The following is a 72089-nucleotide window of genomic DNA, read 5'->3' as shown; positions in this document are numbered from 1 at the left end:
CCTGTCCCCACATCCTGCAGGTAACAGGGCTGCCCTAAACCGGACCCCGTGACTCCCCCAAACTCGGCTGCACAAACAATTCCTAACACCTCCTTCGTGTTTCCCACCCGCCCTCCACCCCATACTGAGGGCCTCTCAGAAGTCACTGTCACACAGGCCTCGGTCTCCTAGCAAATGTCACCTGAACACAGGATGTCACCCTCCTGGTCCACTACCCCATCTGGCCTCACGCTTCTCTCTCTGCGACTGGGGGGCCATCTGTTGCACACTTCTGGCTCTTCAGTGTCATTAATCTGTTTTGAATAGGTTCAAAAAAACAGTATGACAGGACACTATTGAGGACGCTCAGTGTCACCACCTTCATTCCCCCTGCCCCTCCCCCTGCCCCAACTCTTAGCGGGGACAATGAATTAGCTTTTGCTGTATCTTCCCAGCTTCTACAAGCCCCACAAATGCACGGGTTCTAATTCCTCCTTTCTTATGCAAAAGGCGCATGCTCTGTTTTCCCCTCGCTTTTTTCCACTTAACTATGTCTCTAGGAGGCGTCCCACCACAACACTGAGGTGGCTCCTCTTTTTACTTCAGCAGCTGCGTGGTACGTCGTTACGTCATTACGTGATTAGGACATGGTTTATCTGACCCCTCCCCCGAGAGGAACCCTGGGCTGTTTCCCCACACCTGAGCAAGGTGAGGCGGGAGGGCGGGCAGCAAGGACCGACAGCGGGCAGGAGCTGCGGTCTCCGGCCCTGGGAGGGTTTCCACGTGCTGGGGGCTGGTAGCGGCTCTGCTGCGTGGAGGCTTCTGCCCAGAAGAACCCACAGAAGCCCACGCTAGACACCTGCCTTTGATGCTGCTTTGCTGGTTCAAGACCTCTCCCAGGAGAGACTCCCCGAGAAATGGGCTATAATTGATCACCCTGGTGATCCATTGTTTCCTGCTCTGTATTAGTTATCTATTGCTCTGTGACAGAGTGCCACAGATTGAGGGAAGACTTCCTAGAGGAGGCGGTTCTTGAGTCCCGTCTTGTAGATGGACCAGACGTGAGATGGGGGGATAGAGTACCTGCCAGTACCTCATCTGCAGAGAAGAGCAGGTGCACACCCAGACGTGTGAGCGCGGGGAACCTCCAGGACAGCCGCATGGCCAGAATGCAGGCTGCTCCGAGCAGGCCCTTGAGAGGCACTGAGGAGCAACAGGGTGTCCCACTGAGGCCATTGGCGGTGTTTGGAGGTGAGAATCAGGGGAGCGACCTGTACCATAACGAGGATATTAATCAGCAGACTGGTGGTATAGACAGTTCACTGGCCACGGCTGTCAGCGGTCCAACTGCAGATGGGAAAAGTTAGCAGAGGATCCCAGCATCCCAGGCTCCAGGTGAGGCCTGCCTCCTCCAAGAAGCCTTCTGGGAGTGCTCACGCTGGCCTCTCCCTTCCCGGAACAATGATCGTGTCTCCTAGCAGAAGCTGTACCAGAGGTAACAGAGACGGGAAGGATGCCACATTCATCCTTACCAACAATAGCCCGTGAAGCAGGTGGGAGAGGGCCCTTATTCCCGTTCTACAGGTGAGGAGACCTAGTAAACTTACCCACAGCACGGAGGAGGCAGCGATGGCCCTGAGCCCGACTGTGTGTTATCGCAGCCACAGCAAGCGCCTCTCGGCTCGCCTGCATCCAACGCCTTTCCTTACTACCCAACCTGTCGAATGCGTGTGTGTTTGTATCGTCTGCTCACCTGTGCGCGGTGCGGGCTCAGTGCTGCGCTCAGGAAACGTGGACTCGTGAAGCTATGGCCCTTGAGGGATTCTGTAATGGACCTTCTCCGATTCTAATGAATGAAAGGCTGGGATACTCGTTCTGCCCTCATTTCCTCTCCCGGTACCTAGCATGGTGCAAGGTAAAAAGCTGGCATTCGATGCCCATCTGTGCGATGTACCTGACTGTTGAGGAGCGGGAGAAGTCCGGGCTGTGTGTGGAGACCCCGGGAGGGAGGGGAGCTGGGAGCCGGACTGGGCCTGTGGGGACCGGCTCGTGGGACACAGAGCCAGCGACCAGCAGTGCCCAGCCCTGGCAGACTTGGCAGCCAAGTCGAGTCTAAGTAGCACTTTCCTGTGAAGTGCCCTGCAGGGACGTGTAATGTGTCTCTATTTAAAATTAATTTTTCAGAATTGGAAGCCCAGCTCTGAAAGGCAGTGCTCCCTTGGTGGCTTCCGGCAGGATTGGAAAGCCATAACTTTGGAGGGAAACACAATAAACCAGAAATTTCCTCCCAGGTGAGCAAGAAACTGCCTCTCTCTTCCTGAAGAGAGCATTTTCCAGAACTTTGCTCATCAAGTAGCTGGTTTTCATGCTGTTTCTTCTATTTGTAAGTGAAGTACATTCCAGTCAAGGGCTCCTCTCCGCTCTGATGGATGGGACGGAGGCATTGCAATGCACATATATGGGAGAACACAGAAGTCATTTCTCTTTCTCTTTGCCTCAGGGCTATGTTTCTGTATTTCCGTGTGAACAGAGTGGCATCTGATGCGGTGGGAATCAGCAAAACTTGTGGCCAACAAGGAAACACCACGGCATAGGGGACTGGCAGAACTCGTTTCAGCAGATGCTTACAGAGCGTCTAGGTGCTGGGGTTACAGAGATCCATTCGTTCATCCAGTCAGTATTTAGGGAGTGCCTACTGTGTGCTAAGTATTGCACCGGGTATTAGAGAAACAGCAGGGATAGACACAGACAAGTACAGCCTACCTTCATGGAGGGGAAATAAGCAATATTATGACTAAATAAAGTACAGAGTACATTGAGTAATGATAAGTCCAAAAGAGATAAAGCAGAAAGGGGAGCAGGAAATGTTGGGGGGGATGGGTTTGCCAGGGAAAGATGTCGCTCTGAGGAGGTGACATTTAATACAGATGTGAAGGGGGGAGGGAGTCAGACATGCGTAGATCTGGGGAGAGCTTTCCAAAGAGGGTCCAGCAGGTGCAGAGGCTGGAGGGTGGGAGCATGTCCAAAGTGTTTGAGGAACAGCAAGGAGGAGAGTGTAGGAGGCAGGGATCAGGCCCCTGGGGCCTGAGGGATCACTGCAAAGGCTCGGAGCTTTTAATATCAACATGATGTGTTGCCAGTGGAGGGTTTTGAGCTGAGGAATGAGAATGATACAGGAACAGGAACATTTGGCTGCCGTGGGAAACAGGCAGAGCAGGGAGGCCAGAGGGGAAGCCACCTAGCAATCGGATAAGAATCACTTGGGGAGGCAGAGCAGGGGCGTGCTGGGGAGGGATGGACCCTGGACTTGTTTTGAAGGAAGGACAGCCGGGTGTCATTGCCGGGTTGGGTGTGAGGGGTGACAGAGACAGCAGGGGGACCCTCAGGGCCAGGCTTCGCTGGAGCTTGAGGAGCTTGAGGTGCTGTCGTGCACGGAGGCAGGAAGGGAGGCAGACGGAGCAGGCCTGGGTGGGCCCGGGTGGGGGGCACCGGGGAAGGTCAGGAGCTTCGGCTCGGACTTAACGCTAAACTTGAGGTGTGTGCTGGGCACTGAGTGGAGAGCCCGTAAGGACTCAGATGATGGAATGTGGAATTCAGGAGAGAATATTCCGAGCAGGAAGGAGATTAGCAGGAGTCATTAGCATATAGATGGTATTTAAAGCCATGAGACTGGATGAGGTCACCTAACACGTGCATGAGTGTGGGTCAGAAAAGAGGAGATCCAAGGACCGGAGCTGGGGACACTGCAGGGTTTGGAGGGCGGGGAGCCCGCAGAGGAGGCTCTGAAGGACGGACAAGAGAAACCCGGGGATGTGGGGTCCTGGGAGCCAAGGGGAAAGAGTGCAGGTGGGGAGAGGTGGTCGGCGTGTCCGTGGCTGCGCGAGGGCAGGGCCATATGAGGAGGTCGCCGGTGACCTTGGTGGAGTGATGGGGACAGAGGCCAGAAGTGGGCCAAGCGGCCTGAGAACGCGGGTGAGGACCGACATTAAAAACAGCAATGCAGAAGCTATGCTATAAAGAGAGGGGAAGCAATGATGGAGAGCAGAGGCGAAGTGCGTTCTCCTCTCTCTCTCAGGTTGGACCAACAAAGGTGGATGGTGCGGCCTGTCCTCAAGCTGCTATAAATCCAGGAGGGGAGACAGACACCCGAGGAGAAGTCGGAACATAGAGATGATGACTGGGTGCCATAGCCGCACGCTGCAGAACAATTTAAACACTCTAATCTAATTCGGGGCGAAAAAACACTTGGAAAAGGTAAGTCCTAAACCTGGTCTGGAAAGATCAATGGGAAAGAAAGAAGGGAATGGTATTTCTTTCTTTGTTTTTTTTTTTTTAAGATTTTATTCATTTATTTGAGAGAGAGAGTGAGCGAGAGAGAGAGAGAGTGACAAGTGAGGAGGCAGAGGGAGAGGGAGAAGCAGACTCCCCGCGGAGCAGGGAGCCCAATGCAGGGCTCAGTCCCAGGACCCTGGGATCATGACCTGGGCTGAAGGCAGACACTTCACTGACTCAGCCCCCCCGGCGCCCCAGGAATGGCATTTCTGATAGAAGCAAGGACACGAGTCAAATCGTGGAGACCTGAAAGGCTTCTTGTGCGTGGGAACCCCAGGGAGCTCAGCATTTCTGTTCTAGAACGGCGCTGCCCAAGTATGACCTCCGGACTCAGCAGGACGCGTGACCGTGGGCAGATCACCACAGCGCCCTGGGATCTGCTTCCTCTTCCATAAAGCAGTACCCGTCTGACCGGCTCATCGTGAGGATGAACCGACGCCGAGCGCACAGTGCTTGTAGGTATGGGGCCCGTGGCAGACGCTCAGCGTGCTCTCTTCTAACTGCTGGTGCAGATGATGCGGCGGCGATCGGTGGACGGGGTGGGAGGCGCAGTCAGCCAGACACGGGGGACGTGACTTCGTTCTGGCCCTGGAGCCATCGAAGGGGCTTAGGCTGAGGAACGACAAGATCCGACTGGCGTCTCCACAGCTTTACCGTGGCCCCCACGGCGGGTGGCTGTAAGGAAAGCCGTGGAGTCCTGGAGGCAGGGTTCAGAAGACCCGACGGGGCGTGCCGGCTCAACTCCCATCCGTGTGCCAGGCAGTTCCTTCCTCGAGCCTCACTTTGTCGGTCTGGGAGGAAAGGTTTGCAACATACACCTAAGAGCTGCAGCAAGTGGGGCATTAAATAATGGAACCCACGCGAGATGCACGGTAGACACGCAGCAAACGCGACTTTTGATGTGAACGGGAGTTTTGGTGCAATCGAATCATAGGAGAGGCGCTCGAAGCCCCGTGTGCAGGCCCAGATCTCCCTGGCTTCTGGGCACCAGCACGATCTCATTCCCTCCTGCCCGCTCTCCCGCCTCCGGAGCTGCCTGCTTCCCCTGGCTCGGTAGGAGACCCAGTTACCCCTAAAGTGTCTGCCGTCCCCTAGGCCAGGACCACGTCCCCGGGGCTGGAGAGTGGGCAAAGAAAGCTTCCGAGTCACACGTCACAACATTCCTTTATCTGCTCTGGTCATTAGATGCTCTTGTGCTTCCTCTGACCCTTGAGCCATGTAACACCGTTTCACAAGACCTGTGTCTGATCTCCCGGAACCGTGTCCTGGAGGCACGGGCTGCAGGGTAGATACCTCTGGGCTGGGGGCAGTGGCCTGCGTGCATGAGCTGAAGGAAGAGTTCAGCGGTGCAGTGCCTGCAAGGCTGTGAAGACCTGTGAGCAGCTTTGCTCTTGAAAGATGGGAAATCACATTGTCTTTCAGAGTGGAATGTAAAGCCTTGCTCGGGCAGAGAGCAGGCAGGGCCGGGACCTGTGGCCCCGAGTTGTACCCTTGATCATCTAAACCCCGATCCGCTCATAGAGCCTGATGGTCCCTGGAACGCAGCTGAGGAGGCAAAGGGCCATGGTGGTCACCGACCCTCCAGGGCCTCCTCCCAGCGAGGGGTCTGGGCCTCTAAGAGCTGGCCAGAAACTCTCCCCGAAGACAAGCCAATTTACATAATCTTCCCGCTCCCCGTTCCCTGGGACACATTTTGTGCTGACTCGAGAGCCACAGGAACAGATGTCTCTGGCCGCCAGGAAGGCGGAGGAAGCCCAGGCCGTGTCTGACGCTTCTCTTCTTCTTCCCGGGCCGAGGGTTGTGCAGGCCTGAGCCACCCAGGACCAGTCCAGGAGATGGCCCAGGTTGCTGGGGGCTGGCGCGATGGCAGCTGGAGAGGAAAGGACATTCAAAGGCCTGGACCTGAAGGAGAACGCAGGCCTTATCCGGCCCGGAGCTCGGTCATTAGGTGGTTTGCTGCTCTGGTTTTGCAGCGAGGTAGCACCTGAGGCCGGGAGTAGGTGAGTGACCGGACCCAGCGGACACTCAGCGTGTGTGCGGACACCAGAGGATGGGAGCTGCCCGCTGTCCCTGCCTGCGGACTGAGGGTGGTGCTGGCGCTGGGGGTAAGCGGACGCTGGAGGGCGCTGTCACCAGAGGGGCAAGGCCCGTGTGCACGCGCGCTTGTGCATGCGTTTGTGGGTAGGACCCGGTTCTCACTCTCCTGTCTTCTACTAGTGCTGGTGATGCTGGAAACCCGTGACGACAGCCACCCAAGCCCCCAAGCACCTGCCGTGTGCCAGGCACAGGGCCGAGTGCGGAACGGGGAGGATCCTCCCAAAACAGTAGTTGTTAGGATTACCCCCATTCTATAGCTGAAGAAACTGAACGATGAGGAAGTTCCAGAACCTGCTCATGGCTGCACAGCCGGTGAGTACACAGAGCCAGAGTCTGTGCTTGGGGTAAGCATCAGGGCTGTTCGTAAATCTCTCTCTCTCTCTCTGAAGGTTGTGTCCGCTGAGGTGGAGCATGGCTGCAGGACCTGCTCCGGCCAATGGAAGGAGAGTGCACGTGTCATTCTGGCCGGCAGCGCTAGGAGCCAGGATGTGCTTGGCACCTGGCAGCGTCCGGGCGGTGCTGCACCATCAGCCTGCATCCCGGGGGAAGCACCATCCCTCAGCCGGCCCACAGTCAGCCTTTTGGGGCTGTTTTCCCAGCAACACAGCTCAGCCTGTCTTGACTGAGGGGGAACCAGGCCCCCCAGCACAGTGAAGACTCAGAAACCCAGTGCCTGGCCGTGTTCCCCAGTTTCTTCGCTGACTAGATGTTCCCCTAGTACTGCAGAGAGACGCTGACCACACGGTACGTTCATGCTCATCTCTGTCATCAGACTGAGCTCCCAGGGGCGCACTTCTGGTCTCTGGCTTCCCAGCATTTAGCACAGAGCCCAAGGCACAGGAGGTGCTAAGAGCATGTTCACTGAGCCAAGACCTGGAGGAGAGGACCCTGGGCACCACAGTTACCCCGCAGGACACACCTCCAGGTGACCAAGAAGGCCAGTCCACCTCTGACCTCACATTCTTGGGAGGTGACACAGCAGGGTGAGCTATTCTAGGAACCTGGCACCTGGGGAGTCTACCCGGCTGGCAGGCAGGGTTTGTCCCATCCTCTTCAGACCGCGGCAGTAAATCAGCAGGTGTGAGGAACTTACCCCAGAGAGTGATCCAGCACTGGCATGAAGGAGTAATTTACAAAGCCCATTAAGGCAGCACAGAATTACTTATTTATGGGAACTTTTTGACAGATCTGCGGCTTAATCATTTATCCCTCTGAACATTTAGGCAGGGTCATTGGTAAATAATTCACTTATTACACACTCCGGAGTGGTTTATGGCACTGTGACTTATGATCTCGCATGAGTGCGCAGCCGGGGAACTGGGATGTGAAGGCCGGGGAAGGGAGGGGCTGAGGGCTGACCTCCTCACGCAGGTCCAGGCTGCGCCTTCGGGATGCAGCAGGCAGGTGCCCAGGCCCCAGCAAGAAGGAGCTTCTGCTCTGAGTCAGGTTGACGTTGGGTACAGAAGGATGTCAGTCCCTGGTCTAATCTTTGGGGGGACAGTGTGCAGAGGGGAAGTAAGTGTGCAGAGACAAGCCAAAAAATGGTAGGTCTTAGCTCCAGAGTGGAGACAAACCCCAGCTTTGGGAGCTTTCCACACACCCCCACCTGACATTCAAGACCCTCCCACAACTGTCCCCAATTCCTGCCTGGTCTTAGGTCCCCACGGCCACTGGGCCCCAAGGAGGCATGCCTTGCCCCTCCATGCATTTGCTCATGGCTCCTGCCTGCAAGGCTCACCTCCTGCCTGCATTGCCCGTCTCTACTCTTTTAACTGCTACTTTGTGTTCAGTTTTCAACTCAAAGCCCACCTCCAGCAGGAAGCCCTCCCAGAGTACCTGAGCCCTGTTTGCCCCCAGGAGAACCTACCAAGCACCAGGCACACATTGAGTACATTACACATGCTGCTGATTAGTCTGTCTCCCCAGCTAGATGAGGTGTCTCCTGGGGGCAGGACTCAGCCAAACTGAACGTGTCCCCCACTATAGCTAGCTCCGAGCCCACCCCCCAGGGGGTTAAAAAAGTGTGGGCCATTGATGCCAATGGTGAAAATGAGGATGCTAACGTAGGCGGTTGTGATGTTGACTTCCTCCGTGTCCCCCCACTGCTGTCCTCCCTGCACACCTTGCCTAGCCTCCAGAGACAGTGGAAGCATGTGGCTGCATCTGTGAAGTTCCTTGAGCTCCTGAGTGGCACCCTAAGTGGATACAGGAGCTCACGCTGGGATGGAGAGGTGTGTTCGGGCAGACTCACTGGAGAGGAAGCAAGTGGAGGGTCCAAGAGCTAGAGTCAAGCTATCTGCTCTTATTGAAGATCCTTCTGCAGCCCCATCTACCCCGCCCGGAACCTTCTGGGGAGATGCTGGGATTCCCAATGTAGTTCTCTGTGTCCTGGCCTTGAGGGGGCTAGGTCTGCTTCCTGAGGCTGAGGCTGTCTAAAGAAGCTCTCCTCCTTTGTGTCAATTCCAGTTCTTGCCCAGATAGGCAATGAAGAAGGCTTACATACAGCAGTTCTCACCCTGTACAGATCTCCAGCGGGAAGAGAAAGGAGAAAACGTGCCCCTTCCACCTTGTGCCTGTTGGCTTTTGCCCGCCCGATGTCCTTCCTAGAGCCTTAGTCTCGGGCAGTCTTGCTGTGATGTTCGGAAAGAAGGTGTGGGGTGTTGAGAGGCTCACCTTCAGGCGGGGAAGCCTGGGGCTGCCCCAGGTGAGCTGGTAGGGGAGAAAGGACAGACGCACCATCATTGTGAAACACAGGGCTCCCTTTTCTCCCTGAAACCCCTCTGGGCTTCAGGGAACTTGAATTTTAAACAGGCCTTTGGCCCTAGAGTAGACAGAGTCATGTCCTTTGTTATCATATTCACTTTTATGCAATTCCCACAACGACCATGTCATAAAGTATTCTTGCTAGCTTCTGCTGTGGACTGCGCTGTGTCCCCCCAAAGTCCACATGGTGGAACCCTAACCACCAACGTCACTGTATTTGGAGACAGGGCCTTTAAGGAGGTAATTAAGGTTAAATAGGGTCATAAGGGTGGGGTCCTAATCCGACAGGACTGGTGTCCTTTGCAGAAGAGGAAGAGACAGCAGACCTCCCCCTCCCGCCCCTGCACCACCCCTGCACCGCACACAGAGGACAAGTGGGGACCGGCAAGGAGGGAGCCCTCACCAGCCGTCCACCCTGATCGTGGACTTGAAGAACCGCGAGGAACAAACGTCTGCCGTTGAAGCCGCCCGTCTGTGTTGTGTTGTGTGGCCGCCCGCGTGGATTCTCGCCGCTTCCTCTCACAGGCCGGCATGGTGAGATGGCTCTCGCCCAAAGTCCGCCACACCGGAGGGGACAGAGTGAGGGCCTGAACTAGGACTGGGTCCCACTGCACCCCGTCCTGGAGCCCAGGCCCTGCCCCTAACAGTCTCCCTGGTGACCCTCCCGCCTGAGTCCTGGTCACAGCTTGTCCCCTGCAAACCTGCCCCACACTCCCTGTCGCCGCCCCTCCTTCCGGGAGCCCAGAGCCTTGGTGCTGGCCGCAGCGCGCGGGGCTCTCGGGGACTCCGCGGTGCCACGCTGCCACCTGCCGGCCAGAGCCGCCAGCCCAGCCAGCCGCCAACGGCTGTGTTTCCCTCCTGTTCTGTTTCTTTATATTGAGGAAGAACACTTCACAGGAGATCTGCTGACTTGAAAAGAAGCCTAAGTCCACAATACGGTATTGTTAATTGTAGGTGCTGTGTTGTACAGCAGATGTCTAGAACTTACTCATCTTTCCTAACTGGAATTTACGGCTCTGTGTCCCTCCCACTCCCGCGTCTCGCCCCCCTCCTTCCTAACTCATGCCTCACCTTGTCCCCTTCAGGCACACAGCTAATAGGACCGGTCCCCGGCCACAAAAGATAAAGGGAGGCAGACACACAGACATGTCCTCTTGGCTCTGAGGAGACAACTGATAGCACGTGGGGAAAAGTGACTGCTCCCCAAGCTGTGAGGAACTCCACCAGGAGCACCGGAGACCTCCCCGCACATCCTGGGGAGGCGAGGTAGGCAGGTGTGTCTGGGAAGCCTGCAGGAAGAGCTGCCTGGCAGTGAGGACAGTCTTGTGGGCTGGTTTCTGTTAGGCACTGTCACATGGCCTCCTGTGTGGGACGCAATCCCGCCCCTATTTGACACACAAGGGAACTGAGGTTAGAGAGGTTATCAGCCCACAAGCTAGTGTGGATGAACCAGACACAACCGCCTATCAGTCTGGGTGTGGTTCAAGGGTATCTGAAAGCTCAGAACCTACTAGGCAAAGAGTGTATTAAGGTCAGTGCTTAGAAGGGGTCCCACTTTCTTTACTCCAGGAAACCCCAGCCTGAGCACCTTTCTGTGAGGTCACCTCACATTTAGGATAAGAGGGACGCATTACAGCTGACTGCAGCCCTCCTGAACCACAGGCTCCAGGCAAGAGAAGCAGAAGTCTGAATGCGAACCAGAAGAAGGGTCATGAGAGCAGGAGGGCTGGGGGCGGGGGGGGGCCCTGGGAAGCTGCACAGCAGGGAGAAAGCACAGGTAATGGCCGAGATCCGGGGACTAGTGCCTGCACTGGCCACGTCGTGCACCTGCAGGGGGTTCTTCATCTGTAAAGTGGGGAAAATATAATCACATCCATCTCATGGGGCGGTTTTGAAAATGAAGTGAAAACCATAGCCCTTTGTCAATTCTCAGTAAGTGCTGAACCGGAAACCGGGAAGAGTAGAGAGCGGATTCCTTGCCCCTCACCTCCCTCGACTATTATCTTGTGTTACCACGAATTCAGCGGCTGCTCATCGCCAGGAAGCCCAGCACCTGACGACAAAAGGCTGTGCGGTGCCCCAGCCCATTCCGGAAGCCACGAGTGGTCTTGCCCCTCCAGCTTGGCTCCGGTGACCTTCACAGACATGGGCTTTGCTTCATTCCCCTGAATGCCTCAGCATCCTCATGAGCTAGGTCTTACCCACCAGACTGACGCAGGTCCTGTAGGGAGCCCTGAACTTGGAGCCAGGGGGCTGGCCGTGGTCCAGGCTGGGCCAGTCCCTGTGTTATTGTGGGCAAATCTCTTTCTTACTTGGGTCGTAGCAATTCCATCTATGAGCTGAGGGTACCTCTGAGTAGGGTGACCGGCCACTCTCGTCTACCCAGCCCTGCTTCTGTTACTTCTGTTGGGAAAGCAGAAGATTTTCCAGGAAACCCCTCGAAGACATCTCCTTCGATTTCAGGGTCCAGAACTCAGTCATATGACCATTTCCAGCGACAACACAAACCTTAAGACAAGGAACCGGAGGCTTGGAGCCGACCCACCAGGACCACATCTCCGCAGAGCCGCAGCTGCAACCCAGGGCAGCCAGAGTCCTGTGGCCTCGCCCTTCTGACAGCAGGCTCCCGGGCTCTCTCCCCCGACCTCATGCCATAACCTGGACGTTGCAGGCACACCAAATATGTGCAGGATCGCTCATTCCTCAACTGATTCGTCTCCCATTTCTGACTTCTGACGACCTCCACTGTTTGTACGAAACAGCTGTATCCTTAGCATCCTTCCGAATCGTGCCCAGTGCACTGATACAAATGTGCAGAATGCCTGTTACATTCACATAAAGAATGGACTCATTTCCCCAGGCTCTCTGGTGTCTGCACCCATAGAGGAATGGGTCTATCAACATATGGGTCTTTCATTCTTTGAGATTATTTGACTTTAATTCTCTATTTTTATAAGTGACAGACTGAGGCCTGCAGGGATGGAAGGATGTATCCAAAGCTCACACAGCAAAGTTAGACAGCGCCTTTGCTCTGCTCTGCCCAGCAAGAAGGTGCAGCCAGCTGGGCAGTCTTTCCTGAGTGGGAACAGGTAGTTGGCTATCAGATCTGGACACTTTATGTCAGATTTCAACACCTGCTGGAGGACCCCGGTTCGCTGTCCGGGCACTCTGCCTCACTGTGTGGTGAGGCTTAGTGCAGCCTCGGGGAAACCCAGATTGGCTCCAGGATCAGCGGCAGGTGGAATCTCAGTAGTACCAGCAGGGTAGCTAGCTTGAGAGCCTTGGGCAAGCAGTTTAATCCAAGTGTCCGCTTCCTCTCCTGAAAAGTGGGAATAATAAGAGTCCTTATCTTGTACAACGGTGAGGAGTAAGTGGACGCTCTGGGTACAGTGATGGAGAACATAGTAAACGCACAGCCCTGACTGAACATTCATTCAATGGCGGGCCGTGACATTCCTGCTGCCATCATGACCAGACCACCAGACCGCGGCATGCTGAAGTGGGATGCTCAACACGCCCACTTCCCAACATCTTCCCCATCCTTGCTCGGGGGGAGCTCTGCAGCTGCACAGGGTCCCTGCTGTCTGGGGTTTGTGTTTGCCCTGCTCCTGTCTCTTCTGACACAGGCTCCGCCTGCGAGTGCCCTCCCAGGCCTCCTAGAATCTTCCACTTGGCTCAAACAAGCAGCTTGTTGGGGTCCTGGGGCTGACCTGCCAGAATGCCCTGGCATTTTGCTCTTGAACTGGTGACCCCTCATTACTCCCGGGTGGGGGCTGTCTGCACTCAGCTGGCAGGTCACAGAGCCTGGGGATGTGCTGCCAGGGAAGGACGCTGGCCACCGCCTCCCACGCCGTGCTCCGTGGTATGCTGGAGCTGGATGCAGCTGCTTGGTGAAGAGCCAGGAACTTGGCAAGCCACTGGCTAAACTATTGGTAGTTTGGAATCAACTGTGGCTGGAGTGTTTGCACCATGGAAGTTGGCAAACGCTACTCAGAACATCACCTTCTGCAGACAGTGGTTTACCAGCTCACTGTTGAGCAAATCCTTCTAAAACTCGCTCGCTGGTGGGGAGGCTATAGGATTCTGAGCTAGACATTTTGGTTAACATGTCTGTATTTTTAGAAAATTAATTCTTTAAATTAGAGAGTAACACAAGGCTGTTATGAAACCTTTGAATAACTTAAGATGAGTGAAAACAGGTCTCCCTCCCTTTACGCCTCCAGGTGCAGAGGTACCCACTCTCCCGTTGTGTCTCTCCAGAACTCTCGTGTGCATAGAGAAGAGCAGCTGCTGGTTTAGAAACAGGCTTGAGCTTGAAACAAGACACCACCTCATCTTCCTCCCACCTCTGCTACTGCGACCCACTGACCCACCGTGCTCTGCAGGCTCTCTGACCTGCCCCCGAGGCCTGGGCAGGTGTGGGCCTTGGGCAGACACAACAGCTTTCTGGCCACTTCCAGGCATTGAAGAAATGCTCTTGTCCAGTTCAGCTTAAACTTAAATGTCACATCCAGTTCAAAGCTTCTCTTGTCCCCCAGTAGAGCCCTGACCTGTGGCTCAGAAGCCAGTAGTGAGCAAGGGGTGATTCGTCCCCCCTCAACCTCCATCTCCCTGGACAGAGGAAGAGGGGTGACGTTCTTCTCACTCTGCAATTGTCTCTGGCTGAGGCTGACCTATACGTCCTCGGCTCTGGCAGCAAGTTCTTGGGGGTCTGTCATAGCGGGGCCCTCGCTGTGCAGTTTCCTGCTGGCTGATTTCTGGGGACCCCTACTCCACTCCTGCCCCCCAAGGTACTGGTGCAGTCCCTTGGCCCTGGCCGGCAGCCTTCTTGGGTAGGAGCTCATCAAACTGGTTCCAGTAGGGTGACTTTCCACAGCGTCCACTGGGCTCCTAGGAAACCAGAGGAAACATCCTGGCCCCACTCGCCGGCCCCTCTCCTGGATTCTCCACCCACCCCTCATCCAGCCCCAGCCAGCAGGGAGCGGAGAGCAGTCATTCTCCTGGGGCACTGGCATGTTCAGTCCGTGTGCACCCAGGCAAGCCTGCGAGGGGCCACGTTCAGCCAGTGTTCAGCTAGGGAGTGAGTAGCCAGGCTCCCTGTCCTGGGGAGCCCCCAATCCTTGTGAGTTATCCTCTTGGACCTTTCATTTGTTGGCTTGTTTTGGGGGAAAGAAAAGCATCACAGGAGCCTGCTCATATGAGTAACCTCAAACCCCTGATCCGGTGCTGGTCTTCCTATCTGGGCTGCGGCCAGGCAGGTGTGGGCTGTAGGGCAGGTGTGGCTACAGCTGGGTAGATGTGGGCTGCAGGGCAGGTGTGGGCTGCAGGGCAGGTGTTGACTGTGTCTGGACAGGTGTGGGCTGCAGGGCAGGTGCGACTGGCTACAGGGCAGGTGTGGGCTGCAGGGTATGTGTGGGTGGCAGGGCAGGTGTGACTGGCTACAGGGCAGGTGTGGGCTGCAGGGCAGGTATGGACGGTGGCTGGGCAGGTGTGGCTGCAGGGCAGGTGTGACTGGCTACAGGGCAGGTTTTGCGATCTTCTCCTCAGTTCAGCAAACCAAGTTGGCACCTCCTCTTAGAATGTAGGGTCTTAACCACCTACTGTTTTCAGCGCTGGGGCTCAAGCTGAAACTTAAAGACTACATCTATCATTTAATTAAGCAAATGGGATTATTCTAGACATATTGTTCTGCCATTTGCTTTTCTTACTAGGCAAAACCTTATATCTTGGGCACCTTTCTTTGTCATTACATACAGATCTACTATTTTTTAAAATGCATTTTATTTTTCCTCACACGTTTCTTTTTTTGTTCTCTTGTGTGAGTGACCATTTCATAAACCAGTGTTTTTAGACCTGTCTCGTATAGCGAACAGTGCTGTTGCTTCTTCCTTTTTAAGATTTTGCATTTCTTTTTTTTTTTTTAAAGATTTTATTTATTTATTGGACAGAGAGAGACAGCGAGAGCAGGAACACAAGCAGGGGGAGTGGGAGAGGGAGAAGCAGGCTTCCTGCTGAGCAGGGAGCCCGATGTGGGACTCGATCCCAGGACCCTGGGATCATGACCTGAGCCGAAGGCAGACACTTAACGACTGAGCCACCCAGGCGCCCGAGATTTTGCATCTCTTTATTGCTGTTGAGTGTCTTAGGAAAGGCTGGGGAACTTGAATGTGCCAGTGTTCCTTATCCTGTAGCAGGATAAGCCTCTTTATCCCAAGCAGCACAAATATTTAGGAGGGGTTGGTTATGTTACGGTATTGATGCCTGGTGAAGTATTTTATGAGTCCCCTAGTGGATATTTCACTGTTTCTGGTTCTTCCCTATTATGGACAATGTTACACTGAACATCCATCTTATATTGTTACGTAGTAACTCATTGGTTTTAAGTAAGCAAGGCATCATAACAGCAGACCATTCCCTTAGAACACTTTTTCAGAAACCTCATTCAGCCAGAAGGCAGCCAGAAGGCTAGAACCAGGGCACAAGTGTCCTGGAAAGGACCCTTGAATGATCTTGACTCAGTTAACTTTCCCTTTTAGCAGGATTCTGTTTGAGTGGCACCTGATGGGCTTGGAGTCCAAGCCACGGTCCACTGATCTGAGGCCTAAACGAGGAACGTGGCATTGAGCACCCAGCACCAGGCACGTAGCAGGTGCTCCATGTTTGTTTACGCTGAAGCGTGTGAAACACCCTTGTGTAATGGCAGGAAGCCCAGACACAGCTGTGCACATAACTAGTCGGACGGACATCATCGTGCCTTGCAGACCGGGCTCAGTTTCAGCTTAGTGACACTGGTCACTGAGTTAGGTCTCCACAGCTCAGCACACCTGGTGTGACTGCGGGACCAGGTGAATGAGCCCTCAGGGCACAAGGGAGGTGGGAACCACACAAAATGTGACTGAATGTTACTGTTCGAGCCAATCTCCGGACTAAGTCACATTTCAAGAAACAGAAGGCTGCTAGAACAATGCAGTTAAAGCATCTCCAATGTCAACCAGGAGGCGCATGTCCTTCCAGGGTGGCCTTCAGTGTCTCCTTTGCCAGGTGCTGGCTCCAGAACTCCTTCCTTCCTGCTCTCTTTTCCACAGCTCCCCGCTTCTGCCTGCGTCCATGGGGCAATCCTGTGCTCTTCTCTGCCCTGTCAGGGCCCTCCTGACTGTGGGTTCTCCCTGGCAGATCACACACACACACATACCTTGCAGGCCCCTGACCTTCTTGCTGAACCTTCTATCCTGGGAGGCAGAGTTCGTGCTGCTCACACACACTGGTGCAGCTTTTCTCACCGTGCGCGCCTTTGGGAATTCGAGGGACTAAAATCCCCCCGTTGCTTTACACGACGGAGCATAAATAGTAACAGCAACCTTCGCCTGGCGTCACAGACCACCTGCTGCGTCAGCCCGGGTGGCAAACGCTGTTGCTCTGTACAAGAACCTGGCACACAGAAAGGCAACGTCTTTGGGCGTCCTGATGTGCAGTGCTGCGGCCACGGCTCCTTAGTGTCCCCTCCAGGACCGGCAGCGCCCCTGCTGTGCTCGCCGGCTGTGGCTGCCTGGGGTGGGTGCACGGGCTCCGCGCTACAAGGGGTCCTGGAGGGGCTGCCGCGGGAGGCTGTCCACTAACTGCACTCTCCGGTGCGGGGCGTCCTGAGGGGAGATCTGGCAGCGCACCTCGTGGCTGTCACAGGTCTCCTCCAACCCCAGCCAGTGCGCGGGCCGCCGGGAGCCCTGCGCACGCCCGCGGCATACGATGCACGTTCGGCAGCTGCCCGTGAGCCTCCTTTCGCGGCAGACCCCGCAGCCCCTCTGGCCAGCAGGCCGTCGTTTCTGAGGACAACGAGCCTCAACACCAGGTGATGCAGTCTGTGCGGGGCCTTTCTACGCGGACGGGAGGAGGGAAGGAGCCGGCGGGGACTGCGAGGCCCGGGGCCACCTGAGCTGGACGAGCCACAGGGTACAGGTGCTCACGGCTCTGCGCCCTCTGTTCTCACCGGGCTCGGCCTGAGACTTGGTCTGCGCTGCGCGCAGCCGCAGGGGAGAAGCGTCCGGCGGGCGGCGCTGGCCGACCCCTTCTCAGCGGTCCCTGCAACCCCGAGGGGTCCGCTCCGCAAGCGCCTGTCCGTGTCAGCAGGGGGCACTCTCTCCCCACAGACTGGGCTCTGTCTCCCGGGGGCTCAGGGGCTCCGCTGGAAGAGGGAAGAGCCCACCAGGCCCTCCTCTCAGCCAGAGGGACGGGGTGCCTTGCTCAGGCCGGGACGACGCGCGCCTGTATGGAGCCGCGGCCGTGCGCTCCCCGCAGCTGGCGTGACACTTGTTCCCTCACGCGGGCGGCGTGCCGTCCCCGTGTCAGCACCCTCCAGGCCGGGGTCCCGAGGAGACGGGTGAGGAGGCAGGGTGTGGGGAAGCAGGCAGTGGGATACGCAGAGACCCAGGGCCGCCGCTTCCTGTGTGATCCTGGCAATTTACTTAATCCCTCTGGGCTGCGAGGTCTTCTCCAAGCGGGCGAAGATGATGGGGAAAGCGACTCGGGGGTCTGAGGCTTAAACAACGCATGCAGAAAAGTGTTTTGAACGTCCTGGCACCCATCAGCTCTTATTAAATGCTGGCTGTTACTCCTGTTCTCATGAAGCTCACACTCTAGTGAGTCGGGCAACAGATATTTATCGAGTGGGGACTCTGCCAGGGGCTGGGGAGGGTGTGATGAAGACAGACGTTGCAGCACCTGGAGAGAGCTTGCAATCCAGACAGTAAAGACATACATAATTAAATAGTCGCAAGGATTCTAAATGCTAGAGAGAAATATGGGATGTTACCGAAGCTAGTGCCAGCTCTGTCCCCAGCAAGCAGGTGATCTTGGGCAAGTAGGACTTCATCCCCCTGGCCCTCAGTTCTCTTCATAAGGCAAGGAAGGGGTCAGACTTGACCAAGGGCCCTTGACGGTGGTGTTGCAGGCTGGCAGCCGCCATGAGGGGACCCTCGGATGCACCTGCCAGTTCAAAGGGTCCATCATGGGGAGGGTCACTATCTTCCAAGCCCCCTGTACATCTTTTTGTCCCCTATGTGGTCCCTCATCCTGCTTTCAGGGTGAGCACTGTCTACCCACAAAGGTGGGGATCCTTGACCAAGTTTATCTCCAAACTTCCTTCCAGCTTCAATATTCAGGTTCCATGAAAACTTCCTTTTGGACCTGCTAGCAGGTCTGGGATCCCCTTGTTATTTCTCTGTCAAAATGCAATTACACTTGCATGGGGTGCTGCTCTATTGCTGTGACTTCAGTTGGTCAGATGTGAGTCGCTGGCTCTTGTGACCCCAGGAACCCTCAACAGTGACCTGCTGGAGAAGGACGGCAACATAATGGGGGGCCTCTGGGCCCTGGCTCTCAGAGCCAGCTTAGGGTGGCACTGGCAGTCGGCTTCTGAATGACGCCCAGCTTGCACGGGCGAATCGCAGCTCCGGCTGCAGTTTCCAGAGCTCCTGTTGATCCGAACCCAATCTGACTTGGAAACCATTCTGCTCTCCGAATCGTGCTCAGGAGGCAGCACAAAGCTCTGCCGTGATGTTTGTGTGGACAAGAGTGGGATAGGATGATGGTCTTTCTGGGTGCTGACAGTTACAGAAAAGGTACCTGCGTCTCCCTTTCAGTCATGAAGTTTGGACACGAACTTCTCAGAGGGGATCTCTTCTCCCCAGGACGCCTCACACACCAGATGGGTCAGTTGCTTTGGGGAAGTACAGGATGCTGGGCTCCTGGCTGTCCTCCACGATGAAAGGGCACCGTGGTGTCCACTGTTTGCCGACCCGTCCCAAAGCTGCACTGAGTTTAGATGCCTGACCGCTTAGTAAACCAAACCAGTGCATCTCCCCCTTGCACTGCGCTGGTGGTGACCCTCGGGTGAGGGTATGATGGCCGGCCGGGGCGTGTGGACTCCGCAGTGCTGGCCCAGGCCTGGGAAGGTGCCTCTCCCAAGGCCCCAACCTCCTCATCAGTTTGTCTGCTCCTCAGACTCTCGTCCATACAGCCACCAGCAGGGCATGCGTGCGTCCCTCAGCCCCTCACCTGCCTCCATGGCTTCCTGTCACCACACAGCTCTTACCAGAGCCCACACGGTGTCCCTTGTGGTCAGGTCCCAACTTTCTTCCCAGCCTCTCTATCAGTTCACGTGCTGTCTGTGCGTTGGTTGGCTTGGGCTGCCATGCAGACCACCACCCTGGGGGCTGGAAGTCCATGATCAAGGTGCCGGCAGGATAGTTTCTGGGGAGGTCTCTCTTCCTGGCCTGCAGACAGCCACCTCCGCTCATGACCTCACATAGCCGCCCCTCTGTGTGAGCACATTCCTCATGCCTGTTCCTCTTCTTCTAAGGACTCCAGTCCTAATGGCCAGGACTTAACCTGAATCACCTCCTTAAAGATCCTGTCTCCAAACACAGTCATGCTGGGGGTTACGGCTTCAACGTATGAATTTGGGGACACACAGTTCCATCCAAAACACTCTCTAAAAACATTTTGACTTTTCATATCCCCGTGGTTTCTTCTCCTGCCCGTCCCAAGGGGTACCACCTTCTTCCTGATTTCCCATCTACTGAACTGTTCCTTATTCTGCTCGGTTTAAATGTCCCCTTTGAGGAGCAGTGACCAGTGGGGGAGACGGGCCATAGTGTGAGCCTTGGCCCACTGTCTCAGACCCTGATGTATGGATGTAGTCATGCTGGTGGGGCTAGGGTTGCCCGTCCCAGCATGGGCACACAGGAAGCCGCCGAGGGAATGATTTCCGGTAATTTTATAATTTCAGTACCATCTGCCATCTGTCACAATAAGTCACACGTCCATCAGAACACGGGGTTTAGGAGGATTCCTGCGTGTATGTGTGTCACCCCAGGTGGTGAAGCTCCCCCAGAGTGAAGATCTCGGCTGACTCGTCTCTGACCGTCTATCCCTCAGGCCACTCATAGTGTATCATCGAAGTTCAATAACAACAGCGCCAAAAGGCTGGCTGTGGATGGGTCGCTCCGAACATTCCAGCAGAAGGTGAGCCTGAGAACATCGCTTTCCCTTTGCGTGTCTGTTGCTTGCAGAGTTAGGAGGGACACGAATCGGCGTGTGATGACTGCCTTGACCTTCTGCACGGGGAGAAGGCAGGTGTGTACCTGGAGGCAGCAGGCACTGGGCGTTACGGCCATGCCGCCTGAAAGAAGACACCGTGTGCAGGTCAAGGACAAGGCCGCAGACAGAGGCCAACCTGCCCACACCTGGATCTCGGGCTTCCAGAACCGAGAGAAAACACACTTCTGTTGTTGAAGCCCCCAGGCTGTGGCTGGGTTACGGCAATCCTAGCAAAGGAATCCAAGACCCAGTAGGATTTACCCATCTCTCTTTCCTCTGGGTCCGGAGAAAATCAGAGTACCAGCGATACACAGGTTGATCGTAATGAATGAGGCCATGGTCCCTTCTCAGGGTCAGGAGTCAATGTCGGGACCTGTAGGATCTCCCTGGGGTAGTTTCAATTTGTCTGAATATTAGAATTACCTGGGGAATAATTTGAATTTAAAAATCTTGATTTCCAGGCATCACCCCAGAATCCTAGAGAGTTTGAAAGTAGGACCTAGGCACCTGCACTTTCTCAGGTTCCTTCTGATTCCGGTGTGCAGCCAGGATTGAGAACCAGCAGTCCTAGGAGAGAGGCGTCCACCAAAGGCTAGGGGAAGCCGACTGTGGGTCTGGACCCCCCACAGGCAGCAAGGGCCCAGCCACGGCAGGATGTGCAGGGGTCACTGGGGCCCACGAGATGCAGACTTTCTGGCTTGGCTTAAGCCCTGCCTTTGGAAGGTTCATGGCTGGGGCAGGACCTGTGTGAGATGCAGGACATGTCCTTCTATTGTCTCCCAGGCTGCAGCGAAGCCCCTTGAAGCCATCAGGAGGAATGGGTGACAGGCGTGGATTGTGTAACAAGGATATGATGTAATCTTTACTCCAGCGGATCTAGGAGAGTCAGTAATCCATAGAAAAGAGGGAACACTGATGCTCCGTAGGGTCACTTTCCCTCTTCACAATCTCTCCCAGCCCCCTTTAACAAGATATGAGCTAACCTGCCCACGTCACGGAAGAAGGAGCCGCAGGGCCCCATAGGATCAGGTAACTGTCCTAAAGGTACACACCTGGTGGAGTCGAATTTGACCTCAAGTCTGTCTGAATCACTATGCTGAACTCCTGTCTTGAATGTCCCCCACCAGGTGACTCGGCAAAGGGGCTGCATGTGCTCTGGAATGAGCGGGAGCTCTGAGCCACAAGGGTGGAAATTATGTGTCAGTGGCCTGTGGCTCGTGGGTCAGGATCAAACAACCCGTGACAAAGAGTGTCGCTGCTGTTGATTTGCAACCTCCTGGGGAGCTTCTCGTGTGTAATCTGAAACGGGCCCCAAACTCTGAGGGCTGGGAGAGACACGAGAAAGAGGCAGCCACTCCATGTTGGCAGGTGGCAGGTTTAATAAGCAAAGAAAACTTACTTATGGGGCTTGTCCTGGGCATCTAGAAGATGAGGGGATCCCTGCACCTGCCCAGCAGCATCTTAGAAGTTCATATGGAGGTCCTAACAGGGTTCAGTCACATATACCAGCAGATGGTCTCAGTGCGACGTCCCTATCCCAAGGCTGTATCCTCGGGGCAGCCTCTGGGAGCGGGAAAGGCAAGCAGAACCCACATTCCCCGGACAGAGGAGGGGATGAGGAGCCTTGATCGCCTGGCCCTGCTGACGAGTTAACCAGCGTCACAGCTGTGTGATGCCATTCCCCAACGCTCTACCCCTCGTGACCAGCGTTTTTATTTTTTAATTTTTTTGTGTTATGTTAGTCACCATACAATACATCATTAGTTTTTCATGTAGTGATCCACAATCCATTGTTTTCATATAACACCCAGTGCTCCATGCAGTACGTGCCCTCCTTAATACCCATCACCGGGCTAACCCATCCCCCACCCGCCTCCCCTCTAAAACCCTGTTTGTTTCTCAGAGTCCATCGTCTCTCATGGTTCATCTCTCCCTCCAAATCCCCCCCTTCATTTTTCCCTTCCTTCTCCTGATGTCCTCCCTGCTATTCCTTATGTTCCACAAATAAGTGAAACCATATGATAATTGGCTTTCTCTGCTTGACTTATTTCACTTAGCATCATCTCCTCCAGTCCCATCCATGTTGATGTAAAAGTTGGGTATTCATCCTTTCTGATGGCTGAGTAATATTCCATTGTGTATATGGACCACATCTTCTTGATCCATTCATCTGTTGAAGGGCATCTCGGCCCTTTCCACAGTTTGGCTATTGTGGACCTTGCTGCTATGAACATTGGGGTGCATGTGGCCCTTCTTTTCACTACATTTGTGTCTTTGGGGTAAATACCCAGAAGTGCAACTGCTGGGTCATAGGGTAGCTCTATTTTTAAATTTTTGAGGAACCTCCACACTGTTTTCCAAAGTGGCTGGACCAAATTGCATTCCTACCAACAGTGTTAAGAGGGTTCCACTTTCTCCACAACCTCTCCAACATTTGTTGTTTCTTTCCCTGTCCATTTTTGCCATTCTAACTTGTGTAAGGTGGTATCTTAATGTGGTTTTGATTTGTATTTCCCTGATGGCTAATGATGATGAACATTTTTTCAGGTGTCTGTTAGCCATTTGTATGTCTTCTTCAGAGAAGTGTCTTTTCATATCTTCTGCCCACTTTTTGACTTGATTATTTGTTTTTTGGGTGTTGAGTTTGAGAAGTTCTTTATAGATCTTGAATACCAGCCCTCTATCTGTAGTGTCATTGCAAATATCTTCTCCCATTCTATGGGTTGCCTCTTTGTTTTGTTGACTGTTTCCTTTGCTGTGCAGAAGCTTTTTATCTTGATGAAGTCCCAAAAGTTCATTTTTGCTTTTGTTTCACTAGCTTTTGGAGATGTATCTTTTTTTTTTTCTTAAAGCACTCTTTAATGAAGTTTTGTAGCACAGGAGAACAAATGTGTTTAGAGTTCCCCATTTTTCAGTCATTTCTCTTCTTTTTGTCATATCTTAAAAAATTCTTTATTGTGTCTGGATCTTGGATTTAAATGATCATGGGCACTATTCTACTTGATTTAGATTTTTCTTCATGTGAAAATTTAAGTTTACAGTACTTTCACCTCTAGTCAAGATGGAATACAGGGACCATTATTATCCTTCTACTTAAAACACTCTTTGAGACACTGGGTATCAGGCAACAAAGGACAATGATCCTTAATATATGGGAAACACACACAGGGAGCCCTACAATTGACCCAGCTTACAGCTTACATACCACAGGGAAAGAGTGCCCAGAGATCTGCCAGGGGAGAGGAGATGGGGCTGGAAGTTCTCTACCACACACCCTCTCTTAATGGTACTCTTTTTTCTTTAAATTTTTTATTGTTATGTTAATCACCATACATTACATCATTAGTTTTTGATGTAGTGTTCCATGATTCATTGTTTGTGCATAACACCCAGTGCTCCACGCAGAACGTGCCCTCTTTAATACCCATCACCAGGCTAGCCCATCCCCCCAAACCCCTCCCCTGTAGAACCCCCAGTTTGTTTTTCAGAGTCCATCGTCTCTCATGGTTCGTCTCCCCCTCCGATTTACTCCCCTTCATTCTTCCCCTCCTGCTATCTTCTTCTTTTTTTTTCTTAACATATATTGCATTATTTGTTTCAGAGGTACAGATCTGTGATTCAACAGTCTTGCACAATTCACAGCACTCACCATAGCACATACCCTCCCCAATGTCTATCTCCCAGCCGCCCCATCCCTCCCACCCCACCCCCACTCCAGCAACCCTCAGTTTGTTTCCTGAGATTAAGAATTCCTCATATCAGTGAGGTCATATGATACATGTCTTTCTTTGATTGACTTATTTCACTCAGCATAACATCCTCCAGTTCCATCCACGTCATTGCAAATGGCAAGATCTCATTCCTTTTGATGGCTGCATAATATTCCATTGTGTATATATACCACCTTTTCTTTATCTATTCATCTGTCGATGGACATCTTGGCTCTTTCCACAGTTTGGCTACTGTGGACATATAAACATCGGGGTGCACATACCCCGTCGGATCCCTACATTTGTATCTTTGTGGTAAATAGCCAGTAGTGCAATTGCTGGATCGTATGGTAGCTCTATTTTCAACTCTTTGAGGAACCTCCATACTGTTTTCCAGAGTGGTTGCACCAGCTTGCATTCCCACCAACAGTGTAGGAGGGTTCCCCTTTCTCCGTATCCCTGCCAACATCTGTCATTTCCTGACTTGTTAATTTTAGCCATTCTGACTGGTGTGAGGTGGTATCTCATTGAGGTTTTGATTTGGATTTCCGTGATGCCAAGCGATGTTGAGCACTTTCTCATGTGTCTGTTGGCCATTTGGATGTCTTCTTTGGAAAAATGTCTGTTCATGTCTTCTGCCCATTTCTTGATTGGATTATTTGCTCTTTGGGTGTTGAGTTTGATAAGTTCTTTATAGATTTTGGATACTAGCCCTTTATCTGATATGTCATTTGCAAATATTTTCATGGAGATGTATCTTGAAAGAAGTTGCTGTGGGCGATGTCAAAGAGGTTACTGCCTATGTTCTCCTCTAGGATTTTGATGGATTCCTGTCTCACATTGAGGTCTTTCATCCATTCTGAGTTTATCTTTGTGAATGGTGTTAGAGAATGGTCAAGTTTCATTCTTCTGCATGTGGCTGTCCAATTTTCCCAGCAGCCATCTACATAAGCCAACTGTTAACCAAAATAAAAAGTCATATTGATAACAATACGTTAATTGTAGGAGACCTCAATACTCCACTCTCAGCAGTGGACAGATCATCTAAGCAGAAAATCAAGAAGGAAACAAGAGCTTTTAATGATACACTGGACCAGATGGACCTCATAGATATTTACAGAACATTCCACCCTAAAATAACAGAATACTCATTCTTCTCGAGCGCACATGGAACTTTCTCCAGAACAGACCACATACTGGGTCACAAATCAGGTCTCAACCAATACCAAAAATTGAGATTATTCCCTGTGTATTCTCAGACTATAATGCTTTAAAACTGGAACTCAATCACAAGAAAAAAATTGGCAGATATTCAAACACTTGGAAGCTAAAGACCACTCTGCTCAAGAATGTTTGGGTCAACCAGGAAATCAAAGAAGAACTTAAACAATTCATGGAAATCAATGAGAATGAAAACACATCGGTCCAAAACCCATGGGATACTGCAAAGGCAGCAAGGGGGAAATACATAGCCATCCAAGCCTCACTCAAACAATTAGAAAAATCTCAAATTCACCAAGTAACTCTACACCTTAAAGAACTAGAGAAAGAGCAACAAACAATGCCTAAGCCACACATTAGAGAGGAATAATTAAAATTAGAGCAGAAATCAATGAATTAGAAACCAGAAACACAGTAGATCAGATCAATGAAACTAGAAGTTGGTTCTTTGAAAGAATTAATAAGATCGATAAACCACTGGCCAGACTTATCCAAAAAAGAAAGGACCCAAATTAATAAAATTATGAATGAAGGGAGAGAGATCACGTCTAACACCAAGGAAATAGAAACAATTATTAGAAATTATTATCAACAACTATATGCCAATAAACTGAGCAATCTGGATGAAATGGAGGCCTTCCTGGAAACCTATAAGCTGCCAAGACTGAAACAGGAAGAAATAGACAACCTGAATAGGCCAATAAGCAGTAATGAGATTGAAGCAGTGATCAAAAACCTCCCAAAAAACAAGAGTCCAGGGCCTGATGGATTTCTCGGGGAATTCTACCAAACATTCAAAGAAGAAATAATACCTATTCTACTGAAGCTGTTTCAAAAAGTAGAAACAGAAGGAAAACTCCCAAACTCATTCTATGAGGCCAGCATTACCTTAATCCCCAAACCAGGCAAAGACCCCATCAAAAAGGAGAATTTCGGACTGATATCCCTGATGGATATGGATTCCAAAATCCTCAAAAAAATCCTAGGTAAAAGGATCCAACAATACATTAAAAGGATCATCCACCACGACCAAGTGGGATTTATCCCCTGAATGCAAGGGTGGTTCAACATTCACAAATCAATCAATGTGATAGAACACATTAATAAGAGGAGGGAGAAGAACCATATGGTCCTCTCGATGCAGAAAAAGCATTTGATAAAATATAACGTCCTTTCATGATTAAAACTCTTCAGAGTATAGGGATAGAGGGAACATTCCTCAAGTTCATAAAATCCATCTATGAAAAACCCACAGCGAATATCATCCTCAATGGGGAAAAGCTGAGAGCCTTTCCCTTAAGATCAAGAACACGTCAAGGATGCCCACTCCCGCCCCTATTGTTCAACATAGCACTAGAAGTCCTAGCAACAGCAATCAGACAACAAAAAGAAATAAAAGGTATTCAAATTGGCAAAGAAGAAGTCAAACTCTCTCTTTTCGCAGACGACATGATACTTTATGTGGAAAACCCAAAAGACTCCACCCCCAAATTACTAGAACTCATACAGCAATTCAGTAATGTGGCAGGATACAAAATCAATGCACAGAAATCAGTTACGTTCTTATACACTAACAATGCAACTGTACAAAGAGAAATTAGAGAAACGATTCCATTTACAATAGCACCAAAAACCATAAGGTACCTCGGAATAAACCTAACCAAAGAGATAAAGGATCTATACTCTAGGGACTACAGAACATTCATGAAAGAAATTGAAGAAGACACAAAAAGATGGAAAAATATTCCATGCTCATGGATCGGAAGAATAAACATTGTTAAAATGTCTATGCTACCCAGAGCAATCTATACCTTCAATGCCATCCTGATCAAAATTCCAATGACATTTTTCAAAGTGCTGGAACAAACAATCCTAAAATTTGTATGGAATCAGAAAAGACCCCGAATCACCAGGGAAATGTTGAAAAAGAAAAACAAAGCTGGGGGCATCACGTTGCCCGATTTCAAGCTATATTACAAAGCTGTGATCACCAAGACAGCACGGTACTGGCACAAAAACAGACATCTAGACCAATGGAACAGAATAGAGAGCCCAGATATGGACCCTCAACTCTAGGGTCAAATAATCTTTGACAAAGCAGGAAAAAGCATGCAATGGAAAAAAGACAGTCTCTTCAATAAGTGACCAGCGTTTTTAATCTCACACCACCCCTCCTTCTGCAAGGTGCCCTGAGCCGTCAGCAGGGGGTTTCACTGGCCTGGAGGTGGCACCTTTGGTGGCTCCCTGGTTCCACTGGAGGCAGATGCCTCAGCAACAACACAAACATACACAAGAGAAAATGCTGATGAAGACAATTGCCAAAATCAGTGACAACTTTCTCCACCAAGAGCCCCATGATCTGAACTACTGATTTGTCGTGTCCCCTAGGCTGGGGGTTGGGTCACTCAGGGTGTTCATTTGTATCCTCATGCCATTCAATAAATATGAAACATTAGCTCACTCATCAGGTATAAAGACACAACATTCTGCTTGGATGATGGCAAAGGTGCCTCCCTGCAAAGCAGTAATATTGTCCAAGGGCATCTTATTCTGGAAGACAGCCTTTCTCATTAGAGTCATTTCAGTGTTCAGTAAGGACAGGGTTTGTTGGTTATCATTTAAGGCTTGCTGGGTGAATTTAAGAAGGGCTTCTATGTGTTCTATAATGTTCTCCAGGTCAATGGAGGGAACAAAGATGGTGGACAAATGATCGAATCAGTGGTAAACAGAACACTCCCCCACTACTGGCCTTGAGGAGAGGGAGGTTGGCAGTTTTAGGAACTTGATCTGGTTGTATATACCATGCATGTTGCCTAGAAGAGGTAGCACTGTCAGGCATGAGGAGGACTGGGTGTAGGATATGCCAGACCAAGACCCCCACCTTCTCCTCTCTTCCAATGGTGCATGCTCCATTCTAGGTATGGTACATTTCAACAGGTCTGGCTTGCAACAGGACAATGGGATCCCAAGAAGACTGAGTGGTTCCCCCTCACCCAAGAGTGGGCAGTAACTCACCCATCCCAGCAGGATGTCTGGCTGTAAATTTCAGTAGGCGACTCCTTTTCCAGGTGTGATGAGGCTTGGTATTCTCACCAGCATGGCACACTGATCCATAGGTGGGAGTGGGGGTAACGGCTGTTTCCTGTGCTTTCCACACCTTTATGGTGTTGGGTGCCTCAGCAGGGGTCCCCAGTCTGGCATGGGGGGCAGCCGGTCCTTCTGGTTGATCATTCAAATGTATCAAAGCCTGGACAGTACTGTAGTCCATCCCGCCAAGGTGGTTTTACCTGTTGGTAATTTAATCTGCTGCATTAATATTCCATTCTTCCTTTCCATTAATCCTGCTGCTTGTGGATTATAGGTGAGATGGATCCTCCATTCAGAGTCAAGTTCGTTTGCCCGGGCTTGCACATCATGACCTTTGAAATGCACCCCCATCTCTGTCTATTGGACAAGGGCATCCATACGTGGTGCTCAGCTCTCTAATCCCCTGATGATGGTGGCATGGAGATGGGAAAGCTTGGGTGAGGCCAGAACTGTTGTCCTCACAAACCAAGGCATATTTACAACACTCATTCAGAGGGAGGGGGCTGATATAATCAATTTGCCAATTCCTCACAGTTTGGGAACTCTGGTGGATGGCCCAGACTCCTCTGGCAGTTGCCTTGGGTGCTGTTTAGAACACACAGAACATGCTCTTACCACATTAACCAGGTCATCTTATTTCAAGGGCGGGTGGCAGCCTTAACAATAAGTCACCCCACCCAGGTACCATGATAACCACTCTTTCTAGGCATCCAATCTGTTGTATCTACTAAAGGGTCAGTTGCTAGGGCTCGTTCCCAAGCTAGGGCCCTGATTGCCAGTGGTGCCAGTGCCTTATGAACCAGGACATGGAAGACAGTGAGGACCACCTGAGGCTCTCCCAGGCAAACTCAAATGTCCCCCACACATCCTGATCCTGTAAGGGTCCACTCATGATTAACCACCCCACGCCTTCCCATTGTCCAAGCCATGGCATTCATCCCTCTAGAACAGCCCAACTGTCTGGGCGGAGGGCTAATGGCCAGGGCTCATGAGTGATCACCAGCCAGACCGCTCTGAGCTCAGCCCATTGGCTGCTATGGTTTGTTCCTGTTTTTATTCAGATGGTGTCAGTGTTGGGCTGACTAGTGACCACAGACCTTGTGGATGGATTGTCTCAGCGGGAATTTCCCTACTCCCTTGCTACAGGCTGTAGTGGCCAGCACAGGAATAGGGTGGGGGATCTGCATTCTCCACAGGGCCTAGTAGCACCGAATTTCTGGAGACAGTGAACTGGTGTGCAGGGCGCTCCTCTGCAGCAAACAGGAGTGTCGCTTAGTCACGAAGGGAATTTGAGCCATGGCAGAGGTGGGTTGCTGGAACATATTCTCACCCAACCCCTGACAGGCAGAGAAGTTCTCACTATGATACGCTGTCCTTTAGAGAGAGGCTCCAGCTGGAGGAACGCTGGGCCCACTGGTAGGAGTAGCTGCTCTATAGGGTTATTGGGCTTCTGCCCCTTCCAGAGCTAGGACAAAAGTCCTAGGACACTGTCCCCTTCATTGTCTCTGCCACAATGCCCGACCCATGCCTTCCAGAGTCACAAACACTTCTAACTCTAATGGTAGCTCTGCTTGGAAGATGCAGGGAAGGAAGGGGCAGAGATGCAGGTCTGAACTGTTGTTCAGGTTTTAAGGCTGACCAACACAGGGCTAAGTTGTCAGTCTATCTGTTTAAGTGGCGTCTCCACCTAAATAAGGCTAAACCACATTTGCTTCCAGGTTATTTTTACCAGACACTTACTAGCCTCTTGCCTTTCTGATCTCCCTCTCTGTCTCAGGTCTTTCCATTCTTGGGATTTGTCAGTCTTCCCCGGATCAGCAATGATTGCCCAACATCATACGTGTCCTGCCCCAGGACTGGGCTCAGCATGGATGTCAGGGTCCCACACCAGGTGCTGGGATGGACCTGAGAACCTTGGCTTTCATTGCTGCAGTGGATGTGGCCCAGAAGAGCCATCACCTCCCCACCGCCACTCCCCACAGGTCAACCAGTGGTCACATCCTCTTGATCCTCCAATAACTGCCTCATGGCACTGGGTCCTGGGGCCACTGCCAACTCACAGGAGTAGTTCCCAGAATGTTCTGTGGCCAGAGAGAGGTTGAAGGATGCTCCTCCAAGAGATGCTGCCGTGCTCCCCAGAGTGACATGCTTGTGATAGAGGATTGTGGGAGAGCCTCTTTAGACCTATGGTGAAGCTCTTCCATGTCCCCCATGTCATTCTGGACCCCAGGGCTGAGGGCTATGACAGAATGTGACCCTGGACATGACGGAGACAAAGGAGCCACCAGAGGAGGCCCGTGCTGTCCATCTTTCCACCTACCCAAGAGGGTTAGGCTAGGTCAACAGTCAGCTCTTAATATGCAACATCTCACAGTCCTGACTTTGCACCCAGAAGGATCACTCTTCGGCCTGTTCGAAGGAACTTTGGACATCGTTCTTCTATACAACCATCTGGAGTCCTGGATGTCCATAGATTTCACATGGCAGTCTTGCCAGTGCCTTCAATATCCTCCTTCCTGTCACCATACATAACAGCAGTAGCACCAAGGAGCTAGCCTGTAACAGCCCACCACATCAAGTAGCTAACTGACATCTGGAGGACCGGGTCCTCTGGATCCTCGCTGAAATGTTCTCATTACCCCCTGGGGACATTGACCTCGGTTTGGGAATTGCTGGTTGAGATGAAGGTTTCCACACTTATCTCAAGCCCAAATGTGTCTCCATGACACTGTTTCCTATTCTGTCTCTCTCCTGTAATGCTCCAGGTTTGTGAACTCTGGCTCCCAGTTGTTTTCCACATGGTGTCAGGGACCACTCCTCATTGCCTCTGTGGCCAGCTGATGGGCCTCTGTGGACCAGTATGATGCCCTATGGAACAGCGAAGGTGACCACATTTCCTGTGATTAGATGCCAGAGTGCTGGAGAGTTGGTTTGGCTCTGAGGTAAGACAGTGAGCAACCACTGCAGATGTTTCAGGTGGTCTCGCCCAAGAGGAGTAAAGGGGAGAATCATTTGCCAGGTCAAAAGCTACCAAGGCAGGTAGTAAGAGTAAGCTGACTTGCTCTAGCTACCAAACAGGCCAGACACCTAAGATGAATGAGGATGTGGGAGGACTCGCCACCCTGCCTCTCTCCAATTAATCTATAAATTCTGTAAAATCCCAATAAAAATCCCATTTGGACAGTTTGAGCAATTCAATATACTTACTCTAAAATTTTTACAGAATATCCATTCATCTGTTGAAGGGCATCTTGGCTCTTTCCACAGTTTGGCTATTGCAGACATTGCTGCTATGAACATTGGGGTGCATATGGCCCTTCTTTTCACTGCATCTGTGTCTTTGGGGTAAATACCCAGTAGTGCAATTGCTGGGTCATAGGGTACCTCTATTTTTAATTTCCTGAGGCACCTCCACACTGTTTTCCAAAGTGGCTGGACCAACTTGCATTCCCACCAACAGTGTAAGAGGGTCCTCCCTTCTCCACAACCTCTCCAACATTTGTTGTTTCTTGCCTTGTCAATTTTTGCCATTCTAACTGTGTAAGGCGGTATCTCGGTGTGGTTTTGATTTGAATTTCCCTGATGGCTAATGATGATGAACATTTTTTCAGGTGTCTGTTAGCCATTTGTATGTCTTTAGAGAAGTGCTGTTCATGTCTTCTGCCCATTTCTTGACTTGATTATTTGTTTTTTGGGTGTTGAGTTTGAGAAGTTCTTTACAGATCTTGGATATCAGCCCTTTATCTGTAGTGTCATTTGCAAATATCTTCTCCCATTCTATGGGTTGCCTCTTTGTTTTGTTGACTCTTTTCTTTGCTGTGCAAAAGCTGTTTATCTTGATAAAGTCCCAAAAGTTCATTTTTGCTTTTGTTTCACTAGCCTTTGGAGATGTATCTTGAAAGAAGTTGCTGTGGCCGATGTCAAAGAGGTTACTGCCTATGTTCTCCTCTAGGATTTTGATGTGGTCCGTATATACAATGGAATATTACTCAGCCATCAGAAAGGATGAATACCCAACTTTTACATCAACATGAATGGGACTGGAGGAGATTATGCTAAGTGAAATAAGTCAAGCAGAGAAAGACAAGTATCATATGGTTTCACTTATTTGTGGAACATAAGGAAGAGCATGGAAGACATTAGGAAAAGGAAGGGGAAAATGAAGGGGGGGAATCAGAGGGAGAGATGAACCATGAAAGACTATGGACTCTGAGAAACAAACTGAGGGTTTTAGAGGGGAGGCGCGTGGGGGGATGGGTTAGCCCGGTGATGAGTATTGAGGAGGGCATGTACTGCATAGAGCACTGGGTGTTATATGAAAACAATGAATCGTGGATCACTACATCAAAAACTAATGATGTACTGTATGGTGACTAACATAACATAATAAAATAAAATTTAAAAATAAATAAAATTTTTGGCAGAGCAAGATGGCGGAAGAGTAGGAGACCTGGATTTCGTCGGGTCTCAGGAATTCAGCTGGATAGGAATCAAACCATTCTGAACACCTACAAACTCAACAGGAGATTGAAGAAGGGAATGGCAACAACTCTCTGAACAGAGAAGCGACCACCTTCTGGAAGGTGGACGTGCGGAGAAGTGAATCCGAGGCGATATTTGGGAGGATAGACAGTGGAGGAGGGGGCCTCCGTCGGACGCTTCTGGCAAGTGATAGAGCAGTGGAGCACAAAATCAGAACTTTTAGAAGTCAGCTCCACTGAGGGAAGTCGCTCCAGTGGCTAAGCGGGGGGGTAGAACCCTCACGGGACAGTGTGGTCTCGGGACCCTTGGGGTCACAGAAGGACCAGGAATGCCTGAGTGCTGCAGAGCTCTCAGGTATTGGAGCGGGGAAGCTGGCTGCAGAGATGGAGCTGAGGCATGGGCTCTCAGCTCGGGGTTGCCATAAACTGTGATCAGTGACACTGTCAGGCCACTGCTCCTCCAGCAGGGACCCAACAAGTGGCAGATCCGGGGAGATTCCCCCTTCTTCCTCTGGGAGGAGCGGCGCGGGAGCGCACCATGGGGATCTGCTGGGTTTGGAGACTCCACACTGAGTCGGGTGCCAGAGATAGAAACGCTTGGTCACAGGCTGGGTGAGCACAGAGTGCGGCCGGAGACCAGGGAGATGGGAGTGATTGACTGCTTTTCTCTGGGGGCACACTGAGGAGCGGGGCCCCGAGTTCTCGGCTCTTCCGGGGCGGAGATTGGGAGGCCTCCAATTTCACTCTCGTTCTCCAAAGCTGTACGGAAAGCTTGCAGGGAACAAAAGCTCCCGAGAGCAAACCCGAGGAGATTACTTACCCCGGACCAGCAAGGGCGGAGCAATTCGGCCTCCGGCAAAGACATTTGGGAACCACGGCAACAGGCCCCTCCCCCAGAAGATCAGCACGAACAGCCAGCCAAGACCAAGTTTGCTGATCAATGGGAATGGCAGAACTCCAGCACTAGGGGAATACTGCACATAGAATTCATGGCTTTTTTACCATGAGTCTTTAGTCTTTCAAAGTTAATTTTTTTTAACTATCTTTTTTTTGAATTTTTCTTTTTCCCTTTTTCAACCAACATCTTATCAATCCCTTTTTTAAAAAAACTTTTATTTTTCATTTTTAGAGTCATATTCTATCCCTTCATAGTACTTACCCTTATTTTTGGCGTATATATATATAAGTTGTTCTCTCTTTAAAATTTTGAGATATAGTTTCTTCTAACAGTTCAAAATATACCCTAAATCACTAGTGTATGGCTTTGTTCTAGTCTCCTGCCTGATCACATTCTCTCCCTTTTTTTCTTTTTTTTTTAAATCTCCTTTTTTTTTTCAAACAACTTCTTATCTTATCAATTCCTTTTATAAAATCTTTTATAATTTTCATCTTTACACGCATCTTCCATCCCTTCATTGTATCAACCCTTATTTTGTACATATATAAGTCTTTCTTTCTTTAAAATTTTGGGAGGCACTTTCTTCTAACAGACCAAAAAACACCCAAAATCTAGTGTGTGGCACTGATCTATGCATTAGCTTGAACATATTTGATCATATTCTTTTTTTTGTTTTGTTCTGTTTTTGTTTTCAGCTTTTTTTTATTCTTTTTTTTCTCTTTCTTTCCCTTTCTCTTCCCCTGGTTTCAGGTCTTTTCTGATTTGTTTAGAGTATATTTGCTGGGGATGTGGTTAACCTGTTAGCATTTTGTTCTCTCATTCATCTATCCTCCTCTAGACAAAATGACAAGACGAAAAAAATCACCTCAGCAAAAAGAACAAGAGGTAGTACCGTCTGCCAGGGACCTACTCAATACGGACATTAGTATGATGTCAGACCTAGAGTTCAGAATCATGATTTTAAAGATACTAGCTGGGCTTGAAAAAAGCATGCAAGTTATTAGAGAAACCCATCCTGGAGAAATAAAAGAACTAAAATCTAACCAAGTCGAAATCAAAAAGGCTATTAATGAGGTGCAATCAAAACTGGGGGCACTAACTGCTAGGATAAATGAGGCAGAAGAGAGAATTAGTGATATAGAAGACCAAATGATGGAAAATAAAGAAGCTGAGAAAAAGAGAGATAAACAACTACTGGATCATGAGGGCAGAATTCGAGAGATAAGCAATACGATAAGACAAAACAACATTAGAATAATTGGGATCCCAGAAGAAAAGAAAGAGAGAGAGGGGCAGAAGCTATATTGGAGCAAATTATAGCAGAGAACTTCCCTAATGTGGGGAAGGAAACAGGCATCAAAATCCAGGAGACACAGAGAACCCCTCTCAAAATCAATAAAAATAGGTCAACACCCAGACATCTAATAGTAAAACTTACGAGTCTCAGAGACAAAGAGAAAATCTTGAAAGCAGCTCGGGAGGAGAGATATGTAACCTACAATGGTAGAAATATTAGATTGGCAACAGACCTATCCACAGAGACCTGGCAGTCCAGAAAAGACTGGCATGATATCTTCAGAGCATTAACGAGAAAAATATGCAGCCAAGAATACTATATCCAGCTAGGCTGTCATTGAAAATAGAAGGAGAGATAAAAAGCTTCCAGAACAAACAAAAACTAAAGGAATTTGCAAACACAAAACCAGCCCTACAAGAAATATTGAAAGGGGTCCTCTAAGCAAAGAGAGAGCCTAAAAGCAACATAGACCCGAAAGGAACACAGACAATATATAGTAACTGTCACCTTGCAGGCAATACAATGGCACTAAATTCATATCTTTCAATAGTTACCCTGAATGGAAATGGGCTAAATGCCCCAATCAAAAGACACAGGCTATCAGATTGGATTAAAAAACAAGACCCATCGATATGCTGTCTGCAAGAGACTCATTTTAGACCCAAAGAAACTCCCAGATTGAAAGTGAGGGGGTGGAAAACCATTTACCATGCTAATGGACACCAAAAGAAAGCTGAGGTGGCAATCCTTATATCAGACAAATTCAATTTTAAAACAAAGACTGTAATAAGAGATGAGGAAGGACACTATATCCTACTTAAAGGGTCTATCCAACAAGAAGATCTAACAGTTGTAATATCTATGCCCCTAACAGGGGAGCAGCCAGTTATATAAGGCAACTAATAACAAAAGCAAAGAAACACATTGACAACAATACAATAATAGTGGGGGACTTTAACACCCCCCTGACTGAAATGGACAGATCATCTAAGCAAAAGACCAACAAGGAAATAAAGACTTAAAATGACACACTGGACCAAATGGACTTCACAGACATATTCAGAACATTCCATCCCAAAGCAACAGAATACACATTCTTCTCTAGTGCCCATGGAACATTCTCCAGAATAGATCACATCTTAGGTCACAAATCAGGTCTCAACCAGCACCAAAAGATTGGAATTATTCCCTGCATATTTTCAGACCACAATGCTTTGAAACTAGAACTCAACCACAAGAGGAAAGTCGGAAAGAACTCAAATACATGGAGGCTAAAGAGCATCCTACTAAAGAATGAATGGGTCAACCAGGAAATTAAAGAAGAATTAAAAAAATTCATGGAAACCAATGAAAATGAAAACACAACTGTTCAAAATCTTTGGGATGCAGCAAAGGCAGTCCTGAGAGGAAAGTATATAGCAATACAAGCCTTTCTCAAGAAACAAGAAAGGTCTCAAATACACAACCTAACCCTACACCTAAAGGAGCTAGAGAAAAAACAGCAAATAAAGCCTAAACCCAGCAGAAGAGGAGAAATAATAGAGATCAGAGCAGAAATCAATGAAATAGAAACCAAAAGAACAGTAGAACAGATCAACAAAACTAGGAGCTGGTTCTTGGAAAGAATTAACAAGATTGATAAACCCCTGGCCAGACTCATCAAAAAGAAAAGAGAAATGACCCAAATCAACAAAATCATGAATGAAAGAGGAGAGATCACAACCAACACCAAAGAAATACAAACAATTATAAGAACATATTATGAGCAACTCAATGCCAGCAAATTAGATAACCTGGAAGAAATGGATGCACTCCTAGAGATGTATCAACTACCAAAATTGAACCAGGAAGAAATAGAAAACCTGAACAGACCTATAACCACTAAGGAAATTGAAGCAGTCATCAAAAATCTCTCAACAAGCAAAAGCCCAGGGCCAGATGGCTTCCCAGGGGAATTCTATCAGACACTTAAAGAAGAATTAATACCTATTCTCCTGAAACTGTTCCAAAAAATAGAAATGGAAGGAAAACTTCCAAACGCATTTTATGAGGCCACCATTACCTTGATCCCCAAACCAGACAAAGACCCCATCAAAAAGGAGAATTACAGACCACTATCCTTGATGAACATGGATGCAAAAATTCTCACCAAAATACTAGCCAATAGGATCCAACAGTACATTAAAAGGATTATTCACCATGACCAAGTGGGATTTATCCCTGGGCTGCAAGATTGGTTCAACATCCACTGATTTGCGAATCAATCAACGTCATACAATATATTAACAAAAGAAAGAACAAGAATCATATGATCCTCTCAATACAGCAATCTACACGTTCATTGCAATCCCCATCAAAATACCATCCACTTTTTTCAAAGAAATGGAACAAATAATCCTAAAATTTGTATGGAACCAGAAGATACCCCGAACACCCAGAGGAATGTTGACAAAGAAAAGCAAAGCTGGCGGCATCACAATTCCAGATTTCCAGCTCTATTACAAAGCTGTCATCATCAAGACAGTATGGTAGTGGCACAAAAAGAGACACATAGATCAATGGAACAGAATAGAGAGCCCAGAAATGGACCCTCAACTCTATGGTCAACTCATCTTTCACAAAGCAGGAAAGAATGTCCAATGGAAAAAAGACAGTCTCTTCCACAAATGGTGTTGGGAAAATTGGACAGCCACATGCAGAAGAATGAAACTGGACCATTTCCTTACACCACACACAAAAATAGACTCCAAATGGTTGAAAGACCTCAATGTGAGACAGGAGTCCATCAAAATCCTAAAGGAGAACACAGGCAGCAACCTCTTCAACCTCAGCTGCAGCAACTTCTTCCTAGACACATCGCCAAAGGCAAGGGAAGCAAGGGCAAAAATGAACTATTGGGATTTCATCAAGATAAAAAGCTTTTGCACAGCAAAAGAAACAGTCCACAAAACCAAAAGACAACCAACAGAATGGGAGAAAATATTTGCAAATGACATATCAGATAAAGGGCTAGTATCCAAAATCTATAAGGAAATTATCAAACTCAACACCCAAAGAGCAAATAATCCAATCAAGAAATGGGCAGAAGACATGAACAGACGTTTTTCCAAAGAAGACATCCAAATGGCCATCAGACACATGAGAAAGTGCTCAACATCGCTCGGCATGAGGGAAATCCAAATCAAAACCTCAATGAGATACCACCTCACACCAGTCAGAATGGCTAAAATTAACAAGTCAGGGAATGACAGATGTTGGCGGGGATGCGGAGAAAGGGGAATCCTCCTAACTGTTGGTGGGAATGCAAGCTGGTGCAACCACTCTGGAAAACAGTATGGAGGTTCGTCAAAAACTTGAAAATAGAGCTACCATACAATCCAGCAATTGCACTACTGGCTATTTACCACAAAGATACAAATGTAGGGATCCGAAGGGGTACGTGCACCCCGATGTTTATATGTCCACAGTAGCCAAACTGTGGAAAGAGCCAAGATGTCCATCGACAGATGAATAGATAAAGAAAAGGTGGTATATATACACAATGGAATATTATGCAGCCATCAAAAGGAATGAGATCTTGCCATTTGCAATGACGTGGATGGAACTGGAGGATGTTATGCTGAGTGAAATAAGTCAATCAAAGAAAGACATGTATCATATGACCTCACTGATATGAGGAATTCTTAATCTCAGGAAACAAACTGAGGGTTGCTGGAGTGGGGGTGGGGTGGGAGGGATGGGGCGGCTGGGTGATAGACATTGGGGAGGGTATGTGCTATGGTGAGTGCTGTGAATTGTGCAAGACTGTTGAATCACAGATCTGTACCTCTGAAACAAATAATGCAATATATGTTAAGAAAAAAAAAGAAGAAGATAGCAGGAGGGGAAGAATGAAGGGGAGTAAATCGGAGGGGGAGACGAACCATGAGAGACGATGGACTCTGAAAAACAAACTGAGGGTTCTAGAGGGGAAGGGGGTGGGGGGATGGGTTAGCCTGGTGATGGGTATTAAAGAGGGCACAGTCTGCGTGGAGCACTGGGTGTTAGGCACAAACAATGAATCATGGAACACTACATCAAAAACAAATGATGTAATGTATGGTGATTAACATAACAATAAAAAAATTTAAAGAAAAAAAAAGAAGTGTGGGCAAGTACCTGTTCTGCGTAAGCTTTTAATCAGCGGGAGAAAGAAAGGAAAGTGGTTAAGTCAAAGCAATGTCTGAGAAGGAACAAGGTTGTGTGACAAAGATGGGGGTGAACAGCAGGATCAGAGGCAGGGAGGAAATGTTGCCACTGGGACCTTCCAACCATGAACCAAGGATTTAATAGTAAGTCCTGACAGCGAAGCAAGAGACAGATATGAAATTGGATGGCTCTTGATTATTACCTGCTCTTCGGGATCTTACTATAAGGTACAGACACTTTATCCCCCCCACCACCCCAGCCCAGATACACAAACACACAAAGGTAGAAGGTTTTGCAGATAAATTGAGAGATTCAAAACTTTCAGAAATGATCCAGGAACATCAGATTAAGAGCCACTAGCCCACCGCTAGACAGCACAAAGGCTCAGCAGCATAAAGATGGACAATTATATATTTTTAAAGGACAGATTGCTGAAAAATAAAACTTTCTTTTAAAAGCTTTTAATAGAGGGCGCCTGGGTGGCTCTGTTGGTTAAGCGACTGCCTTCGGCTCAGGTCATGATCCAGGAGTCCCTGGATCGAGTCCCACATCAGGCTCCCTGCTTGGCGGAGAGTCTGCTTCTCCCTCTGACCCTCCCCCCTCTCATGTGCTTTCTCTCTCTCTCTCTCATTCTCTCTGTCTCAAATAAATAAATTAAAAAAAATCTTTTAAAAAAAGCTTTTAATAGAGATATTCTGCTTTTATTGAGAACTTTCCTGATAAAAGCTAGCTCTTCTCTTTATTGATTACATTACAATTTTAAGCCATGGGAGAAAATCTGGTACGCTTTTGCCAGCTCATTATCCAAACAAGAGAACATAGGCCATCTTAAGATTTGAGAGCAGGTTCCTGTTGTCTGGAGCATCCCTCCCTCCCTTCCGGAGAGGACACCCAGCTGCAGAAAGGGGGTTTTCCTGCAGAAAAGGCATTCTTGCAATGTTCTTCAGCTCCACATTTCTCCTTTTTTCTCTGTAGATATCTGGTCCCTCTCAGTTTGGAGCTTTCCAGGTTGGGTGAGCAAAATCTCACCCAAACCCAGGAGAATGGGGAGATGTCATGGGTAAGGACTGATGTGTCTTCAGAACAACTGTGACCTGCAGAGCAGGAGAGCTCATCCCTGTAGCCTTTGACAAAAGGGGCTAGACAGACAATGTTCACTGAGGCAGGCATCTGATAGCCTTCTGTCTTATGGGGCCATCATACCTGGAGTCTCCCTATTGCCAGAAGAATGGGAAGAGTCATGAAAGCAATGGGTACTTTTCCTTGACAGTGGGCCTTGTTTGGAGGTCTCTCATGTCTCCTGGAGCAGAAAGACCCTGAAGCTTTGGGAGCAGATCCAGGTAAATATGAAATAACCCCCCTCTCAGGCTCTTGGGAACTTGGGGAGGAAAAGTCTGCGGGTGGCAGACTTCCTGTCCGATGTGTCATCCCCACTGGTGCCTCCCCAATAATGGTCTCCTGCCCTCTACTAACGCAGGTCACTGATGCTGACATAGAAAAATTTTCAAAATCCTCTTTTCTCTTTTTACCTTGGTGGGTGGTATTGGTGTTTCAAAATCTAGCGCAGGCTGTGAAGTGTCAGCCTGGAGTCTGTGGTACATTTGGCCAGTAGGTGATGGCTATGGCTGTATTCCAGGTCTGGCCATTAGTCTAAAGTAAGTACAGGGAGAGCCAGGGTATAGTCAGGGACTGTGACAGGGTCCCATTTATAATAATACCTAAACCCTCAAAGTTCTGATGCCACAGGAGTTCCTATCTCTCCAGGACTGAGATGATCAGGAAAGGCTACAAATACAAGCACAAAAGCTCTGTTTCAGGCTCCAGAAGCAGGTGTCAGGTGGATCTTATCCAGGAAGATGAGTCCATTTTGGAATGTGGGGGTACCGAAGCCCCTTTCCCAAGAGCAGAGACACCCAAGGCAGAGCTGAAGGATTTAAGCTAATGTCCATAGCTATCTTCTGCTACTGAGAAGGAAAACGGGTTCCTGTCAGCAAGTGGCAGCTGCCTGGGAAACCCCCCTGTAGTTCTAAACATAGCCCACCATCTGAGGAAATTCCCAGTGCAGTGTTTCATCATGCTAATCCAGGCCCACGCACAACAAAACACAAGGTCAACTCAGCACACGGGACTGTCTCTTCCTCAGGGCTGGCAGGCCACGGGCAAAGGTGTTAGAAGAGATCCCAGGAAGCTTTGTGCTGTAGCATTGAAAACAGGGTTCCTCCCATTCTCAATGTTCCCTGTCATGAATCCGAGCACACTCCATTCTACAGCCTGAGTCTGAGGTCTTGGGGCATTGAATACCAAGGCTTACCCCAACCTCGCCTCCACCACGGTGCGCCTAGAGCCCTGTGAAGAGATTGTCAAAGTAAAAGGTGGCGGGCAACGCCCAGAGGGCACATTCTGACCAGAGAGATGAGTCGATGAGTCTCTCTAAGTTTGGTTCTTTTAGATTCCAAGTATAGATACTGTGAAATTAAACGGTATTGGTCTTTCTCTGCCTGACTTACTTTGCTTAGTATCATGCTCTCAAGGTCCATCCATGTGGTCGACAATAGCAAGATTTCCTTGTTTATTGTTTTGCTTGTTTGTTGTTTGTTATCTGTTTTTTATGGCTGCGCACTCTGGTATGTATGTGCACACACCTCTTCATCCATGCATGCATCCATGTGCATGTGGCTGCTTCCATGTCTTGGCTACTGTGGCTAATGCTGCAGTAAACACGGGGTGTGGACATTTTTCTAGTCAGTGTTTTCATTTCCTTTGGATATATTCCCAGGAATGGAATTGCTGGATCAGATGGTGGCTCCATTTTTAATATTTTGAGGATCCTCTATACTGTCTTCCACAGTCAGTCTCCAACAAGGCTAACGTCTTTCATTACTATAAGGCAGGCCAAACTCAGGACACCGGCATTGGTGCAATCATAGAACTTATTCAGAGTTTACTAGTTGTCGTGCAGATTTACTTGTGGGTATGGGTCTGTGTGTGTGTATGTGCCTGTATGCAATTTAATCATGTGTGCAACTTCCTGTAATTATCGCAACAATCAAGGTACTTAACTGTACCCTTGCACTGTTCAGCCCCTCCGTACCCTTCCCTAGCCCTGAACAGCCATTAACCTGGTCTCTACCTTTAAAACTATGTCATTGCCCAAGTGTTACATAAATGGAATCATGTAGTAGGTACCCTTGTGGGGCTGACATTTTTTCGTTCAGCACAACTCCTTGAGGATCATCCAGGTTTTTGCCTACATCAATCGTTTGTTCCTTTTTTATCATAGAATGCAGAGCACTTTGCTGAACCATTCAATTGTAGAAGGACATTTGGGTAGTTTTCAAGTTTTGGCTATTATGAATAAAGCTGCTGTAAGCATTTATGTACAAGTTTCTGCTTAAAAATAAGTTTTCATTTTTCTGCCCATGAGTATAAGTGCTGGGTTCTATGGTTAAGTCCATTTTTAATATACATTATTTAAATCTGCCAAATTATTCTCTGGTGTGGATGTGCTGTTTCTCATCCCCAGAAATGTCCACATGACCTCGCCCTCCACATCATCAACAGCACTGAGTGCCAGACTTTGTCTTTACTGTCAGCCCCTTTGGCTGGTGTGTAGTGACAACTCACTGGTTTATGTTGGCTTTTCTGTAGTAGCTGGTGTTCCTCTCTCCTCTTGTGCTTTCTTGCCATGTGTACATCCTCTCTGATGAATGTCTTCTGTTACGTTGGGTCTTCAGTTTTTCTAATGGTTAATTTTGAGGTCTTTATTTTTTTTAAGATTTTATTTATTTACTTGAGAGAGAGAGAATGAGAGATAGCACGAGAGGGAAGAGTGTCAGAGGGAGAAGCAGACTCCCCGCTGAGCAGGGAGCCCGACGCGGGACTCGATCCCGGGACTCCAGGATCATGACCTGAGCCGAAGGCAGTCGCTTAACCAACTGAGCCACCCAGGCACCCCTGAGGTCTTTAAAATATGGCCTAGACCAGTCCTTTGTTGGCTATGTGGTTTAAAAATATTTTCTCTCAGCCCATAGCTTGGATGTTCATCCTCTTAACAGGAGCCTTTGCAAAGCAAAAGTTTTAAAGTTTTCTGAGGTCCGATTTATCAATTTTCCTTTTCATGAATTGTGTTTTTAGTGTTAAATCTAATAAATCTTTGTGTAATAGGAGGTCCTGAAGATTTTATCCTTCTTTTTTTTTTTGAGAAGTTTTATAGCTATACCTTTTATATTTAAGCCCATGATCCATCTTGAGTAAATTCTGTATAAGGCATGTGACTTAGGTTGAAAGTTCTGTTTTCGTTTTTGGTTTTGCCTATAAATATCCAATGCGCCAATATCATTTGTTTAAAAGACTACTACTTATCCTCATTGGCTTGTTTTTGCCCCTTTATCAAATTTTAACAGGACAAATTTGTGTGGGTTCTTTATTCAGTTCCGTGGTCTTTGGGTCTGTCCCTCTGACAAAGCACAGTCTTGCTTACTATAGCTACTCAGTACCTCTTAAGATTGGGAAGAGTGATTGCTGCCACTCTATTCTTTTCCAAAACTGTTTTTACCTTCTAGAGAATTTCCCACTTCATATACATTTAGGATAAGCTTGTTTATATCTACAGAAACCTTGCTGAGATTCTGATAGCAATTTTGTTAAGCCTACAGATCAGTGTAGGAAGAATTGAAATGTGTACTACACTGAATATTCTAATCCACAAACACAATATGTCTCTTCAAGTATGTGGGTCTGCTTTGATTCCTTCCATTTTGTAATTTCTAGCATAGAGATGGTGTACATAATTTTGTTGGATTAATATCTAAGTCTTTCATTTTTCTTTGAAGAAATTATAAATGCCATGTGTTTTATTTTTATTTCCACTTTTTTGCTGTCAGTATACAGAACTATGGTTGATTTTTGTGTGTCAGTCTTGAATACCTTGACTGGATAGAGCTTGCTTTTTCGTTCTAGGAGGGTTTTTTCTTTGTTTGTTTTTGACAGATTCTTGGGGGTTTCATGTGTAGACAATCATGCCATCTACAGATAGAGGCAGTTTTATTTCTTCCTTTCTAATTTGTATGCCTCTTTATTGCTCTTGTCTTATTATAGTGGTTAAAACATCCTGTCTTATTGAATAAGAGTGGTGAGAACAGATATCTTTGTTTTGTTCCAAATCTTAGGGAAGAAATACTCAGTATTTCATCGTTAAGTATGACATGAGCTATAGAGTTTCAGTAGATGCTCTTTATGAGGTTTGGTTTACTATGTGTTTTAATTTCCACCTGTTTGAAATATTTTTTGTTTGTTTTGTTTTCTAGTTTATTCATTTTTAAATTTAAATTTAATTAGCTAACATAGAGTACATCCTTAGTTTTTGATATAATGTTCAGTGATTCATTAGTTGCTTATAATACCCAGTGCTCATCACATCGCCTACCCTCCTTAATGCCCATCACCCAGTTGCCCCATACCCCCACCCACCTCTCTATCTGCGACCCTCAGTTTGTTTCCCGGAGTCAAGTGTCTGTCATGGTTTGTCTCCCTCTCTGATTTCTTCCCATTCAGTTTTCCCTCCCTTTCCCTATGGTCCTTTGCATTATTCCTCATAGTCCACATATAAGTGAAACCATGTGATAACTGTCTTTATCTGATTGACTTATTTCTTTTAGCGTAATACCCTCCAGTTCCATCCACACCGATGAAGATGGTAGGTGTTCATCCTTTCTGATGTCTGAGTAATATTCCATTGTATATATAAACCACATCTTCTTTATCCATTCATTTGTTGAAGGACATCTCAGCTCCTTCCATAGTTTGGCTATTGTGGACATGCTGCTCTGAACATTGGGGTGCAAGTACCCCTTCGTTTCACCACATCTGTATCTTTGGGGTAAATACCCAGTAGTGCAATCGCTGGGTTGTAGGGTAGCTCTATTTTTAATGTCTTGTGGAACCTCCATATTGTTTTCCAGAGTGGCTGTACCAGTTTGCATTCCCACCAATAGTGTAAGAGGGTTCCCCTTTCTCCACATCCTCACCAGCATTTGTTGTTTCCTGTCTGATTAATTTTAGCCATTCTGATTGGTGTAAGGTGGTATCTCATTATGGTTTTGATTTGTATTTCCCTGATGGCAAGTGATGTGGAACACTTTTTCATGTGTCTGTTGGCCATTTGTACGTCTTCTTTAGAGAAGTGTCTGTTTATGTCTTCTGTCCCTTTCTTGACTGAATTATTTATTTTTTGGGTGTTGAGCTTGATAAGTTCTTTATAAATATTGGATACCAGCCCTTTATCTGTATGTCATTTGCAAATATCTTCTCCCATTTAGTAGGTTGCCTTTTAGTTTTATTGACTACTTCCTTTACCCTGCAGAAGCTTTTATCTTGATGAAGTCCCAATAGCTCATTTTTCTTTTGTTTCCCTTGTCTTTAGAGACATGTCTAGCAAGAAGTTGCTGTGGCCAAGGTCGAAGAGGTTGCTTTCTGTGTTCTTCTCTAGAATTTTGATGGATTACTGTCTCACATTTAGGCCTTTCATCCATTTTGAGTTTCTCTTTGTGTATGGTGTAAAGAATGGTCCAGTTTCGGTCTTTTGCATGTGTCTGTCTGATTCTGTTTGCTCCAGCTTTGTGAAAAATATCAATGGTATTTTGATATGGATTGCATTGAATGTGTGATTTTACTATTTTTTTCTGAAATTCATTTCCAGTTTTATTCCATTATGATTGGGAACATATTCTGTGTGATTTCAGCTATTTTATTCTTGTTAAGTTTTGATTCATCACCCAGGAAAAGTCTGGAAGTATTCTGTAATGGTGAATGTTCCATGTACACTTGGAAAGATGGTGCAGGCTACTGTTGGGTGGAGGGTCCTGGGAATGTCACTCAGTCCTGTTGCTCGGTGGTGTTGTCCAGTGGTTCCTTATCCATCTTCGCTCCATCAATTGCTGAGAATGGGCTGCTGGAGTCTCCACCTAGTATTGTGGATTGATTCTCATGGATTTCATTTTTTTCTCAGCTTTGTGATTCTCATGGTTTTAAAATACACTCTCAGATATCATGGGGCTTGTACCCTTTCGTGCTCTTTCAAAATTTCTCTGATCATCCTTATTTCCTTAGGCTTATTTCTTCATGGGAACTTTAGAATGATCTTATCTAGTAAAAAGACAAAAAAATGAATTCTGCACTTTTATCAATATTACATCAAACTTATAGACACATAAATAATTAACAAATAACTACATAAATAACATTCATGAAGAATAAATATATAAATAATATTTATGATACGGTAGTCTGAGAATAGGGTTTGCATTGTGGTGTTATTTAAATCTTGTGTTATCCTACTCGTTAGAGTATGAAAATGTCTTTATATAAGTTCTGCAATGTTTTGCTTGGCTTATTGTGAAGTACCTCATCCTTAATTTTTTTTTTCTATTTACCAATGGGATCTTTTATTCTATTTTGCCACTAATGGTTGGCTTTAACCATTTTTTTAAAGAAAACTTTTTTTAAAATTTTATTTATTTATTTGACAGAGTGAGAGAGAGCACAAGTAGGCAGAGAGGCAGGCAGAGGGAGAGGGAGAAGCAGGCTCTCCACTGAGCAGGGAGCCCGACGTGGGGCTCGATTCCAGGACCCTGAGATCATGACCTGAGCCGAAGGCAGATGCTTAACCGACTGAGCCACCCAGGTGCCCCTGGCTTTAACCATTTTAAGGCTCTTGATTCATATTGTCAAAAGGGTTACTACAACCGTGGTACAAGCACATGTTCATCATCCTGCTTCAAGCCGATGCACAATCAGCTGGGCATGATGGAAACTCTCAGAACTCTCCCTAGTGACTTTCCATGTTCCACTGCAGTAAAAGTCTGGGTGCTCACGATGGCTATAAGATTCTGGCTATGACACACCTGGCTCCCAGATACACTTTCTGGTCTCCTCTCCCATCACTTCCCTTCATGCTGCCAGTCACCACAGCCTTCTTGGCATTCCTAGGAAATGCTCATCATTCCCCTGCATCAGGGCCTTTGCACTGGCTCACCCCCCAGCCAGCAGCATGGTCCATCCCTTCATCTGCTCCCACGTCACCTTATCAGTGAGGCCTTGCCTGGCTAGCTCCACAGCAAAGCAGCTCTTTCCTCATCTCCTTCACCTTCTTTGTAAAACAGCATTTATCAACATATGAAACACCATGTATTTTATTTATCTTGTCTCTTTCCACGAGAAGGTAAGCTCCACGAGGCCAAAAACTTCACGTTGTGTTTCCGGAGACATCACCCAGGTCCAACGGTGCCTCCTGCACCGACGTGCTCAGTAAGTGTTAGTGGAAAGAATGAGTCGTATCCCTCACTGCACTGGCTTGGAAAGGGATGACCCCTCAGCATCTGTCAAACTCCAAACTGCCTTAGATGGCCCCACGCAGGATACCTCTGCTTTCTTTTCCACGCGGGGGGTGGGGGGGGCCTGTGCCTCGAAAGGAGAAGAGAGGACAGTACATACGAACGGGCAGCAGAGGACAGTGTGGCACATGCAGAGGACATGGGACTAGATCCCCAGACGTCAGGAGGTACTGGAGAAATCACTTCCTTTTCTCTCCCCACAGGAAGCAAATGTCTGAGTCCAGAACCAGCACCCAACTTCTGCATTTCTGAGGGAAGCTGCCGTAGCTTCCCAGAAGGGAGCAGGATGTTCCTAAGCCAAGAGAGTCTGTGCGTGATGGGGGCCGCCCAGGGGCCCTGCAGCCCCTCTACTTTTTCCCTCTTTACTAGAATGGAAAGTGGTCCTGGTGGTCTTCGAGCCAGGCTTGCTGTTGGGTCAGAGTCAACAAACTTCCTTTTAGGCTGTCCTCCAGGGACAGAAACCACAGGCCATTAGTACTGCTTCCCCATCATGAATAAATACTGATTAAATGCTTGACGCTAAATGCAGTGTCTCTAAGAGTTCCTCACTTAATAAATCTAAACTACCTCTAAGTCCTTCATTCAACCACAAATCAAAACATGCAAAATAGGTCAAGCTAAGGTGGTGATTGCAAAACAATGTTCATTATTGGGGCATTAATTATGCTGAAAACAATCAAATCACCCAATTTTAGGGGAGTGGTTAGATTAATTCTTACATATTCACAAAATGGAATAATGTGTAGTTCCATCTGAAGTAAATACATATTTTTTGATATATATAGAGAGATACATGATATGCAGCTAAGTAAACAGAAAGAGATTATAGGGGCACCTGGGTGGTTCAGTTGGTTAAGCATCTGACTGCAGCTCAGGTCATGATCTCAGAGTCCTGAGATCCAGGCCTGCATCATCGGGCTCCCTGCTCAGCAGGGAGTCTGCTTGTCTGTCTTCCTCTGCCCTGTCCCCACTAATGCTCTCTCTCTCTCTCTCTCTCAAATAAATAAATAAAATCTTTATAAAAGAGAGATTATAAAATAGTTTACAGTAAGATCCTATTACATGTTTATGAAGAAATTACTATTTAAAAACCAATATTGGGGCACCTGCATGGCTCAGTCATTTGAGCTCCAACTCTTGGTTTCGGCTCAGGTCATGATCTAAGGGTCCTGGTATCAAGCCCCATGTCGGGCTCCACGTTCGGTGGGGAGTCTGCTTGAGGTTCTCTCTCTCTCTCTCTTTCTCTGCCTCTGCCCCTCCCCCACTTACATGCTCTCAGTCTCTCAAATAAATAAATAAATAAATCTTTATAAATACTTAATATTGACCTGGGTCACTTAATCTAGATACTGAAAACAAATTTTATCTTAAGAAGAGAACCACTCTTTCACTGGAGCAGAACACTTCAGTGGGCCTCTTCGTTCTGTTAGCAAATATGGCCTCCCCTCTCCCACCCCAGTGCCACATCTAGGGAGTGGGTGGTCACCAAGTATGGCCAAAGTCCTTCTGAATAATAAAATAAATGAAGTCATAAACAATATGGAAGAATAATTTTAAAAAATATTAACACAGTTGTTTTTCTCATTGCTGGTTTAGAATTGCAGATTGTTCCTTCAGGCTGGAACTTCCTTCTGTGGGGGCAGCCCTTTGTTGCCTCACTCATGACAAACACAGTATGTATCCAGCACTTCACATGTACAAAGGGCATCATTCACATCATTGGAAGTGTCGGGTCCTCAAAACTGCCTGGAAGGTGGGCAGAGGAAAACACTTATAATTATCAATGGGGAGTGAAGAGCTCTGCTCAGGGAGCTTCCATGACATACCGCAAATCTCAGTGCTGGTAACTACTAACCACTATCTGTGTATGTTTTAAAGTTATTAATTCAATTTTATTAGTACCACAGCTGAACACATAAAGCTCAGTTAATTCTCATGAACAATGAACTATCATGCCACTGAGGGGTCCATGAGAGCGAGGAGGGATGGAGCATTTCCCTGTTCTTCCCACTTGCTGTATGGCAGGGTCTCATCCAACCAGTAGTGTTTGCAGGACATGGAGTCAGAGGGAAGGGCTTATGATAAGTCACTTGAACTTCAGTAGATCTTGATCTTCTCTCCCCTAAACAGACATTTCCAGCTCCTGCTACACTGTGGCCACAGGTCCAGGTGAGGTATTGATCCCCTATGCCCTTGGTTGATGGGGGTGGTGCCTAGGTTGCTGGAACCCCTGGACTTCCATTTCCTGCTGTAGCAACCTCACCTGAGCCTTCAGGTCCCCTCTGGTTTATGCCAAATTGTCCCCAAGATAACATGATAGGAAATACTTCAGGAACATTGACTGGAAGTACACTTTCCTTCCACCTTTGCTTGTACCAGCATCCTCTCTGCAGATTGTACTAGGGACACACATGTACATGGTTTAAGGCTGGTCCTAGTGCAGGACAGTGATTGTCCAGGCTGAAGCAGGTGGTGGGAAGGAGCTGCCAGTGTGTATCAACACCTACTTACAGAATCTGGGGGGAAGTCTCTGCAGGCACAGGTATCAGAAGCTCAAGGAGACTAATTTGTCTTGTTTTTCTTTTCACCTTCCACCTACTACCTACTTTTGTGCATCCAGGTAATTGAGAAAACGTTTTCTAGATCTGGTGAGCTCCTGTGTGGACTAGAGCATGTGATCTCCATTCAAAGTGTTACAGAGGAAAACGGTGGAGAGCCATTGAGAGTCAATTCTGGTTTGGGCACCTGGGTGGCTCAGTCGATTAAGTAAGCGTCTGCCTTGGGCTCAGGTCATGATTTCATGGTCCTGGGATCGAGCCCCACATCGGGCTCCCTGCTTGCATGGAGACTGCTTCTCAGTCTCCTCCCTGCTTGTGCTCTCTCTCTCAAAATAAATAGGTAAAATCTTTAAAAAAAAAAAAAGTCAATCCTTGTTCTTCCGTTACTGTTTTGTATCAGAGTTTCCAGCTGACTGCCACCTGGTGATGTTCTAGGCTGCTCCCTGGAACTTGGGGTCTACCAAGCCTTATCAAAAGATCAAGATCTACAAATGATTCTTTTGGATGGTGACTCCTGTTGGGAAGAACTGGGCCATGGCCTCCTTCTTCTCTCTTATGTTGAATCTTGTGTACCTGCATTTCCGAGAATGAGCATTTGATTTTTCAAATCCTAGGACTGTATCCTATATATGTAGCTTCAATCATGATTTTGACTGAATCAGTTTTGGTATTTATGACACCCTCTGTTACCTCACTTCACAGTGCACTGCTTCTAACATCTTTGTATATTTTGACGTTTACTTGCCTCTTGGGGGGATACTTCTAAGATGGGATTACTGAACCAGAAAGAATTTGAACAGATCTTTTGACATAGTGTGAAATTATTTTTCTTGAAAAACTACCATTTTTCAATGCTACTAGCAATACACTTACTTCCAAATGATCTACTGTTATTGCAATGTATTCTTTATGTGTATTTTTGTTAATGTAACTGCATTGCCTAGGAAAATACTGAAATATAAATTAACATGCCTTCCTCTTGTTCCTCTACCTAAGTAGAATTCACTGCCTGCTCAGTTCAGCATCCAGTCCTGACAGAGATAACGGGATGGAGAAACCCAGAGTGGAAGGACTGATTTCTGGAGAGAGGGCACAGAGGTAGCTATAGAAGAAAATACCCTGAACAAAAAAGAGAAGAAGGTTAGAGATAGAAGAGGTGAAGAGAGAGGGGAGCCAGGGGAACCAGCCTTGGAAGATTTTTTTTTTTTTAAGTTTTAAGCTGCTATGTTGAGTGTACTTTTGAGGGGAAAAGAGTATAAAAATGAGATGTTGAGGAAATTTGGCTTTGTGTTTTGGATGCAATTTCTTTTCAAATATAGTTAGGAAAGAGATAACCTTCACCATGACTTCCACAGTCTTTGGCCTATGTTAAAAACAAAGAAAGAATATATACTTATCAAGTTATAATGATCGTCAAAATACCCACTCAAATTTGAAGGATATTGCAGAGAACACTGTGATATTAATAATGCCCACTGGGGAAATAACAGAGTTTTGACTCCTGGGTGTATTAGATGGGGAACCAGAGCTATAGCATTAAGTGAGTTCATTCATATGAAGTCTAAAGTAACTCCTCCATAGGTCAGACTTTGCTTTTTGACCCTGTTTCCAGAGAAATACAATTCCCTTTATTTTTAATTTAAATTCAATTAGCCAGCATATAGTACACCATCACTTTCAGATGTAGTATTCAACAATTTATCACTTGCACGTAACACCCAGTGCTCACCCCATCACGTGCCTTCCTTAATGCCCATCACTCATTTGCCCCATCGCCCCAACCTCTCCTCCCACAACCCCCAGCTTGTTTCCCAGAGTCGAGAGTCTCTCATGGTTTGACTCCCTCTCTGATTCCTTCCCATTCAGTTTTTCCCTCCCTTCCCTTGTGATCCTCTGTGTTTTTCCTTATAGTCCACATATGAGTGAAACCATATGATGATTGTCTCTTGCTGATTGACTTATTTCTCTTACCATAATGCCCTCCAGTTCCAGCCACGTCGATGTAGGCTGAATTCATGGGTGTCCAGAATGGTTTGATGGTTATGTAGCTAAATCAAAGGGACCAGACGAAGCGAGGGCCCCTACTCTTCCACCATCTTGCCTCCTCCTCCTCCTCCTGAAATACAATTTGTTAATAAATTACAGTGTTTCCTAGAAGGAGAAAAGTTCTGGGTAGACTTTTTCCCTTCCTGCCATGAAAAATGGTCTCCTGGGGACTGTGTGGCCCTTGTGTGCACAATCAAGCAAGTATCAAACCACTGTTCCAGGCCATGTGCTGCCAGCAACAAGAGAAATTCATGGCAGAGTGATGGTAGAGGAAGACCCCAAGCTGTTGTAAGATCCCTTCCTGCCTCCCCAAGCCTACAGGTTGGGCAACCTGGGAGGAAAAGAAGTGTTGGGGATTAAGTGAGGCTCTGCAAGGTCTAGCTGATGCCTGCAATGTCCCCAATGAGTGTCACAGACCTGGTAACAACCCAGGACTCCCAGGATGTGGGAAGGGAAGGGGACCTTAGCGATGATCAGGAAAGAGCAACATCTGGTGGCACTAGGGAGGAAAGAGGAAGCAGACCCTCTTCCTCACTCCTCAGGGGGCAAATACAGTCAGATATCCGCACCACAGAAGCCAGGTAGTCCTGTTAACGTATTTTTCATCAGGACTGTCATGAATTTCCACATCATAAGATTTCCTAAGCCAAATTTTGGGCAGCAATTGGGCTGAGCCAGAGAACACCACCTGAAGGGTAGCAGAGAGCAGCATGAGAACCCAGTCAGAGCAAGGTAACACCAAGGGTGAGGATGAACTTTGAAGTCCGAGGGACCCTGGGCGACCCAATTAAATGTTTTAAACCTTGTTAAATGATCACAATAATTGTCCTGGGTAAAAATTTGGCAGGGACTAAAGATGAAGTGTTAAGTATTCAGTCTATACCTCATCCTCGCCCTCTGTGGGAAATCCCTTGCTTGTGCTGCTCAGTTGTATGGATCAGTAGAATCTAAGGAGATTATATTAGATCAGTATGACCCAATGTGAGTTTTGGAGTGTATTCGAAGGTGGACTGAAGACACATAAAAGACTTTGCAGATACTTATGGTTAAATATTGTCAAGATATTTGGTACCAACAGCAACAAGAACCAAAAAACAGAAAACAATGCTTAATACAAGTTTTTGCTAATGAAAGTTTAACACATATTTTTAAAGGGGGGTGGAGCTTAGCTAATTAAATTTCCTAGACACTTTCAACTGTGTTTATAAATGTAAATCCTAGTAAGCCGTCTGACTAATAAATCTTCTCATGGTCTTAAGTAATCACAAATCAAATGAATACACTTAGTAATATGCTGTCTATTATGTTCTCCACAGTGATGTTTACAAATAGTACAATTCTCTTACAACTTTCAACTTAAAGCCACAATCCTATGGGCAAATTCCTCCTCCACCATCGAGTGGTCTGGTTGATTTAATTGATCGCCTAAGAAAAAAGATGGGGTGCTGTGATTTCTCTAAATGAACAGTATGGGTAGTATCCAGAGTATCATCAAGATGGGCTGGTGGGTTCCCGTGCTGCCTCTTATAATGGTTCCCCTGTGTTTACTCAAAGAAGATTCCTATCAAAGTTTTGGAGCTTTGACACATTTAGATAGGATACTCGGTTCTCTAGAGCACCCGCTCCCTGGTGTTTAATGCATCTGGCAAGGTGATTGCTGTTTGCACATCACTGGTTACTCTTATAAATGCAGAGATACCGTTTATGCTCTTTTTGAATTAGGTGACCCTCTTGATTCTATGTTTATATTATCAGACAGAAAAATGAGAGCTTGTATAAATTATTAAACGGAGGGAAAAGTGAGGACCACAATGAAGTGAAAAATAACACCTTATGAGCCATCACTTTAAGATTATCTGATTTGACACATGGGATATTAAGGAAAAGGTGTTGTTGTTTTCAAGAAAATATGCCAATAATTTAGAATATTTGGAGTTCTTTCCTTAGAATATAATAAAAATTCTTTCTTAATTAGAAAAATTTTTAGAGAATTATGTGCAAAACACATATTAGAGCTCAAATAAATATTGACTTTTTTTCTCAAAACACCTCGCACAATTCTAAATCATTAATTTATTACACATTTTAAAAATGGCATTCTCACCCCAATGTTCATAGAAACAATGTCCAGAATAGCCAAGGTGTGGAAAGAGCCGAGATGCCCTTCAACAGCCGAATGGATCAAGAAGATGTGGTCCATATACACAATGGAATATTACTCAGCCATCAGAAAGGATGAATACCCAACTTTTGCATCCACATGGATGGGACTGGAGGAGATGATGCTAAGTGAAATAAGTCAAGCAGAGAAATCAGTTATCATGTGGTTTCACTTATTTGTGGAACATAAGGAATAGCAGGGAGGACATTAGGAGAAGGAAGGGAACAATGAAGGGGGGGGAATCGGAGGGAGAGACGAACCATGAGAGACGATGGACTCTGAGAAACAAACAGGGTTTTAGGGGGGTGGGGGGATGGGTTAGCCCGGTGATGGGTACTAAGAAGGGCATGTACTGCATGGAGCACTAGGTGTTACACGCAAACAATGAATCATGGATCACTAAATCAAAAACTAATGATGTACTGTATGGTGACTAACATAACATAATAAAATAAAATAAAAATGGCATGCTCGTGGTTAATTTATTAGATACTTAAATATTCAAATTATCTTAAAATTACAAATATTTAAAGTACCAAATATACAGAGATTATTTCTCAACATGGTAAATATTAAAAATATGCACTTTCTTTATTTTGCGATATCAATTCTTACTTCTTTTTAACTGGGCTACATCTCCTGATCCATGAAAGAAACAATGTTAGCATTTTGATGTAATTTGGAGTTACTAAATATTAGCAATAACTGCTAGTTACAGAAACCTGAATGATGATGGCTTTACAGTGTTAGGAATTTGTTTTCACTTCTCCTGAAAAACATCTATTCCTGCAAAAATGGAATCTTCGCAATGGGGGTCACAAAGTCTGATCAGTCATGCAGTGTCCCTTCCACTGCAGGTTCCACCTTTCACCCACAGTATTATCTTCCTCCTACTGAATTTGACACTTTTCTTCTTTTCAGTCTCCTGGGCTCTTTCTAGCTTTCTTTTCTGTCATCCTTAGCACATGGTTTCCATCCTAAAGCTCGCCTCAAGGTTATAACCACAACATTCCCATGTGAAGTAGGAAGAAGGAAGAACAGCAAGGCTTCCATGTTGAGTTAGCCTCAACCCCTCTGTTGAGGGGTTATTCCAAACAGTTTTTGTCTACACACCATCTCCTGGAATGCAGCCACATGGCCACTCCTATCTGCAAAGGAGCAGGAGGGAACCTGGGTGTTCATCCGTTACATTACTGCCCCCTGCTGTTACGAGACCGGCAGGGGGTGGACTCTTTGGTGGGAACAGCTGCCTTTGCAACACCCTGCTGACCACCTTGGCTTTAGGGTGTGGGTAGGCTGATTATGCATGTCAAAAACCTGAGGTTACACAGACATTTCTCCAAAGAAGACATCCAAATGGCCAACAGGCACATGAAAAAGTGCTCAACATCGCTCGGCATCAGGGAAATCCAAATCAAAACCTCAATGAGATACCACCTCACACCCGTCAGAATGGCTAAAATTAACAAGTCAGGGAACGACAGATGTTGGCGGGGATGTGGAGAAAGGGGAACCCTCCTACACTGTTGGTGGGAATGCAAGCTGGTGCAACCCCTCTGGAAAACAGTATGGAGGTTCCTCAAACAGTTGAAATTAGAGCTACCGTTCGATCCAGCAATTGCACTACTGGGTATTTACCACAAAGATACAAATGTAGGGACCCGAAGGGGTACATGTACCCCAATGTTTATAGCAGCAATGTCCACAATAGCCAAACTGTGGAAAGAGCCAAGATGCCCATCGACAGATGAATGGATAAAGAAGAGGTGGTATATATACACAATGGAATATTATGCAGCCATCAAAAGGAATGAGATCTTGCCATTTGCAACGACGTGGATGGAACTGGAGGGTGTTATGCTGAGTGAAATAAGTCAATCAGAGAAAGACATGTATCACATGACCTCACTGATATGAGGAATTCTTAATCTCAGGAAACAAACTGAGTGTTACTGGAGTGGTTGGGGGTGGGAGGGATGGGATGGCTGGGTGATAGACATTGGGGAGGGTATGTGCTACGGTGAGCGCTGTGAATTGTGCAAGACTGTTGAATCACAGATCTGTACTTCTGAAACAAATAACGCAACATATTTTAAGAAAAAAGGAAAAGAAGAAGATAACAGGAGAGGAAGAAAAGGGGAGTATGTCAGAGGGGGAGACGAACCATGAGAGATGATGGACTCTGAAAAACAAACTGAGGGTTCTAGAGGGTAGGGGGGTGGGGGGATGGGTTAGCCTGGTGATGGGTATTGAGGAGGGCACGTTTTGCATGGTGCACTGGGTGTTATGAACAAACAATGAATCATGGAACACTGCATCAAAAACTAATGATGTAATATATGGTGATTAACATAACAATAAAAAAATTAAAAAAAAAAACAAACCTGAGGTTACAGACCTCTAGGGTTACTTTTTTCAAAACTGAAAAATAATTTGATCTCTGTTTTGTAGTCTCCATGACAGTAAAGACTTCTATCAACATCCTGTAAATGGGTTAGTCTTGCTACTCACTGTCCCCAGGTGCAAATTACATCTTGACAAATTTTCAAGCCTGGTTTGAGCCTATGACCCTCCCCATTTTGTGTCTTTGCCATTAGGTTGGATTTAACTAATTGTATTCCAAACCCTCCTCATAGTGTTAGGTGGCAGGAGCACAATACCCATGGATATTTATGTAGCATCGATTGTAATCAGCATATCTTTTATTTTTAAAGATCTTTTTCCTTTTTAAAAGTTAGCTCCATGCCCAGCATGGAGCCCAATGCAGGGCTTGAACTCATGACCCTGAGATCAAGACCTGAGCTGAGGTCAAGACTCTGATGCTTAACCAGCTGAGCCTCCAAAGCATCCCTGTAATCAGCATATCTTACACACCAGCTTCTGGATCTGAAGTCAGAGCTTCTAGGGTCTTTCTAATGAGGAAAGGGGACTTGAAGGTACACAAAAGTAAGATATAGAAGAGAGCTCTAGAAGTCAGGAGGAGGGGCAGGAGAATTAAGAGATTGGGATAAGAAGTCTTCAGTGAAATCAGAAAACTGGAGATTGGGGAAACAAACAAAGGAGTTTGGGGTGAGCAAATGCCATGATGAATTTTCAAGAGTGATCTGTAAGGGAGAATTTTGGAAAGTTTTACTGTGTGCTCTATGTTGCAATATCCATCATATCTTATCCACTCTGGTCACCTCCTCCAGAGATGGTCAATAAGGCCTGTGTTACTGTTCAATTCTTTTGAATTTCTACATTTTTTGCAAGTGCCACATTGCCAGAACAGTTATTGAGAGAGAGCAGAGACCCAATTTATTGGAATTCAGTAGTGTCATGACTTGTGATAGCCAGCATCTGTTCTAGGGAATTCAGTGAGAACACAGTTGTATGTGGTGGACCTCACACTTCCAGATAAATTGTGGGAAATTCAAGACTCATGTCTGCTTTGGCCAGAGCTCTGGCAACACGAGGCTGACAGAAACTCTCCATTCTACCAATGCATAGATGTAGGTTAGAGATGGCCATGTGGGGAACTGAGAAACAAAGAGTCCATCCACCAGCAAGCATTTATTGAGCATGTATTATATTTCAGGTATTCTATACACCGAGAACAGAGGTGAACAAGATAGATAGCATCCCTTCTCCTAAGGAGCTTGTATTTAGTGAGCTTGAGGCAGTCTATCACATTTCCTGCAGGAGCTACATTTGAGACAGGGAGGCAAAGGGCATGGAATGATGACCTGAGACCATTAGGGATATGGACACCTTAAGAGACACCAATATGGAGGGATGACTTGCTTGAAGGCCAAATGGCACGATCAGACATCTACACAGATAGAAAGTGTCTACTGAGAACCAGATCCCCAACATGTGCCTTTCTGCACTCTCTCCTGCACACACCCGATCCTAGCATCCTTCTCAGGGATAAGGAGGAGGGGGGAAACATTAGGTCAAGTGAGAAAACTCTGATCGAGCCGAAATTAACCTGCATTGGCAAGACTGAAGTCTATTTATTTATTTGGCAGTAGGCAGAATGGAGACTAGAGATAGAAATTAAATTTAATTATAAAACTTAGGAGAAAATTGTCATTGTTGTGCACTTGGTTTCTGACTTACCGTATTTCCATTCAGTATATCTGGTTATAAATCTAATTGAATTGGGATCATCTAGAAATCACTTTGGTGTCAGTATGTGGAATGGTAATTAAGATTAGTATTTGGATTGGCATTAAAATAAATCCTAAGAGATATTGATGATTAGGATCACTAGGAGGTTTTGCTTGTGATTTTGGATTGAATACACCCAGTATTAAAATAAACTCACTTTCATGTTTCGATGACCTAAGGATCACTGCAGATGTGAGAATATGTTTAATTTTTCAGTGAGATTCAGGTAAATTTTAATAATTAAGTAAGGATTACATTATGGGGATTTTTAGAGGAAGAGTTATAATCAAGGTAAGTGTAGGAAATATCAACGATGCTCTTGCTTCAGGTTGGATATCTTGATTTGAGTATATACGAAACACATGGTTTCAATTTAAGGTTAGGAACGATGAGTAGATGCTGGTGTTGGGCTTCATCAGGGTTTGCATTTGACAGTAAAAGAGTCCAGATGCAGATCTTCACTTCATTGCCTTCTTGAAGATGTATTGAGGCAAAGAGGGTCAAAAGATGGAATGTCACATAATCAAATACCCAATACTTTGCGATCAAGTTGAGGGAGCAACTCAAGTTGCCTGCCATGGGTTCAGGCTTAAAGAAGACCAGAAAATGGGCTGGCAAAAAGTAGAAATAGAAACAAGTCATGGGACAAGGGTTGGAGGAAAGGAAAGTGTTAGAAAGTTCAAGGGAAGAGAAGCTGCATTCAGAGGATTGGATGTTGGCATTTATAGGACTGGGAGGGAGTGAAGGGGAGTTTCAAAAGCTGAGAGTTTAAGGGATTAAGAGGAGGCTGTCAGTAAGAGACTTATCCAGATAGCGAGATGGGGTGGGATGTAGCGTTAGAGAAGCCCAAAGCTGTGTGGGAGTAGAGAGTTGGCTGGAGAATATTGATATCTGACACAGATCAGAGGTAGGTGAGAAACCACCAATATCAAGGAGCTTACCCACTGTGTTTTCCTCTAGGAGTTTTACGGTTTCATGTCTGGTATTCAAGTCTTTCATCTATTTTGAGTTTATCTTTTGTACAGTGTAAGATAGGCATCCTGTTTCATTCTTTTGCCTGTGGCTGTCCAGTTTTCCCACCACCATTTATCTAAGAGATGGTTTTTTCCCTGTTGTATGTTCTTGGCACCTTTGTTGAAAATTAATTAACTATAATGCATGGGTTTATTCCTGGGTTCTGTTCTGTTCCATTGATCTATGTGCTTATTTTTGTGCCAGTACCATACTGTTTTGATTACTACAGCTTTGTAATATAACTTTAAAGCTGAAATTGTGATACCTCCAGTTTTGCTTTTCTTTCTCAAGATTGCTTTGGCTATTCAGGGTCTTTTGTGGTTCCATACGAATTTTAGGATTCTTCATTGTACTTCTGTGAAAAATACTGTTGGTATTTTGATAGGGATTGCATTAAACCTGTAGATTGCTTTGTGTAGTATGGACATTTTAACAATATTTTTTCTTTCATTCCATGAGCATGGAATGTCTTTTCATTTGTTCATATCTATTCAGTTTCTTTCACCACTGTCCTATCATTTTCAGAGTATAAGTCTTTTACATCCTTGGTTAAATGTATTCCTAAGGTGGTTTTATTTGGTGCAGTTGTAAATGAAATTGTTTTCTTAATTTTTATTTCTTCTACTTTGTTATTAGTGTATGGAAACAGCAGATTTCTGTATATTAATTTTGTACCTTGCAAATTTACTGTATTTGTTTATTGTTCTAATAGATTTTTTTGCTGGAGTATTTAGGGTTTTACATCCCTTTTACATGGTATTATAACATCTGCAAATAGTGACAGTTTTACTTCTTCCTTTCCAATTTGGATGACTTTTATTTACTTTTTCTTGCCCAATTGCTCTATAAGACTGGGACTTCCAGAACTATGTTGAATAAAAGTGGTGAGAGTGGACATCCTTGTTCTGTTTCTGATTTTAGAGGAAAAACTTTCAGCTTTTCACAATTGAGGATGATGTTAGCTGTGGGCTCATCATAAATGGTCTTTATTATGTTGAGGTATATTCCCTCTAAACCCACTTTGTTGATAGTTTTTATGATGTTGATAGTTTTATGAGTAGATGTTGAATTTTGTCAAATACTTTTTCTGCATCTATTGAGATTATCATATGGTTTTTATCCTTCATTTTATTAATGTGGTGTATCACGTTGATGGATTTGCAGATATTGAACCATCCTTGCTTTCCTGGAATAAATCCCACTTGATGGTGGTGAATGACACTTTTAATGTATTGTTGAATTCAGTTTGCTTATTTTATTTCTTTGAGGACTTTTGCATCTATGTTCATCAGGAATATTTGCCTGTGCTTTTCATTGCTTGGTACTGTCTTTGTCTGGTTTTGGTATCAGGGTAATGCTGGCCTCATAGAATATATTTGGAAGCTTTACTTCTATTTTTTTGGAATAGGTTCAGAAGAATAGGTATCAACTCTTCTTTAAATGTCTAGTAGAATCCACCTTTGAAGCCTACTGGTCCTGGATTTTGTTTGTTGGAGAGGCAGGAGGCTCTTGCACAGAGCCTGGAGTGGGAGGAGACAGCTGCACAAAGTGCTAGTGTGCCAATTTAGCAACTGCTTCTTTGTTTGCTATAGTCCTGTGCATCTTGTGAATGATGACCCTATTGGCTCTCAGGGCTCAGTAATTTGGGTGCACATCCCTTGGGTGGAAGCCATAGAATTTGGAGTGCTAGATGTGTGGTCCAAATGCTTTCCTCCTCAGGGAGAAGCTGGAATTTGGAGGTTCTCCCCTGAAAGCAGGTGCTGTGCCAAGGGTGGGGTTTGTGGTGAGAGTGTGTCTCAGCTTTTTGTACACATTTTAGTGTGGGTATTTTCTGAGTTGCGCAATGTGTAGGAATCACTCGACTTGTTTCCAGATTTCTCTCAGAGGGAATTGATCCATATCGAGTTGTATACTTGGTGTGTCCACTGGAGGAGGGAAATTCAGGAGCCTCCTATGTTGCCATCTTGGTGATGTCCAAAAAGTGTTTTAACTCAAGTTGGCCCACAGCACTTCATGGTTGATTACAAACTCCAGTTCCCTGGTTTCACGATCTTTGAACATGTTCTGAACAAATGGTCTAGCACTCATATTTCCAGGCTTAGGGCCTCTGCCCATAATGTGACCATATGAAAAATCAGATTTAGGAGCCAAAGAGGCACTACTAACGATTTTATAGGGGAGCTGTGAGAGAAGTTAGAGAATTTACATTTTCTCCATTTATACAGTGAGGGTTTTTAGCCAACTTTCTTACTATTCACAACTTACCAATATTTTCAAGGATCAACAGTTAATATTAAATTACCAATTTATTTAAAATATTAATCAGTTATGAATTATAATGTATATTATTTTAATGACTAATTATTAATATGATTATAAAGAATTATTAGTCAAAATATTAATTAATTAACCAAATAGAAAGGATAAATACTCTAATAGTTACAAGAATATACTAGAACTATGAATTTAAAATGTTATTCTAGAAATGTTACACTTATACAGTAGCATTCAAAACATACTGCCTTCTAATATGGCACTTCCATCTTTATGTAAATAATTGTCTTGAACCCATCACTAACTCCCGCCCTCCTCCTTCTAGAGTCTCAAACAGGCCTGTACACAAGAAATAAGCAGTGAATGTTTCATGTTAACTTAATAAGATTTTTGATTAAAATTTTGTTACCAGCTTCAAGGGCACTGAGAAAGCAGTGACAGAGAATGTCCACAGTCTGCTCTTCCTGGTCCCCTTCCTCCTTCTCTGGGCCCTCAGCCCTCCCCTCAGGTCACTGTCATCTCTCCATTCCATTCCCACCCTCTTTTGAGGGACAGGTGACAGACTTCAGAAAATAATAAAGAACAAGAAAGTAGAGGGACTGGGCACCCCACCCAGATCCCATGGAAAAGGGATGGTGTGAATACTCAGAGGAGAATCCGTGGACCCTGGAGAAGAGACATTTGGACTGGACAGAACAGAAATGGTTCTCTCGGTCACACAGATTAATGAGAATTGTCACTTTCTGGGTGAGGAAGAATTGACACTTCATAGTGCAGCATTCCCACGACTGAGTAGGAAGCACAGCAGACTGTGCATGTGACTTGCTCCAGAGCGCTCATTTCACCACTAAGATGATGTCCTCCATGGTGAGGCAACATAGTAACCCCAGGGACACTTCCCAGTCCAGGGCTGGCCCATCAGATGGCTCCTCCTGTACTCTTCTCCGGGCCCTGTGCTGGAATATTTATTCTTACGTTACCAGAATAGGGGCTTTTTAACATGGGAACTAGTTCCTAGTTCATAGGAACTAGGTTTAGGATCAGGGATGTTCAGGGAATGAGTTTTGGATCAGAGAGGAGCTAATGAAGGCTACTTAGCACTAGGAAGCCAACTGGCCTTCCCTGGGGGGTGCTTATCTGAGGTGTAACCCCATTGACTACTTGCTTTGCTGTCATTTTTGATTTCCCATTTAAAAGAGGAACTCGAAAGTGGATTAAGCAAGATTAAATTAAGTATTTATTCAATAAAAGGCAGAAATGAAAGCTGATCATTCTAGCAAAAAAATAAAATAAAATAAAATAAAAATTAAAAAAGGTCTAAATCCTAGTCAAGAAATTCTACTTGCAAAGGGCCAAAGTATCTTGTTGGAGGTCGCATAGCTATTAACTGACTGAGTTAGAACCCTCAGGTATACTGTCTCTTGCCTGTTGTGTACACATTACCTTGTACAGGCTGGGGGATAGAGGCCATGGGGTCTCCAGAGGAAAAACCGGTGGGAAATAAGTATTCTGTCTATGTGGGGTTTGCATGATCAAAGGAAGATCTGAAGAGCTAACAGCATACTGATGTCCACCTGCTTCCAAAGCACAGGTTCTCAGCCTCTGCACTGTGATGCCTCTTTGTAAGGACAATTCTGGGCAAGTGGAGAAAAGCATGGGCCCAAGTTCCAGGCAGAGCATACCAGGGACATCAGGACAGCCTGGGCCAGTGGTCCTGCCAGCAGGACGTGGACAGCCAGGCAGGATGCAGAGGGGGCAGCCAGGTTTATAGACTCCTCTCTGCCGGCCCCATTCTTCTGACTACCACCCCCTGTCCTCCTCTCTTTTGTATTTCTCATTTTGGGTGCCTGAAGAATGAGAGGCCTCTACAACTTCACTGTTCTCCCGGGGAAGCCACAGCCCAGGTGTCCTGTCTGCCCCTCAGCATGCACACTGGCCCCCAGACTCACAGGTTGTTGTTTGTTCTTAAAGAAGTTTTTAAAGAACTTTTTCCTGACACTGATGAGAATGTTTTTGTAGCCCTGAGATTTGGGGACAAAAAAATCATTAGTAATTATCAACAAACCATAAATAACAGAATATCTATTGACAGACCATGTGACTGAACACCTACAGTTATGGAAAGTTCATGTTCTCTGGGACAATCTCTTCTGTCTTTAGATTTTTTCATGATGAATTGAAAAAAAATTTTTTCCTATACTTTCCATACAAAGGTCTTGTTATCACTTCAGGAATCTCACAGAACAATTTTACTCTAAATGACTGAAGACTGTGCTTATGCCCACTCAACCCCAAGTCCCAGATCTAGTCCTCATTTTGAGCTCCTCCTCAATCCTGGACACTATGGGGGGAGGGAGGCAGATAAGCGTATGAAGGGAACAGAAGAGGATCAATGGTACCAGTTAACAGGTGCTTACAGTTGTACACAGGGGAGAGCAACCAAACCCACCAGAATCCTATTTGCTAGAAAAATTACTTTTGGAAAATCATCCAAGAGCACCCGAGTTAGATCTAGGTAAGATGGGTGCACATTAAAGCCTTGTCCCCCAATGAGTGACTGCTATGAATCTCTTGGAAAAATGACCTATCCATCATTATGGTGGTGGACCCCTGTAGACTTGGTATCCTGTTAGAGCTTCAGATCTTCCTTTGATCATGCAAACCCCACATGGACAGATTACTTATTTTCTGCCAGTTTTTCCTCCTGGAGACCCCATGACCTTTATCCCCCAGCCCATACAAGGCAATGTGGACATAATGGGCAAGACATGGTGTTTCTGATGGTTCTAAAGACTCAGTGGTGTTCTCTGGCTACCAATAGTCATTCACTCATTCACAGAGTCAACAATCATTTATTGTGGGCCAAGCTCTGGGACTATGAAGGGGGACAACTCAGGTAGTTTCCTACTCTCATAGAGAACACTAATAATTGGCATACTCATTACTGGTAAAGGGGTTTCACCTTGGCCCTAAGACAGCAGAATAGGTAGCTCAGCCTTCAACAGAGCTCCCCAGAGAGCGTCTTCTGTGCTCTGATGTATGTCATGGATCGCCATCCTCCAGACAACGATCCACTCCCACACAGCTTGGGCTCCCCCACCTTCCACACTCCATCCCACCTCCCTCATCTGGATAAGCCTCTTACCGACAGCCTCTTCTCAATCCCCTAAACGCCCACCTTCTGAAACTCCCACCTTTGTTCCCTCCCAGTCCCCTGACCTGGGCCTTTTTATTGCCCAGAACTGCTTCTCCTCTAAGACCTTAATCACCCCTCTCCAAATCTCCTGTACCTACGCATCCAATGAACTCACTAATGCTTGCCATCTTTGACCTTCCTCAGTGACATCCCCTTTCTCACAGGTCATTTCTGTTTTCACTTTTCCTTAGCCAATTTCCTGGGCTCCTCTATGTCTTGCAGGCCCCTTAGTTTGCTCTCTTGGCCTGAACCCCAGCTTGATCACCTCTCCGCATGCTTTCCTTACGAGCCTCCAAGTCTGGATCTGTGAGGCCCACATCTCTTCCTGACCTTCTGACTGCAACTGGAGAGGGTGTCATGGCCAGGCACATGGTGTCCCTCACACAGGTGGGTTTCCAGCCCCCCCCCCGAGTACAGTCACACTGCTCACCCTTACCTAGGTCACTTTCCTCTCCATGATGGTTCCACCTTTCACCACCCTTCAGAGACCCCTGTCCAATCCAGCCTCCCTGGCTCCCCAGAAGCAAGGTATCCCCTGTGACACCCCCCAGACACTGTGCCTATGACATACAGTCCCCTACTTTCCACCTGCAGTTGCTGACATTTACCTGTATTTTCACCCTCTGGCACATTTTGCCCTCCCAGAAACCTGAGAATTACCTGAAACCACTAAGTACCCTCATGTTCACACCCAAAGAGCAAAGTCTTCTTATGGATTCTACCATTAACTAGGTCTGGCAGCCCTCCCCTCCCTCAATATCCCTCACCTGCTCCCCTGGACCGGTGTCTCTTTGCGAGCCTCCCTGGGGCCAGACTTCCCAGCTCCCCTCCATGCTGCAGTCAGAATTCGAGCTCCACATGGGTCACATCCCACCGAGGCTCCCTGTGCCTTTGGGATAATGCCCTCTCCTATCCTCTCTTCATGTTCCTGACTCTGCTGATAAAATATTGTATTGGTGAGAAAGCTTTCATCTTTATTTTTTCTTCCTTTTCTTTCATCCAGTTTCCACATGAGGGGGAGACATAGATCTGAACACGGAGGCCTGAGCTCCCTGCTGTCTGGTGGGCCATGGGCCACAGAAAGTCCTTTCTCCTCCAAGTGCAAACTCAGTAAGGCAAGTCTGCTTCCTGTAGCCGAAGGTAAATGTACAGGATCTGGGATCTCAGTTGCAATCTAATCAAGATTCATCGACAGGAAAACTGATTTTTGAGCCTTTTTTGCATTCTGAGTCTGTTACAGCATCATTTCAGAATTTGGAGAGTGAGGGTGTGAGGAATTAGAATTTACAAACCCATTTGTAATAGACCCTCCACTATGTGTACATTTATTTATTTATTTATTTATTTATTTATTTATTTATTTATTTATTTATTTATGTTCAGTTAGCCACTGTATAGTACATCATTAGTTTTTGATGTACTGTTCAATGATTCATTACTTGAATATAACACCCAGTGCTCATCACAGCATGGGCCCTCCTTAATACCCATCACCCTGTTACCCCATCCCCTCCTTCCCTCTGAAACCCTCAGTTTGTTTCCCAGGGTCTATGGTCTTTCATGGTTCATCCCCCTCTCTGATTTCTCCCTCTTCAGATTTCCCTCCCTTCCCCCATGGTCTTCTGTGCTATTGCTTATGTTCCACATATGAATGAAACCATATGATAATTGCCTTTCTCTGCTTGACTTACTTCACTTAGGATAATCCCCTCCAGTTCCATCCATGTCGATGCAAATGGTGGGTATTCATCCTTTCTGAGGGCTAAATAATATTCCATTTCATATATGTATCACATCTTCTTTATCCATTCATCTGTTGAAATGCACCTCAGCTCCTTCCACAGTTTGGTTATTGTGGACATTGTTGTTATGAACATTGGGGTGCACGTGCCCCTTCTCTTCACTACATCTGTATCTTTGGGGTAAATACATTGCCTGACTTCAAGCTATATCACAAAGCTGTGATCACCAAGACAGCATGGTATTGGCACAAAAACAGACACATAGACCAATGGAACAGAATAGAGACCCCAGAAATAGACCCTCAACTCTATGGTCAACTAATCTTAGACAGATGAGGAAAAAATACCCAATGGAAAAAAGACAGTCTCTCCAGTAAGTGGTGCTGGGAAAATTGGACAGCTACATATATAAGAATAAAACTAGACCATTCTCTGACACCATACACAAAGATAAACTCTAAATGGATGAAAGACCTCCATGTGAGACAAGAATCCATCAAAATCCTACAGGAGAACATAGTAACCTCTTAGACATCAGCCACAGCAACTTCTTTCAAGACACGTCTCCAAAGGCAAGGGAAACAAAAGCGAAAATGAACTTTTGGGACTTCATCAAGATAAAAAGCTTCTGCACAGCAAAGGAAACAGTCAACAAAACTAAGATGCAACCCACGGAATGGGAGAAGATATTTGCAAATGACATTACAGATAAAGCGCTGATACCAAAGATCTATAAAGAACTTCTCATACTCAACACTCAAAAGACAAATAATCAAGTCAAAAAATGGGCAGAAGGCATGAACAAACACTTCTCCAAAGAAGACATATAGATGGCCAATAGACACATGAAAAAATGCTCAACATCACTAGCCATCAGGGAAATACACATCAAAACTGCAATGAGGTACCACATTACACCAGTTAGAATGGCAAAAATTAACAAGTCAGGAAGCAACAAATGTTGGCGAAGATGTGGAGAAAGGTGAACCCTCTTACATTGTTGGTGGGAATGCAAGCTGGTACAGCCACTCTGGAAAAGAGTATGGAGGTTCCTCAAGATGTTAAAAATAGAGCTACCCTATGACCCAGCAATTGCATTACTAGGTATGTGTACTTTTAGACACCAGTATCCTTGACACCTGACCACAAAGCAGGGTGAGACCCAGCCCTTCCAGTCCAGCCTTCATCTGTGACACTGTTTTATTCATCTGTACACTCAGAGCAAAGCCTTTCCTGCTCTGATTCTCCAGGCCACTCACCCTTCACCTCCAGCTCAAGTGTCATCACTTCTGTAAATTCCCTGATTAGCCCCAAGTAGAAGTGACCATTTCCTCCACTGTGTTCCCAAAGTGTCGTATACTTTCCTCTCTCACAGCTGCCTCCACACGTTGTCACAGCCACCGGACCATATCGCACGGAGCGCCAAACCCCTCCATTCATTAGTGTGTTCCCTGAACCCATCATATTCCCCTGGCACTCAGACTGCTCAGAACTCTTCCCTAAAACAATAATAAGTAGGTGAAGAAATACAGGACTAAACAGGGAGATCTGAAATGAACCTATCTTTGTGCCGAGTGACCTGAATATTACAGAGAAGTGAAAATGTGTAGTCGTGGAGGGAAAGCCACCTTGTGGGGAGCAGTAGGAGCATTGTTAGCAGATATAGTTGAATGCTCCCATAGTCTAGTGTTGAATAGCTCTTGACGCACAGTGGTGCTTAATAGCAAGGCAAGGGGCTGGGAAGACTGGGGGTCTTGCTGCTCAACCACTGTCCATCAGATTCTGGTCTAAACGATGACTTGATTTCATTACCACAGGGAACTCTTTTCACTCAGCTTCCAAAGATGGGCATAAGCCAGGACAAGGACAGGAGAGGGGCAGATCCATGGGTTAAGCCCTCCGCTTTGTGCTGGAAAAGCTGGTTTGAAGGAAAAGCCAGCCCTAGATGCAGAGATTGACACCTTGACTCTGAATTATGGTGCCTCAAAAGGCAACTCCAGATGTATTCTATAGTCTCTGGCTCCTCTATTCTCGAGGTGGATGGAGCTGGGACACAGAACCAGGTCAGGACAGCTCGGGTTTTTTTGTAGTTTCCTTTCTTTTTCTGTGTTCTTCTGCCAGTTCTGGCCACCTCCCTTCCTCTGGAGATATGCCGAGCTCAGCAAGCCCAGCTCCATCAGCTCTGCCCCCTGTGCCCATTGGCTTCTGGTCATCTGGTCATCTGATAAGACTTAATGCTTCTGCTGCAGACAGGACCTGCCTCACTCTGTCCTGCTGGTACACTTGGCAGCCAGGCTGACTACTGCTGCTCCAGGGCCTCCTCCCAGCCTCAGATTTCAGCTCAGCACCTCCAGCAGCCTGGCTCATGGCTCTGCTATTCTCCTTGATCCTCGGTGAGTATCCCTGCCCCTGCTGACTGAGGCTTCAGCGTCTCCCCAGAACTTTGATCAGGGAGAGTGCTCTCTCCTCCCAGCCAGTGAAGATCCTGCTGTTTTTTAAGGAGCAGCTTCACCTGCTCTCCTGCCTTCTCTGTGTCTAAACTCAAGCCACTGAATCCATACCCAATTTATAATCTATTTGATCACCAGGGTTTTTTCTGTTTCCCTTTATTTGCACTGACAAATTTATAATAGTGTATACCATTTCCCTTTTTGTGTAAATTTCCCTAAATGTATTCTTTATAAAAAGACAAATGAACCATGGGTAACAGCAGGTAGAGCAAGAAAAGGAAGAGAACCGGAAGACAGACAGCTTTCACAGGTCATACACTCCAGTTTCCTCTCAAAGGTGTTGCATATAATGTTTCCCTAGGGTCCCCGTTTCTTACCATCCAGAATAATTTACTGTAAATGGGGATTTTGGAGTCAAAGCGACCTGAGTTTCAATCCTTGTTCTTAGATTTCTTAGCTGTCTGAATTGTTAAATTACCCTCTCTCTCTGGAATCCCACTTTCATCTGTGAAATGAAGGTAATAGTATGTTCTTTGGAGGTTTGTTAGGAGACTTTTCATGAGATAATGAACTTGGGGCACCTAACAAGGCCTAGTAGGTCTCTTCCCTAATCAGTCACAACCATTTTATTGTGTCGAGGATCCCATGCCTCACCAAAGCTCACACTGGCACTTAGTGTGCTCTCTGTAGGGTGCTGGCTGAATTCCTAAACACCAGTACATTTCCTGTATCACCTGCCAGCAAGTCCAGCCCCATCAGGAGTGTCCTATCACCTCTTCTCTGCTTTCCTTCAGCCCCACCTCCTTCATGAAACCTCTCTGGTTTGACTACCCATAGTCACCTACCCTGCTCCAGAACTTTCAAGTCCCTCTTGGGCTCTATGGTGTTCATCCCTGCATACCAGGCTCGACACACTCAGTTTGCATTCTGTATATACAGGCTTTGTGCTCTTTACTAGATGTGTGGGGTGTTGTGTGTAATATTACTTCGAGGTTTAGACAGTTACAGACAAGGTCTCACTGAGTCTGAGATTGGCTATATCCTGGAGAATAAGGGCATTGCATTATTTAGAAATTATTTGGAAATGAAAAGAAGAAAATATTCCAGAATAAGCCACTAAAATTCTTGGATCTGCCTGAAAGACTCTAGACCACAGACATTAGCTCCTTCAGAAATATTGCATAAGATGTGGGGGTGGGGCATGACTGTTCTGCAGTTCAGAATGCCTAGGGCCTTGGGGACCACTGATGGGCACAGGGCGGCATTAGAAGGGAGCCTAATGCACAGAGGAGCCCGATCACCCAGAGGTCCTATAGGGAGAAACTATGATGTCCTATGACGTGCTGACCCTTAAGCCTGGGGTTTGGAACCAAATGTAAGGCTGCTTTCTGACCTGTTGATCAGGGGTCAGCAAACTACAGCCCACAAGCTAACAGTGGTTTTTACATTTTTAAACAATGGGGGAAAATCAAAAGAAGAATACTATTTTGTGACACGGAAATCTAAATTTCAGTGTCTATAAAAAAAAGTTTATTGTAGCATGGCCGTGCTCATTCATACTCATATCCACACGTGGCTGTTCTTATGCTACAGTGACAGAGCTGAGTGGTGGTAACAGAGACCAGAGGCTACAAAGCCCAGATTACTTGTGCTCTGGCCCTTTACAGGAAAAGTGTCCTGGCCGTGGCCTGAGCGCAGTGCCAGTGACACAGACAAATCCTGCCCTTTCCCTTCTCTGTGCTGCCCCCATGGCATTTCTGTCTTCTGCACCAGAGCCCTTCCCAGCGGCCTTCGGCATGCCTTGCTGTGGAGCCCAGAGGCTGCACACCTCCCGTCCACTTCAGGCAGTAATCAGTCGATATAACTGGCTAGAATAGAAAGTGAATCTATCCACGCTGGCGGCAGAGCAACATCTCGTGTACAGGGAACATGTCGAGCTGTGGTAGAATTGGTCTTTGTGGTTCCCAGTCACTGTCCATGTGTCCTTCCGGCCTGGTCATTGCAGGACAAGGTTTCCTTGGGCCTGACCCAGCACTCTAGCTGCCCCACAAAGTCTGGCAAAGATTTTCTAGAGAGTTGTGTTGTTTGAACAAAGCCTTGGGATTGACAACATGATCTCACTCACTTCCTTCTTCTCTCCTCAGCCATTTGCACCGGACCTGGTCTCTTAGGTAAGATTTTTGGGGTCCTGAGAGGGAGGCCTCCAAGCCCCTGAGATGAAAAAGCTTGATGCTTCCTTGGGGCATGGGGAGAGGCTCTAGTTCAGTAGAACCTAGGTAAATTTCCTCTCCAGTTTCTCAGTCCAACCACTCTGTCCTGTGTGGGTGGGTTTCCACCTCCGGAACACGGTAGGGATTTGGGTGGTGTTTCCAGCAAGGAGATTCCCTCCCACTTGGCCTCTGTGGCCTAAAACTCCCGGCCACCTCCAAGTAGCAGATGGCTTTGTTTGGGGACTCAAAAGGTATCCCACCCCCTTGTCGGCATATCTGGGAGAGGAACTTCCTTTTGCCCTGCTGGGCTCTACCACTTCCCAGCCCCTGTGCCAACCTGCATGGCTCCTTTGAACTAGAAATGCATTTACTTGTGTGCAGTGTGTGGTTTGACCAGCAGTGGGCAGGCTGGATTTCAGCCTCCCCTGGCCACCTGTATGGACCATGCACAAGCGACCCAGAGAATAGGTCTGTCAAGAGGAAGGCTGTGATCTCCAGACTCAAGGGGGTTGGTCGTGGACCCTCAGCTTCTTATACATCATCCCATGAGTCTTTTTCTCTTGATGGTAGAGGCTTTACCAGAGAGGGACAGCCACAGACTCTGCAGTGGCCACGATGGACTCCACACCAGCAGGATGTAATTCAATTCTTTCAGCATTGCCGTTTCAGATTCTCGGTCTAAAAATTAGACTACATGGTCTTTTTCCTGTGGTGTACAGGGGTGTCCTCACTGCTGGTACAGGGACCTT

General features: G+C 46.7%; 1 protein-coding gene and 1 long non-coding RNA gene across 3 annotated transcripts in view; both read left to right on the top strand.

Annotated features, from left to right (window-relative positions):
* The first annotated feature begins 16627 nt into the window (after positions 1–16627).
* On the top strand, positions 16628–48051 carry LOC141371698 (uncharacterized). 2 transcript variants are annotated; one of them, XR_012376854.1, is made up of 5 exons: positions 16628–17017; positions 19955–20190; positions 40123–40487; positions 47366–47451; positions 47741–48051. It is a non-coding gene; the product is annotated as an uncharacterized lncRNA (long non-coding RNA). The 2 variants fall into 2 exon arrangements; XR_012376853.1 differs by lacking the exon at positions 47366–47451.
* Positions 48052–68915: 20864 nt separating this feature from the next.
* Positions 68916–72089, top strand: part of CD5L (CD5 molecule like) — a 9464-nt gene continuing 6290 nt past the window's right edge. The window contains exons 1-2 of the mRNA XM_025860626.2: positions 68916–69073; positions 71275–71301. Coding sequence (XP_025716411.1) covers positions 69046–69073; positions 71275–71301 — 55 coding nt within the window. The 5' untranslated portion in view covers positions 68916–69045. The remainder of the gene's footprint in view (positions 69074–71274; positions 71302–72089) is intronic.

Source organism: Callorhinus ursinus, unplaced genomic scaffold (genome assembly GCF_003265705.2).
Source record: "Callorhinus ursinus isolate GAN/ISIS: 27379988/994484 unplaced genomic scaffold, GSC_fseal_2.0 scaffold88, whole genome shotgun sequence".
Taxonomy (NCBI): domain Eukaryota; kingdom Metazoa; phylum Chordata; class Mammalia; order Carnivora; family Otariidae; genus Callorhinus; species Callorhinus ursinus.
The sequence above is the reverse complement of the archived record's forward strand: the minus strand, read 5'-3'. Positions and strand labels throughout refer to the sequence as shown.